This window comes from Oryza brachyantha, chromosome 3 (assembly GCF_000231095.2).
Source record: "Oryza brachyantha chromosome 3, ObraRS2, whole genome shotgun sequence".
In the NCBI taxonomy this organism is placed as follows: Eukaryota; Viridiplantae; Streptophyta; class Magnoliopsida; order Poales; family Poaceae; genus Oryza; species Oryza brachyantha.
The window spans coordinates 15395544-15466689 of NC_023165.2; the positions used below are offsets into that span (position 1 = coordinate 15395544).

Genomic DNA, 71146 nt, shown 5'->3' on the forward strand with positions numbered 1-71146 from the left:
ACACATGAAAAGTAGTAGTTCACTAGTTTTCGTCACACCAAACCATTTATGTCTTAAATTACATTAAAAGCAGCAGTTCCGCCACATAATTTATTCAAGCTAGAGTTTCTTCTTGCTTCTGGTATTAGAAGCTAGACTGGATGTGTTGACCACTTCAACTAGAGCCCTCCTTGGTGTACACTTCTTTATAAAAGCTTGCTTCTTCCTTAGTGTCTGCACTGTCTGCGGAGAGACTTCATAGGATGCAATGTCTTCATGAACAACTGGAGAGTGCTCAATTTAGAGAGCAAAGGGGTTATTGGATCCAATTCCAGACCTTGTGTGAAAGCAAGATAAAGAGATCGGTGAGGTTGTCATAAAGAGATCGGTGAGGTTGTAAATGACAAGATCAGCAAAAGTGAAAGATAAAGAGATCACCCATAGTCACCAGGTGAAAGATAAAGAGATCACCCATGGATATATGTTCTAGTTATTATGCATTAATCTGTCACACGAATATACATAACATAATTCATTGAATTATACATAACATAATTCATCAGGTGAACAAGAGAACAAACATGAATACCCATGTATGGACATGTTCAGCTTAAAGAAGAACAGCAGCTACATATGTCACACGAAAATAATATCATAATCATGCTCATGCTCACATTTTCACAGGTCATTTAAAACTTTCGTGGCATCGAAGCTTGCAATGCTACTATAAATCAATCAAGACAGTAGTTTTGCAATACAACTGCAGTATCAAGAAATAAAACAGCCCATATATAATCCAAATTTACAATTCTTCAGAAGATACCACTGCCACCAAGAAATTCGATATTGACCAACAAGAAAAATATCCACATATGCCATCCAGATGAATGGAAATAATTAGATATTCATACTAGTTCTTTGAGAATGACTTCAAATGAAATCTTCAAAACTTAAATTGAGGTTCTTTGTGTACGGTATTTGCTAGTATTTATCAAATTTCCATGCTCAAATGCACAAGCTAATCTGGTAAGATTCAGCAGAATAAATGCATGTCTTGATGGAGAGTTCCTAGCGGCGTTACCTGAACTTCCAATCCCTCATGAAGGTACAACAACCCCTCAGCAGCTCCCAGTGCTATCTCCAACCTGATGTCCCATGGAAGGACAGGATATGCTTTATTGAATAGATGCTCCCGAAGCCGCCCTCGCCGATCTTGAGCAGCCGGCTGAAGTCCCTGGTCGCCGCCTGAAGCTCCCGTAGCCCGAACTCCTGCAGGGAGCTCGCGCCCCTCTCCTCGTACAGCTCCGGGATGCTCCGCGCCGACGAGACCAACCCCAATGACCTGCTCCACCCCGCGGCGGGTCGTGCGGGGGTCCGGCGAGGCGGGGTCCGCCGAATCTGGGCGGTCCGACGGCGGCGTGCCGGCGGCGGCGACTAGGTTTTCTCGGGGGAGGCGGCACACGGGAGGATTCAGGAGAGAACCAGGCAGTCCGGAGAGGAAGGAAATGATTCAGGGGCAAATTAGTCATTTTCTTACGTGGTCCCACATGTCAGAGTCCACCTTCTATCAGAAGGTGGATGGAATGGCACACAAGTAAAAAGTTTATATTTTGTGGTATATAGGTAATCATCAACTTTTTTTAATGGCATATAGGTAAAGGACTCCGCTATCTCAGCTGAGCTCGTATAGTCTCCCACCCATTTGCTCTCTGCCCTCTACCTGTTCGGAGAAATGCCGAAGAGGGCCATCACATACGCCGTGGTCAGTCACCGGCGCTAGCTGTGCTTCTAGCTGGCGGAGCTGTTTAATTATATATATGATGATGAGTTCCATCTATGATCTCTGCAGGTTGATGCTTTCACAGACGAGCCGTTCAAGGGGAACACGGCTGCCGTCTGCGTCCTTGAGGACACCGGCTGGGAAGAAGAACCACTGGGTGAGCAGTGGATGCAGTCCCTTGCCGCGGAGTTCAACACCTCCATTACCGCGTTCTTGGTTCCTGCCGGCGCTGCTGATGGGGGTGCTGAAAAGTCTGATGCTGATGCTGCAAATCCCCAGTTTCATATCCGCTGGTTCACTCCTGTTCGCGAGGTACGTAGAATTGATTTAGGAACAAATTTACGGTTTATTTACATTTAAACTTTTCCTCAAATTTAAAAAACAAACATCGCTGCAGATTTTTTTTTAAACAAACCCTCATTTTCTTGTTAGTTTGTTCATACAAGTCAATTCTAAACGTTTTATGTTGTCCAGAGTGAACTTTGCGGCCATGGAACATTAGCTGCTGCGCACTACTTGATTTCATCTGGCCTTGTGAAGTCTAATGCGATAGATTTCTTGGCAAAATCTGGATTTCTAACAGCCAAGAAAGTCGTTGGCCTGAAGGAGTCCAGCACCTCAATTTCTCCACCGCAAGAAGCTTGCAGCAAGTTCTTCATTGAATTGGATTTCCCTGTCCTTCCAGTAGTAAAATGCACATCTTTGGACATGCCATCAATTCCTCAAACTTTAAATGGTGCATCCATCAGTAATGTGCTAAAAACTGTCTCTGATTCTGCTGCCGACCTCATTGTAATTTCTCTCATACTTTTCGTAGTAATGCAACCTATTACATTGAAATTTAGCTTTGTGATTGTCATAGTATGCTGAAATTACAGTGTTTAAAATATGGCAGAGGTATTATTTAGTTTTACCAGAAATGATATTTAGGTGCTTAAACATCAATTTTTGAGCATTACATTTTGTTTTATTATTGAATTTTTATTTTATTTAGATTGTTTCAATACTCATCAAGGAGCCAAGGACATACTATTATTTTCTTCCGACCTTCATGTAACTTCTGTTGTCTGTCTTAAGCAGTCTGCGAACCATAGTAATATCGGAGGATTTTGAGCAAATTAACATCGCCTAATTTTTCAGGTGGAACTTAATTCAAGTGAACAAGTTGTTAATGTCCAACCAAACATTGCTGAATTAGTCCAATGTTCTGGAAGAGGGGTTGCTGTTACAGGGCCAGCTCCTGCTGGATCTCGCTATGATTTTTTCAGTCGTTTCTTCTGCCCAAAATATGGATTGAATGAGGTAATACAAACATGAATTGTAGCATAATATGATAGCTGTTTTGGGAGCTCCCAGAAAATTTATTTTTCAGCTGACTAATCATGACAACAGTAGAATGTGATAGTGTCGTTGAATAGAACATGATATTTAACAATGCCAGTGAATCCAGCTTTTGCCTCTATTTTCTCCTGCATGTAGAGGTGGTAATGGACCCAAGTTTTTCTATACAAAATTTATGGGTTGAGGTCCAAAATAGAATGAGCTGAAATTTTCTAGGTTTTTAAGCAAAAATATTTAAGGGTTTAGTAGGGTTGTGAAAGCACTCAAGGGTCTTGGCTTATTATCACCCTGCCTGCATGCATGTGCAAGCTATAATCATTGATTTCAAATACTTAATTAGTTCTTTTGACCTTTCTTTTGGCTTAAGAAATTATATATTTGGACTGACCACAGTGTAAACTTGATCTAAAATATACTTCCTCTAATTCTCTTACTTTGCTGGTTGTTAGGATCCTGTATGTGGTAGTGTGCACTGTGCCTTGGCTCCTTACTGGGGCAAGAAGCTAGGTAAACAACTCATGACTGCCTTCATGGTAAGAAGCTTTTAGACGTAGACAAACCCTGCTAAAAATTTGAGATGATCTTATTATGGAAATTATGGCCTATTGTCATTTATTACATATATTTGTTCTTATATATGTTTTTTTCAGGCTTCCCCGAGGAGTGGAACACTGTATCTGCAATGGGATGAGGCAACGCAGAGGGTTCGAATTCGTGGAGAAGCTGTTACTATCATGGTTGGGACCATTCTAATCTAGAAGCGTTACTTCTGATTATGATGATGAACTGCAATTGAATCAACGAATAACTTTTAGCACCTTTAATCATCACTGAAGACTGAATTATGAAACCCGGGCTTAATTTATCACTACACAGCGTTATAGGGATCTAAAGTTGAAGTCAAATTATACATGAATTGACATGTCTGGTATGTGGATTACAACTGATAAATTAGATTTTATCATAAATTCAGTGCTATCCCTCAATTCTTCGTAGTTTTTTTTTATGTTGTGGTCTATGTGAAAAGAGATGTAGTCAAACACATTCCAATTTTGTTTTACACCGAGTCCAAATCCATAGTAGTATGATGTAAGTTAAATATATTACTATCAACCGTAGGCAAATTTTGCTACATAATACTCAGTTTGTGTAATTTTGGCTGATAAATATCATAAAAACCTCTCATGGCTGGAGCACTAGAGAAAATGTTCATAAACTGTTTATTTGTTGAAGGACACCATAACCCTTACTTTAATATTTTTGGTCCAATAGGGGAGGGAAACCATATTGAAATGGCGAGTTTGCACCTTAGGCCAGCACATGTTACCTGGGTTGTTCTGGTTCAGACTAGCATTAATTAGATTATCTTTGTATAATAAGAAACTAAAAAATAATTAAAAATGTAAAAATATTTATAAAAATTCTAACTAGTGAACAGATAATCTAATTCTATTACCATTGTCGAACAAGTTATGGATGCTACGAATATTAAAAGAGCGTATCCTACGACAGCCACGGAGTCATACAATGACGTCAAATTCTTGTTGCGTCAACGAATATTAAAAGAGTGTATCCTACAACAGCCACGGAGTCATACAATGACGTCAAATTCTTGTTGCGTCATGACAAAAGATCGAAGACAACGCTTTTCAAAGTTAGCAATGGATTGCTCCACCTGTTGTCTCTATTCTTTTGTCAAATTCTCCATTGTGACCAAGATCTTGGCATTGACTTTCTCCTCAGGCATATTGGTATAAAATATGTATCCCACAAGGCGTGCCAAAATCATGCTGACACAAAATCTATCTTATCTTGGGCAGCCAAAAACATGTTGATCTAATATACTAAATACATGTGAAGGCTTGGGAGATTTGCTTAGCTCTAGTGCATGTCCTAAATCTTGATGAGATATGGACGTGCTAGTCAGTTTAATTGTACAACTGACAAGATATTAATGTTACAACGATTAGCTGATAGGATGAACAATCGGCTGTTGGAGAATTGGATCGTCGAAAAGTCTAATACAAATAGACTCGAATAATTATATACAATGAAACATTTGCTACAATCGGCTAAATCAACTTATATATGATCCATATAAGCCGATGCAATACTTAAATAACTCATCGGCTAAAACCTGATGAAATATTGATTGATGTCAACTGACTTAAATAAATCTAACTTATAATCACAACCATATATAGGTCGAACCTAATCGATGCAGCATAAGGTTAATAATTGCATGATAGATTTAAGTACGCCGATATAACACCAATCAAGAGTGGTCATGCATTAAATTTAACCAAGACAGTAAAACAATCAAAGAGAAATCTAAAACATCAGATAAGATTGGTTTACCCTCCGATGAAACATTAGTATGAATCTATCGACTTAACAAGATTTTGATTTTTAACAGCAATCTAGTAGGTTGAACCTAGCCGATGCATCACAAGATTGTATATAATAGTTTGATCTCAATGAACTGATAAATTTGTCTAATGTGATGGATATAACAAATCTATCAGAAGCATTACTGTGATTGTAGAGACATATCGGCTAAGACAGAAAATCAGACCAAACTGAGACATTTCTGACTAAACCGATGCATCTCTTCACACGATGCTATGAAAGATAGAATTAAAATATCAGGTAGGCAAAACAAAAGATAGAATTAAAAGATCAAGTAGGCAAAATATACCAACCGAACCTAAGCAATCAAAGTGATCGAAGCGATATAGTCTTGAACAACACCAATGTAGACGATAGAATTGCCATGGCCGGTGGAACTTAGGGCTTACCCCTTCGCTAGAGATAGAAGATTTGAAGCCAATGCAGCCCCGCGTCAAGTGTCGAGTTCTGCTGATGGTAGAATCCTTGGAAAAAAAGGGCGACGATGTGCCAAGAGTAATTGTATTGATTTGTAAGATATGTTGCAAGGACCTCGGGTGTATATATTTATACCCATGGTAGATACTAGTCCATATTGAACACGACACATGTTTTCTGAAGATAAAAGGAAACATACAAGTTCTAATCAGACAATAAGTCACCTCAATCTTCCTGGATAATTAAATAGTTATAGTCGGGTCGTCAACTTCTTCTCCATCCAGTCGGCTTATCCACTCTCATAGAAATATCGGGACACCTAATTTAAGGTGTCAATGTCAAGGTTACTTGCATTTATTTCTGAATTAAATCTAATAGGAAATTGTAAATATTCATGTAAGAGTCAGGGCTTTGTGATTCATACATAGTGAAATTGTACAAAGATATCTAGTGTCACTTGATTTTAACTCTCCAATTTAGTTAACTGTTGTTGTATTTAGTATCACATGCATCTTATATTGGCTGCTAATATGGATCATGATATTTATATAAAGAAAGGTGGGAATAACTATAACCCATTAAATTAGCATTTTGTGCTGTGTATAATCAAGATATTTGTGTCGTGTGAGCCTAGCTTGTGGGTAGCCTGGATAATGAGTTGGCTCGGCTCGGCTCGTTATAGCTCGGTAGGATAATGAGCCAGCTCGAGTTGGCTCGATAACGCTAACGAGCTAAAATGCCGGCTCGGCTCGACTCGTTAAAAGCTCGAGCCAGCTCGTTTGGCTCATGAGCTATGCCTGAGGCGACATGCTACAAGCTTGAATAGCGGCGGCGGAGCGGTGTGGCGTTCTGCAGAGGTGGCAGCGGCGTCCTACCGGGGCAACGGCGACGGCGGAGCGGTGAAGTATGTTGTCGTCACCTGTCGGGCCATCGGGACGGCGGCGGCAGCGTGCTACCGGGGCGGCGGAGGCAGCCTCCTGCCGAGGCAAGGGCGACGACGTGCTACCGGGCAGCGACGGCGGCGGCGTCCTGCCTGGGGATGGTGACGACGGAGCGACAAGGTGTGCTGTCGGCCTGTCGCCTATCGGGCCGTCGGGACGACAACGACAGCCTCCAGTTGCGGCGACGGCAGCGGCGTGCTATCGGGGCGGCGACGGCAGCCTCCTGCCAAGGCGTGACGACGACATGCTACTGGGCGATGGCGGTGGCCTCCTGCCAAGACGATGATGACGGCATCCTACCGAGATGGCGGCAGCGGCCTCCTGCCGGGGCAACGATGACTGCATTCTACTTGGCGGTGGCGGTGGGGAGGGGGTGGTTGTGTGCTGTTACTGCTGTGATGTACACGCGTATTGCTGTGTTGATTAGGGTTTCACTATGGGATATGTGAGCTGTGGGCTATGGGCTGTTGCTGTGACTTGTGGGCTGACTCCAGTGGGCCAAGTTTTTCAGGCTCGTTTGGCTCGTGAGCCGCTCGCGAGCCATCTTGAGTTGGCTCGATAATGCTAACGAGCTAAAATGCTGGCTCGGCTTGACTCGGTATGTTAATGAGCCAAGCCGAACCGAGCCGAGCCGAGCCAGTCACGAGTCGAGCGAGTTACCGAGCTTCGAGTTTTTTTTGTCCAGACCTACTTGTGGGGTGGTGGGGAACTGGGGATCATGCATGGTCCTCGCTCTGATCGGGCCTGTGGGAGCTAGCTAGCTTGAGTAAAATCCTAGGCTTCAATTAATTAAGATTCTATTTTATGGTAACAAGACATGGGTCCATAATGCTGTTGATCTAGTCTCTTGGGAGCTGGTCGCTTACTGTGGCCTTCGGGTCTGATCGACAAATTATGTTTTCTCCTCGTGCTCTGTGTTGTTCGGTGCTACAGTAATCAACATGTGCTAATGACAAATTAATTAGACTCAAAAGATTCGTCTCGTGGTTTTCAGACGGAATCTTCTGAAATTTATTCGGTAATTAGACTACATTCAATACTTTAAATATATGATTGTACGCGTTGATGTGACATCTCTCCCAAAAATTTTTGGGAACTGAACGCAGCCATGACATTGGTCGATTTCGCGCTGTTAATTTGCAGGGACATGATTGATTGTATTTTAGCTGGTGACGCCTCCATCGTGGTAGTTGCCCGTTGGACTATTTCTGATCTCAGTCCGATTCAGATTTACTGTTGGCTAATTTAGACGGAATTGGGCCTCATAGGTATAACCAGCAAATGACATTTTTAATTATTTCTCTACTAAACTCTTTTGTTAGAGCATTTCATATCTTAAACTATTTTTATTTTATAATGAAAAATGAAAACGACTAACTTAATTTCTTCACTAATAAAATTTCTCATTTTTTCCTCTTTATATATGTTGCAATTTTAGTTGAACTTTTGTGAGATGATGGATAAAATTACTTCCTGTGTTCCAACTTGTTTTTGGAAATGCATAGGTTAGCACTGATTTAGCCATCGATGTTAAAAACCACATGCAAACCTGTCAAAAGAATTTAAAAAATATTTTTTCATCCCAAAATAAATTTATTTTTCTAGTTCATCTATCCCAAATTTTAAACTAGAAAGATGAATTTATTTTAGATATATTTTGTAATGTAGTTACGGCAGATATATACAAATTTTCAACTTAAATACAACTTGCATAGAGAAATATCATTAGGGAATAAAATGAGTCGTTTTAGTAATTTGGGGGTAATATGAACAAATAGTTTATGGGTGAAGTATTCCAACGACAACTAGATATGGTGATACTTGTTTGAGAAGGATTTGCATTAACTTGTTTACAGAAAGACCAAGAAAAAATAAATTGAGCAGTAACTAGCATTCATCAAGCTCCACTGCCGGTTCAGTGGCTCTCGCATGCATGGTGCATGTACATGGTATATACTGTACTACGTAAGGCATGTTCTTTTAACCAAGTAACTAAACCAGATTTTATTGTTTTTACGCGCAAACTGTTAAATGGTATTTTTTTATAAAATTATATATATATATATATATGTATATATATATGTTGGCTCCTAATTTTTTGGTGTGGTGACGTGATATATGCTCTAAATTATTTCCTGCATGGATATATATTGTATATTGAATGTGACGTATCAAATTCATCGCAAAGGGCAAGCCAAATTTTTTAAAGAAAAATTTTCCCACCTCTCCATAATTTTTTCCATTTTTCTATTTTTTCCTCTACTTTCCACATTTCACCAAACAAAAACATCTTTGGTAGGAGTACTTCATTTCGGTTTTCCTTTAAAAGAGATCGGTTTCCACCCATGCTGAATTGTTTGATTACCGTTTAAATTTTGGGTAAACCGATCATTATTTTTTTTAGAACAGGTCAGTTGATTCCGGGGGTTGGAATTCAAATTTTGGTTCGTGTACTTTGTTGGAAAAATGATGGATTTCGTCCGCCAGCGTCCCAACGAAATTGTAAACCCTTGCATAAAAAAAAATCAAAACTGTAAACCCTGATATAACCCAGGTGGTGACCATAACTGTGATGCCAACTCCTAGGCCTTCATCTTTGTGGCAATAATTGATTCTCCCTTCGTATTTTAATTTTAATAGATAACTATAATTAATTTTTTGGCATTTGTCTTATGAAAAAAGTTTAAAATTTTTGTAGTTATCATTTGTTTGTTGTGATTAGAATTATTACCAAATATATTTTAACTATGACTTCATATTTGCACAAATATTTAAAAAAATAAATAATCAAACGTACGCCAAAAAATCAACGACGTCATATAATGAAATACATATGGAGTTAAAAAAAATTGTGCATGACATGTATTTACTCTATCATTTTCACCTCCCAAATACTAACAACTTAGTGGAACCTTACATATCTGCTATATATCTGCACAGACATATGTGTGCAACTAAATAACAAATAAATAAATATGATAAATATGTATAGCTGGATGCCATTTCATTTCCATGGATCTCTCTGCAAGATGATATACAAATATATAGTCGCCCATGCTTGACGAATTAATTGACCGCCCTGCAGTTGACCCTGACCTCGCCGGCCGTCCCCGTCAGCGGGCTAATGCCGCCCATCTTCACCATCGCCGACGCGAAGTCGCCGCTGAACTGGCCGTTGCTGGCCGCGTAGCTCCTGACCAGGCCGTCCGTGGACCCGCCGCCGCCGCCGGCGAACAGCGCCTGGTCGGAGTGGAGCAGGCCGCGGCCGGAGAGGAGGCCGCCGAAGTAGCCGTTGTCGAAGCCATCCGGCGACGACTCGTCCAGCGGCGCGAGGCTGCTGCCGTCGCCGGACTGGGGGCAGCCGGCGCGCAGCGACGCGGCGAACGACGCGTCGATGTCGGTGTCGTTGTAGATCCTGTCCCGGAAGTTGGCGCACTGCGCCCGCCCGATGGTGTGGGCTCCTGCACCCCGCGCGCGTCATTTAATTAATTTTGCACGATTCAAGAATTCGTCCTTTGCGCTTATATTTATAAGATAAAATTTAAATTTTCTATTTAAAAGACAAAATTTAAATTTTCTATTTAAAATTTATAGTTGATATTGTGATTTATTTCATCATAGTTTATTTTACAGGCTTAAGATAAGATTGTTAAGAATATATATAATATTTATTTATAAACTATTTTTTATTTGTAAATATGTCGTTTGATTTTTTTAATGAAAATTCAAACCACACCCTATATATCCATATCATTAAAGTGATTGTTACTCATATACACGGTGGTTTTGTGCCTGTAGAGAGACAACTTTTTTTAATTAACCACTCCAGTTGCAACAGTACGTAGTATTCTCTCTTCTCATCAAACAAATGCACTTCTCGCTTTTTTTTTATCACTCAGAATTCAGCAATAGAAATTTAACAAGTACTGTAAAAACATACATGTATCCCACTACCGATAAACCGTAAAATTTAAACCCTTCAAAAAGGAAGTGGGCTGCAGTATATGCTCTTGTTGTTGGTTAAAGTAAACTTAATCATAACCAAATAAATCATAATTATATAATTGTTTTAAATAAAACGAACGATCCGTAATAAAAAAGTTCGACTCATCTATTAAAATTCGGAATATGTATTACCGAGTGATAAAAAAAGTTATATAACATGGTCAGTAGACGCTCACCAATAATGATGGGCAAGAGAAAAGAGAGAGAGAAAACGAGTAGGGAATATTGACCGGAGAAAAAGAAAATCATCCGATATATGTTTGGGGGACAATATTAGCTATCCAATCTATGCATGTTAATTGCTTCCTTGGTGATAAGGATCGGCAACATGCATGATTAGACATGCATGTGGTTGCATGCTGCACGGTGGAGGAGGGTAGGTAGGTGGTCACTTGAGTGTGATATATATATATATCGAGATGGATCGATCGATCGTCGCATTGTGCAAGCTGGTGGTTGAGGCATGTTACGTGTTGTCAGGCTGCGAATTAATTAACTAACTAAGCGATCGAATTAAGGTGATTTGACAGTCGTCGATCGATCACCGATCATCACTCATATCCACACCGTATTGAATTCAGGCGTATGCACGCGACAAGATGCTAGCGGCCGACACATCGTGCGTACACTAGCCTTGACTGGCTAGCGTGGGTATACAGGTATATATAAAAAAGTCAACCGGCATATTTATAAATACAAAATAATTTAGAAATAATATATATGATCTCTGTTCTTTATTTTTTAGTTTTTGATACAATATTTTCACTCTTCGTCTTCGTTTTATTAGTAATTTGTTTGCGATTAATATTTTTATTATTATTATATGATAAAACATGAATATTACTTTATACGTGACTAATTTTTATAAGTATTTTATTTAATTTTTCAAATAAGACGAATGGTCAAACATTATACATGAAAATCAAAAATGCAGTTAATATGGGACAGGGTAGTGTGTATATATATATATGTAATATATATATATATATATATATATATATATATATGAAGGTAAAAAATAAACTTCGATCAAGAAACATCAAAATCTACTCTAAATTTAAAACTAAAAATTTAAATTTTAGCCTATGAGCATGATTAGAGTAAGGCTAGCCATCAAACTGGCTATAAGACTCTTTCTACTTTTTTCCTTAGATCGTCCATATAATAGCTACATCTTCATCATTAATACAGGGCCCGCATGTCTCCCTCACAGAGTTTCTTGATTCTTATGTCAAAGCTGGCTATAAGTTTACAGCCCGCGTATACACTCTCCCCCCTCTTTTCTCCACATAAGCATTTAGCCGGCTTATACCGTTTATACTTGCTCTTTGAAGGGAAAAGATGGGCTGACTATACGCTTATGCATGGTCTCCCTCGTACGTTAGGACGCTTCTGAGATCAAACCGGTCGGAGAGTATTTAATGGAACAGACAAGCATGCATGCATATGCGTCGTCCATGCATGAATGCTTAGGTATATATATATATGGTTATATATACATGTACTTATGTCTGCCAGATCTCGCGTGCATACGTACAAAATCTAACCAAATCTATGACTCACCCTTTTTGTTTTCCGAAACGGAAATTGATTAATTTACTCTATGATTATATTCAATAGTTGTGTTGTGTGGTTGATCAGTGCATGAATATAATGTTATTATTCGCACATATGAATTATTCAAGATGGATACTTTTTTGCAACATGCCATGTGCACTAGCTGCGCGCAGCTCAGTCGATTAATCGAAGTCGATCGAGAGCATGAGTGCATATGCTCTATCGACGGTCAAAAGATCTTCTCTTTTAATTTACTGGTTCATGCCGGAGTTTGCATGTGGCTTTTTCCCATCTTTGATTAACCTAACAATCTATATATACTTTTTATTCGCGCTAGAATTAACGGGGGTACTTTTATATATGGCTAGGATAGGAGAGTCTTTTGACGATCGACTAATGTGGAAAAAAAATTAAAATTAATTAGCATAAGCGTGTGTATTATATACTACCTTCGTCCCTAAATGTTTGACGTCGTTGACTTTTTTATACATGTTTGACTATTCCTCATATTCATTTTTTTTCAAATATGTAAAGTTATATATGTGCATAAAAATATATTTAACAATAAATACAATGATATAAAACTAATTAATAATTATATAAATTTTTTAAATAAAACGAAGAGTCAAAGATATATAAAAAAATTTAACGGCGTAAACATTTAGAGACGAAGGGAGTATATTTTACCTGAGAGGGCAACCATGTCGGTGGTTGTGAGTCCCTTGTTAGAGAAGGCCGTGAGGAGAGTGGCGAGGGTGGAGGAGGGCGAGGGGAGGTCGCTGTTGGCCAGCGACGCGCTCGCCGTGGTGGAGTCCCTCCTCCCCAGCTGAACCGCCCATGACGGGCCCCCGAGCTGACCGACACCACCAAATTAAACAGTGTACGTATCAGGCAAATGATTTTTCATAATTCTTCCATGCATACATGGACCAATTTTTTATTCGACGTGGCCGGTTAACTTTCGTACGTATTTACTTTCTAACCATTCATCTTATTTAAAAATTTTATAATTATGATCTGACTTACTATAAAAAGACTTTAAAAATAACTTATAATCTTACATATTTATATAAAAATTTTATGGAAAATATCAAACGAAAATGTAAAAATGAAAAAAAAACCGAGATATCGTTGTGCTAGAGATCAAAGATCGGCTAGCTAATGGCTGTAGGTGTACTAGCTAGGTGAGGAGTACGCGCGTACCTGGACGACGGCGTCGCGGGCGGCGACGGCGAGGATGTCGGCGCACGAGACGGTCTGCGGGCACAACGTCTCCAGGAGCATCTTGGCGTTGTCGACCACCTCGAAGCCGCGCAGCGACCCGGCGTTCGGCCCGGCGCCCTTCTCGCCGGTGAAGTTGCCCGTGTCGTCCAGCAGCACCGACGCGTCGCAGCCCTGTAATATGTGTAATTAAAAGAGAGCAGTTACTACGTACGGCGCACGCACATGATGGAGTGACATGTATATATATATATATATATATATGCACCCGCGCGTCTGTGTCCATTAATTTCGCATGGTAGTAGAAATTAAGGAGGGAGCGGATCGAGCGAGAGAGACGGACCTGGACGAAGCAGTCGTGGAAGTGGAGGCGGAGGAGGGAGGCGCCCATGCGGGGGTCGAGCAGCACCGCCGCCGACACGACGGTTCTGATGGTGAGCAGGGCGGCCGGGCAGGAGGCGTCGTAGTAGCTGTCGCCGGACAGTTGAGCCTTGGCTGCCGCACGGAACAGGAGGAGCCCAAGCACGACTACTGACAACCGGTGCTGCGGGAGAGAGGCAGCAGCACGAGGTGGACGAGCCATGATCGATCGATGAGAGCTGAGCTAGCTAGCGATCAAATTATATTAGTGATCGATCGATGTACGTCTCAAGGCTCTGGGCTCGCTCGTACCTCACCTCAACTTTCCGGTTTGAAGGATAGCCGACGGCCTGTTCCGAAAGCATATTTATAGACATAAGCTAGCTTATTACTAGCCCATCCATGTAATTAACTTTATTTGAATTCATAATTTTAGGTGTTACTCAGATCACTGTAACCACTAGGCTATATGTTATATATCATTGTGAATATAACTCATTAAATAGGGCTAGTGATAGAGGTCATCTGGAAATTAAACTAGCTAGTCCACTTCCTGCTATCTTGTTTTATTATGGTTGATGCCGCTAACTTTTATTAAAAAAAGATCATGTAATTATTATTTTATTATATTATGATTTGTTTTCTGTTTAAGTGAACTTTAAGGAAACCTATAATTTTCTATATATATTTGCATGAAAATTGGATAATATAATATTTGGTCATACGTATCCCAAAAAGTCTCAAGATGAAGGACGTTAGAGCATCCTCAGCAGTATATCTATCACATCCTCATCTTAAAAATAAAGGATGAAGGGTAAAAATTATGCTCTATCAGAACATATCTTATCCTCTATTTTTAGATGTCATCCATATTACAAGAGAGAAACTTCATATTAGATGTTCTATCTCCATCCAAAAAAAGATATATAGGATATCATATATAGATAATCTGTTGAAGTACACAGAGATACGGAGGATGAAATTCTTTTAGATTATCATCCAAATAAAGATATAGATGACCAAATTTAGATAAGCTACTGGAGATGCTTTTAGTTAGAGTGGATAATTATTACTTAATTATTCATTGGTCTATGTGCAAATGATATATTACTATTTTATATTTTGAATGCAAAACACATGCATATGCTCACTAGCTAATTAAAAGCTACCACTCTCATACTCCACCAGCTATACGGTATATTGTTATATCATTCATGTAAATGAAAAACTGATATGTATCCATCAGTTGAGTTAATGAGAGAAGAAAGTATGACCTGGCCGGGTGATTGGGTCACATGCTGCAATAGCTGGTTAGTTTGGTAGTTTGGGCGCAAAGTCAAACATGGTTAATTAGACTTAGCAAACAAAACGTGGTATGCCAACAGTGTTCTCGTCACATTCCTGTCTGAATATTATGGCCGGTCTCCCTAGCTATATTATTTATTACTTTTCTTTAATTATAGAAGTTACTTTTAGAAAAAAAAACTATACATTGCGATGTCAGTAGATATTTAATACTCTTTCTCGTGTAAATACTCGACCAAAACTCAACCCATATTAGATTGTCCAAGGGAATCCTAAGGGTATAGCGCCTACAGAAGAGGGGGTTTAAAATATTTGTTTACACCCAACCTCCACACGATGCATATGAGTTTCTATAATTAGGTGATTCCATATTTCAATCGAGAAAGCAATCGAAGTGGTACAATAAATATTTTGGTTGTGATTCTAATACTCCCTCCATCCCTAAATATTTGACGCCATTGACTTTTTTATACACATTTAACTACTCATCTTATTCAAAAATTTTACATACTTATTAACTATTTTTATATCATTTTATTATTGTTAAATATATTGTTATTGTATAAATATAGTTTTACATATTTTTTTTAAAAATGAATAAGACGAATAGCCAAACGTATATAAAAAAGTCAACGACATCAAACATTTAGGGACGGAGGTAGTATTTGTGTAGAAGCTCATGACAAAGAAACCACCCTAGCATGTTCAAATGTATTTATGGTTGTGTCTCATTGTGTTGAACTTTTCTTGTATTAGCTCTTACATGAGACGTGGTTTTTTAAAAAAATTTCAATATCTACTACTTAACTCAGGTGCTACACTAGATTATTTTTGTGTGGAGCACCTAAACTATCCATTCCATTTTGGATAGTGCAAAAGTTGGATAATAAAATACAACAGGATAAATCATTCTACACATCTCGGCTATTTTGTCTAATAACATCACTCAACTACAGAATTAGACATTTTATTACCAAAACTAGCCAAAATATATCCCCGTAAGCCAATACTATTATCTAGTTTTAATGATTTTGATGTCACGTAGTAATCAAGATATATAAAGGAGAGTAAAAAAATATAAGTAAAAGCACATGTTTTGTCGTCAAAACCATGAAAACCATTAGGAGGCTGTTATTGCGAGGTATCTTGTTTTGAAAAGGTATGATATAAGGTAGTTATGAAATTCTCACAAATATTATGACATCTGTCGGTACCAAACAGGTATTAGTTGATGCGATGATGCACATCGGTATTAGTGTATCCTCCCTTGGCAGTTATGGTGGTCTCCATCCGTCTCAGCGCAAGTGCAGTGACGCTTCCTCATCCTTCCTAGCTTGACGATGACAGTGTGGTGACGCTCTCCACCCTCCCCGCCCGGGGTGTTATGCGACTGCTCTCGACATGACAGCCACGGCCTTCTTCCCCAGGTGAGAATTTTTTATTTTTAAACAATTATAATAAATAATTTTATTACTAAACGTCGAAAGAAAATATTTTTATATATTGAACCTTTTAGCCACACCACCAACACTAGCGTGATAAGAGTCACGTATAGTATTTGGCGTGACAGAATTGCCATGCCACTGACACTGGTATATTGCAGTCTTGTTAATGCTATGGGAGTTTGTCGTGTCAACCAGCTTACATGACAGTGTTGTCTTGCCACACCACCAGTACTGGCGTGGTCAAAAGGTTTATACGACCAAAATATTTTCTTTGAGGTTTAGTAATAAAATTTATTTAGAAGATTTTTTTTAAAAAAACTCCCAGGTCAGAGGAGGAGCAACAGGAGCACCACGGAGTAGCGGTCTTTGGAGGAAGAGAATGAGAGGATTCCATTCTATAGCATTTTTGAAACCAATATTGAAACCATGTTGAATTTCACTTTGGAACACTTTGGCTGCTTTCAATTGCTGCGGGGTGTAAATATTCCATTTTGAAGTTGAGAAGTGTCTTTTAATCAAATATAGTATTTAAGGAGTGTAATATATATGGACCTATCACCGATACAAACACATCTTCTTTGGTCACAGAATAAAAAAGAAACCACAAACGCCTCTTTCGATTATATATTCCCCTTACCTGAACTCATTATTAATTTTGCGGGATGAACATATTTTTCTCATGTTTTCACCATGCATAACTTGAAATAAATTAGGGTACCATATAAAAGTTAGATTTGTCAAAAAAAAAACACTCTGTTAAAAGTTTCCCTCATAATGCTCCCATGCAGAATTAGGATTTTCCTTTGGTATCAATAGTATTTGTGTGGGGAGCTCATGACCAACCTATATGACAAACATATATTTTTTAGATGGATATATGTTACTTAAATGCAGGAAAATTATCAAAATCATTTTCATTATTACCAAAAATCCAATCATACTAAACCAGATGTAGAATTATCATTACATAATAAAAAAAAGGGAAGTTCAAGAGAGCAACTGTGCTCGACATGCCATTACCATTGTTCTTGAGTTGGACAATGTAACTGCAAATTTAACATGCTTTTATATGATTAATTAGTTTCTAGAGCAGCAAGTCACAGGTACAGTTTTGGATCTAGCGACAGCAAACCGACCTTTTAAGCCGTACCATCGACGACCTTTTCAATTTTGTCGTTTGAGTTCATGCATGTACCAGCTGTTGTTGATCTAGCTAGCTAGAGCTAGCCGGCCAGCTTTTGCATGCATCATGACAACCACGATGACAAATGGTTGAGATTGATGTCTGAACTAATCACTCTCTCCACTTGCAACTTGCAACAGATCACAAGAACCATTGTTAGTGAATGATAGCGGATTAGTTACTCTCCGATCACGAGAACTGGAGTATCATTTTTTTTTTCAAGAAACATCATTTTGAACATTGGTTCAGCTTTACAAATGAAACTTTGTTGCCGCAAAAAAGAACTTGAGGAAAATTGAAGTACTATTGGATTAATATAGTTTTAAAACCTTATCAAACCGGCCGTAATATTATGTAAACATTTTCCAAGAGAATTAAACCCATTCCTAGAACTTTCATCTATCCAATCAGAATATATGTAGATGCTCAAATAATCGCTAAGGTAGTAACTATTTTCTGCATTTTACATTATAAGATATTATCACTAAATTCATATGGATACTAATAAATTTGGACACATATATAAAACATATTTATTAATCCATAATGAATCTAGCTAGGTAGGGTCAAATCATCGGAATGGATGGAGTATTAGCTTTTTGCTGCAAGTTATAGTGGCTATCTTGTAATTAGGGTCAAACCTAATTTAGGCCGCTCAGAAGCATAATATGCTATTGGGGGCTGACCCTAGGGGGTCGAGAGGTGCTGTCGCTATAGGCCCCCAAATTTTAGGGGCCCCACCCCTAAATTTTTAGGTCACATGTATAATAACTTTTATATAAATATTATTTCTGAATGCAATTTAAATGTGTACAACAATAATTAATATATATATAATAGTTTTTTCTACCCTCCTAAAAATAACCTCGAGGGTACCCCATTTTTCCCATTTTTTATACAGAAGTTAGTACCTTGTGATACAATATACCTTAAGATACCATAGTTTTACACTAAAATTTTTGGTACTTCAAGTTATTTCTCAAGAATGGTAAAAAAACTTGATATATAAAATATATATTTCTATTGTTTATTATTATATAGTATGATAATGGCCTCCATAATTAGTTTTGCACTAGGGTCTTGAAAAGTTAGACCGGCCCTGGCTAGTCCTAATTTATTTGGACCGGTGGAGATGTGTAAGGCTTGCAAGTGTTTTTTCTTGCCCGCTTCCTTCTTTTCTATGGATTAAACCCATCCTTCTATACTTAAAGAAAGGGAGGCCTTACAACACTGGCCCCCATCGTTTCGCTTTTTAGAGGAATAAGTGAAAACATGTTTTTGCAAACGAAAAACAATTTACAGGTAAAATTCTTATATACGTGTCCATAGCGACTCAAAAGCGAAATGTGCAAAATAAACCATGATAAATTAAGTTCAAAAATTCAAATTTTGGCTTAGAAGCAGTTGCAACTGCGAAACGATGGAGCCCTCTTGTTGATCTTATTCCTTTGCAAATACCTATATATTTTCCAAAAATACAAAAGCCCAATAATGCAGCCCTACTCGTTTGGGCCAGCCCACATCGGGCCTTAGCCTTTTCGAAGGCCAGCAGCCCATTTCTGTTTAGCCCAATAGCCCAGAGGCAACAGCCAAACCCTAGCCAACAGCCTCTCTCACCGATCACCGCCTCCTCCAATCTCCCTCTCGCTCTCCCCAGACTCCAGTCCTGCTCCTGGCGGAGGGCGGCGGACGGCCAGCGCTGCAGCAGTGCAGCGCGCCACTGCGCCAGCTGGCCAGCGCCGGCAGCCTGGCTGGGGGAGCCCGCGACCGCGCGAGGCCGAGGCGGAGGGGGCGCGGGCGCGGGGTCGCAGTGCTTGCCGGCGGTGGCGCCGCCGCCAGGCCGCCACGGTTTGGCTCTTCGCAGGCTGAAGGAGACAAGGAGTGAAGGGTGAAGGCCAGCAAGGCAACAAATCCAGCAAATCCAAAGGCAAGTAATTTTTTCTATTCTCAATTTTTACCCCTTTCCTTTCTTAGTTTCTTGTCAATTGGTCAATTAGAAATTTGTTTTGATTTAATAGATGAAGAGGAGCAGAACTATAAAATCGTTTTAATTTTTATCAAGCCCAGTCCTCAAGCGAACCCCGTCGGAGCGTCGCCGAGTCGGCAATGGCGGCACCAGTCGTTCCGCCACCATGCCTCGACCACCAGTTCCCACCGTCTCCACCCTCTCCGCGCTCCTTGCCGGCTGCGTTTCCGTCAGCGCTGCCGCTGCGCTCCATGCTCGCCTACTCAAGTCCTCCCGCCTGTTCCGGCCAGTCTTCCTTGCCAATTGCCTCGCGGCGGCCTACTCTCGCCTCGGCGCTGCCCCGTCTGCCGTCGCCATGCTACGCCACGCGCCGGAGGCCAACATATTCTCCCGCAATATCCTCCTCAGCGCGACGCTCAAGTCCCGTGACCTCCTTGCTGCGCGCAGGCTGTTTGACGAAATGCCTGACAAGGATGCAGTTGCCTACAACTCCATGATGTTGGGCTACATCGATGGTGGGCGCTCCGTTGAGGCTTTAAGCCTCGTTCCAGCAATGTTGGAGGCAGGCGTCAGGCTTAGCGGCTTCACCTTCTCCATTGTTTTGTCAGCTGTTCGGGTTGGTCGCCATGGGTTACAGGTTCATGCAGCTGCTGTCCGCAACCATTTCACACATCAGAATTCTGTAGTCAGCAATGCACTCATCAATATGTATCGGCGTGTTGGCCTCATGGAACATGCAGTGCAGGTGTTTTGGAGTATGAGTGGACATGATATTGTTTCTTGGAATTCTATCATGTCAGTTTACAGGGATGATGGCCAGTGCAATTGGGTGTTTGACTGTTTCCAGTTGATTAGGAGCCATGGGTTCTTTGTTGATGACTGCAGTTTGTCCATAGTGCTTAGCGCGTGCATAGATGCTGACGATTTCTCTAAGGGTGACCAATTGTTGGCCCATTGTGTCAAAATGGGTCATCTTACAAATTCTCTCATTTGTAGTGCTGCTATTAGCCTATTATGTGCATCTGACAGACTTGCTGATGCTGTTTGGCTTTTTGAAGGAATGGCAACATGGGACTCTGAAACTTGTAATGCAATGATATCAGGCTATGCAAGGAGAGGATTAATGGAACAAGCTCTGGGCCTTTTTGCAACAGCACTGCAAAATAGTGTTCTCCCAACTGGGTTTACTTTTGCGAGTGTCCTGAGATGGAGTTCGTGTTTTGGTTTGGTGGAACAAGGCACTCAAATTCACGCCTTGATTTTTAAACTTGGGCTTGAAGATGATTTAATCATTGCCACTGCACTTGTTGACATGTACTGCAAATTAGCTTCCTTGAAACATGCCAAGAAAATCTTCAAGAGGGTAAGTGTCAAGGATTTGGTATTGTGGAATACAATGATCATTGGTCTTTCACACAATGGGAGAGGTAAAGAAGCTCTTCAAGTGTTTCGGCAGATGTTGAACTATAATATCCAACCAGACAGGATTACACTTTCTGGTGTTTTATCTGCCTGTAGCTTGGAAGGTCTGGTGAAAGAATTAATAAAAATCGTCCTTTTTGAAAACAAATACCATATTGTTCCTGGCGTGGAGCATCACACATGTGTTGTTGACATGTTAAGCCGTGCAGGACTGCTTAGAGAGGCAGTAGATTTTGTCGAGAGCAAGATGCAAAAGTGTATTGTTGATGCTTTATCCAATATTCTCGGGGCCTCGTTGGTCAAAAAGGACTTTGGCATGGCAGAAATTATTGCAGAAAAGCTGATGAAACTGAAGCCTCAATCCTCGCTACCATATGTTGTTCTTGCTCGATCTTATGGCACCAGATGTAAGTGGGAAAGCATGGCCAGAATGTGGAGGTCAATGGAACATCAAGGAACAAAGGAAGTTGAGGAATGTAGTTGGATCTCTATCAAGAATCAAATCCATGTGTTTACTTCTGTACAAATATTGCATCATGGTAGAGAAGCTACATATTCAATGTTAGATCTGTTGTCTTGGGACATGATGCAACATAGATATGTTCCTAGGCATGTTGAATTTATGTATACACAAGAAGAGCCAAGTAACAGTGAGATATCAGGTTGTCATCAGCTGTTCTGTGATTATTCTTCATAAGGCATGAATCAAGTTACCTTGTCTTGACCTTATGGTTGATAATGACAAGATTCAGAATTTCAGAGTACCATACAAGCAAACATCAGGAATTCCAAAAAGATGTATTGCATTGTTTGAAATTCATTAAGTGATACGTTAGGTTGCATTTGTTAGCTCCTCCTCTGTAAACTTAAAATATTATCCATATCTGTGGAGATTAAAGTGTTAGGAACCAGACTCTGTTAATATGATTCATATTCATTATGAATTAAGCCGCAAAATGAATTAGTATCAAGTGTCCCAAGTTCCATCCACTTCATCAGTCTGCCTCTCAATTATCTGATTTCTTCCTATCCACACAGACATCCTCTCCTGTGAGCATTATTCTTCCTTTAAATTGACTGCCAGCCTCCTTTATATGGCGCTTACTATGCGATACTAGTTCCATAATATATTCACTAACTTGGAAGTGATTTAGTGGCCATTTTTGTTTAGGAGATTCAGGAATTTCTTGTGTATGAAGCTTATAAATTCAAATACAAGACAGAACCAATTGACTTCTTGTAATATTTTACTTGACTAATGACAAGGTTTAGTGCTGTACCTATGCTGATTTTTTTGCCTTCCTGTAACATTTTACTTGGCTAATGATAAGACACTTTGATATGTTGAAAAATTGTCAATTAGTGCTCTAGTCCTATGTGTTATAAATAATTTCGGTTTATGATTAAATTCTATGAATATATGAAATTATGCTCAATTTTAGTACTATGTGATATTATACATGCCGAATAGAAGGCTTTTGGCTGTAAATTTTGTTTGGCCTCTTTATATTTTGACTATACAACCTCCCAATCCTGGCCTGCTCCTGCTTCTTTTACTAACTGAAACTCCCAGTAGCCATAGGGCTCTATGTCTGTATTCTCCTAAACGTTCTCAATCTCTAATATTAAGATGAAATGTGGGCAGTGAATTTGGCATTTGGTAAGTTGATGTTATAAACATGAAAAACTAATCAAAGCTATGTGATTACTTTCTTTTTCATGGTGACTCGAAACCTAGGAATACTATCAGAACAAAATAATGAGTTATCAGGTATGAACTTAGTCCTTCTGTTCCATATTATAAGACATTTGAATTTTCCCTAATTCAAACTTTTTCATGTGACCAATTTTGTAGGAAAAAAGTAGCAACATCTAGAACGCAAAATTAGTTCCATTAAATCCACCGTTGAATATATTTTTTTAGTATATTTGTTCTGTGTTGGCTGTAAAGTTGGTCAAACTTTTAACAAGTTGGAAAATGTCTGATAATATGGAAAGTAGGGAGTACTTTTCTTTTCAAATGGAATGTGGGCATTGGACTCTAATATGTGAAATTCCTAATACTTTAGGACTTGCAATTCCCCAATCAGTGCCAACATGCTTTCTTAATGTGATTTGGATATAGTTTGTGCCTTTCTGGACATACATCAATTGCTTTCCATTTTTCCTTGTGTGTAGGACACTGTTGGTATAGGGGTTGGAGAGCAGGGGATTATACATTTATACTTTTCCCCACTATGAGGCTCCACCTTAACTAATGTTTTGACTTGCTTCTGCCACTGCAGCTAAGTTCTTGATAAGGAGTTCAGTGGTGGTGGCCAGTAGCTAATGATATGGTGATGCAGTGAGTGCAGCACAGCAGCTTCACAGTTTGCTTCCAGGGCCTCCTGTCCTGTTCAGTTTTTAAATGGCTGTGGCGATAGATGTCCGCAGCTGTATCCAACTCCTCCGCTCCTGCAGTGCTGTGGCCGGTCAGCAACTGCATCAGCTCCTTCTCAAGTCTGGCCATGTCCCGTCATCCCTGCCGCCCTCTAACTCCTTGCTCCTCATGTATGCACGCTGCTCCCCGCTCTACTGCCATGATGCACACCACCTGTTCAATGAAATGCCCATCAAGAACTGCTTTTCCTACAACTCTGTTATCGCAGCCCACCTTAACTCTGGAGACCGCCATGCAGCACTCAATATCTTCCGATCTATGCCTGAGAAGAACACCTTCTCATGGAATACAATCATAACTGGCATGGTATCCACAGGTGATCTTGACATGGCTCGGTCTCTGCTGATTCAAATGCCCATCAAGGATGCTGTGGCTTGCAATGCTGTTTTGCATAGGTATGTCCGATGTGGCCGGGTGGATGAGGCATTTGATCTGATCAGGAAGGTTAGTCTGCATTGCAATGGTGCAGAGGCCACCTCACCATGGAATGACCCATTTGTGCTTGCAACGGTTGTTGGTGCTTGTGCTGATAGGATGAAGTACAATTTTGGCAGGCAGGCTCATGCTCGGATGGTGGTCTCCAGGATTGAACTCGATTTGGTATTGAGTTGCGCATTGGTCGACATGTATTGTAAATGTGGGGATTTGGATTCTGCCCGGTGCGTCCTTAATGGTTTAACACAGGTTGATGAGTTCTCACTTTCTGCACTCATATATGGCTATGCTTCTTTTGGACAATTGGATGAGGCACTGCAAATTTTTGACAAAAAGGAGAAGCCTAGTATTGTATTGTGGAATTCTCTTATCAGTGGCTGTGCATTTGCCTGCTGTGGAAATGATGCTTTTGCTTTTGTTGTAAGGATGATGCGATCAAATGTGTCACCCGATTCTTCAAGTTATTCCAGCATTTTTAATGTATGTGGTTTTTCAGGCATGGTGAATCATGGGCAGCAGATTCATGGGTATGGTCTAAAAAGTGGAGCAGTCAATGACCTGATAGTAGCAAGTGCACTCATCGACTTCTACTCAAAATGTGGCCTCTGGGAGGAGGCTTGCAGAGCTTTTAGAGAGCTTAGGTTTCATGATACCATAGTGCTCAATTCAATGATCACTGTTTACTCAAACTGTGGGCGGATAGAAGAAGCAAGAAGAGTTTTTGATATGATCACTAACAAGAGTTTGATCTCATGGAATTCTATGGTTGTTGGGTTGAGCCAGAATGGGCATGCCACTGATGCACTTGGGCTATTCTGTGAGATGCATCGGTTTGGTTTGCGGCTTGACAAGGTTGCTATAGCCAGTGCTCTGAGTGCATCGAGCAGCATTTGCTCTATTAATTTTGGAGAGCAGATTTTTTCTCTAGCCACTGTTCTTGGTCTGCAAGCTGACCATGTTGTTGCGTCTTCACTCATTGATTTGTATTGCAAATGTGGAAGCCTAGCAAATGGGTGCAGGATTTTTGCTGAAATCGATAAGCTAGATGAGGTCTTATGGAACTCAATGCTGAGTGGTTATGCTTCCAATGGGTATGGACATGAAGCATTGGAACTCTTGGAGTTGATGAAAACTAAGGGTATAAAGCCAAGTGAACGAACATTTATTGGTGTCCTTTCTGCATGCTGCCACTCTGGACTTGTGAGAGAGGGCCTAACTTGGTTTCAGCGGATGGATGCAGACTTCAGTGTGAGTCCATCAGCTGAGCATTACGCATGTGTGACTGACCTCTTAGTACGTGCGGGTCAGCTGGAAGAAGCAGTTGAATTCATTGAGAAAATGCCCTTTAAAGCTGATGCAATAAGCTGGACAACTGTTATTGGTGGGTGCAAAGCTCTGGGCAATGAGGCCGTGATGCAGAAGTTGGTGAAGAAGCTGATGGAGATGGAATCATCACATCCTAGCTTGTATGTGCAACTGTCCAGTGGGCTTGCTGCTCAAGGGGATTGGGTTAAATCTGCAGAAATGAGGAGTATGATGCATGAGAGAAGAATTAAGAAGAACCCTGGTTTCAGTTGGATTGACTCTTAGAAATTATTGGTCAATCAGTTTATGTGTTTGGAGTGGTTTGTCCACCGAAAGCATCCCTTTACAACAGCTTAACAGGAAAATTTGTTACTGCTACATAAACCACATGCAGGAATGTTACTGGTTTTCCCATCTCTGTCATCTTTTTCTTCTGTGGCAGGTAGCATCATCTTCCATCCCCCAAGTCTTGTTCAAAGCCCATGTTCTATACAGCGTACTTTTTAGATGCTTTCTTTCCTTCTTTCTCAGATTTATTAATAGTCTAAACACCCCGTAGAATGCAATGTACAGAAACCCAGTTCGCATAAACTTGCTCTAGATGCATGTCTCGAAGAGTTCTTTCTGTAGAATAATACTATCTGTTTTCCAATTTGAAAACAGTTTGCTACTTAATTTTAGTAACTGTTCATATTAGCCAACCATAGTTGCTACTACCCTCTGTCCCATAAAGACTTAATTTGTAGCTACCCTCATTTGTCACACAAACACTTCATTTGTTGGGCAATTATTACGTTGGAGTTTGGTAAAGTGGGGGAAACATGCATTGGTTATCCAAATATGCAAAATTATAAGTCATACTTAAAGTTCACATAATATTAAATCAAATTATAACAAAATAGTTAATAATTATATAGTTTTTAAAATAAGACAAATGGTCAAACATAAACATAAAAGTCAACGTCGTCATATAAAAAAACATGGAGGGAGTATAATTTTTAAATCCATATACTGCAGACTTTAGTGGAGAAGAATATGTAGACGATTTGGGGCCATAGCTTTTGGTCTACTAGTAAGTTACTCGTTCTTTGCAACGGGACATTAAGTTATAATATGATATTGATTGTTTATGGGTCCATTGGGAATGAACCCAATGGATTAGATCAAGGAAAAAACAAAAGTTTTTATTTGTTCTGATTTTCTTGTGAACGTGGTGGCCTGCACGTGGGGAAGCAATTGATTTTTTTTTCATTTTTATTGTGGTCATTTGGATTTTCGATTTTCTTATGGTGGGAGCATGAATTTTCGGTTTTCTCGGGGTGGGAGAGAACTACATGCGAGGGGAAAGGGAGGACAGACGACTGTGCTTTTAGAGTAGTAAGATAGATGAAACTTATGTTACATGTGATTTTGTGACCTCCAAGTAATAAGAGAAGGGATGATGAGGTGAACATGTCACATTTAGTTAGCATTCCTTTCTGCCTTTTGAATATGGTGATTTTGTGACCTCCAAGTAATAAGAGAAGGGATGATGAGGTGAACATGTCACATTTAGTTAGCATTCCTTTCTGCCTGTTGAATATGGTGGAGTTTGAAACAATTCAGCAGTAGTCACTACCCAAATACCAAACTTGCGATTGACATCTATGAAACACCTTAAAATAATTGCAATTACGACCTTTTACTAATTTTCCAAACAATCACTTTTGGTTGATAATGTTTATTTCATTTGTATGATTGCTTGGTTGGGTGTTTTGTATTGCCCACATAGGAAATTAATTAGTCCTAGTGCTCACTATGTCCTAAGTATATTGGTTGATGTAGCAACCTGGAAAGCTCTATCTGCACAGTGGATACGTTATCTCTAGTATGAGCAATACTGTTCAACTCTTTTGTTGATTAGCTCTTCCATTGGTACATTTGAAGATTTCATTTTCAGCACCATGAAGCATTTTACATCAAGTTCCTGAAGGACCATGTTGGGGTATACTGGAGAGAAGGTGCTCTTTTGGAGACAATCACTCCACCAGGTGTCCTAATTGCTGTTTTCCTTTCCCCCCTTCTTTGTTTGAATCTTTCACTAATTTGAAACTCTGCTACTAGGTTTTCATCCGAAGCTGCTTTGGATAACCCAATTTGAGCCAATACAGGTTACACTTCAAACAGACCAGGCAAGTGGATCTACCTTTCCACCATCGTTTTGTGCAGATATATATCCGCCAAATTTTATAGTTTATATGTAAATTGTTATATCTATTTCTTTGGATTGCTGCTTATTTAGAGTTTGAACTGCCCAGTTCAAAGGTTAAGTCATTATTATATATACCCGAAGAAGATCGCACTGTCTTAAGCAGAGAAGAATGCACAGCCGCACAGGTGAGCAAGATCCTCATGGAAAAGGACAGCTCCAAAAGGCAGCAACAGATTGATAATGAGATGTTCCTTGCCCGAGAGAAAGCTCTTACAGATGCAAACTATTATGTACACATGCACATTTACTCATGGTTTACACACACCATACAAGTTATTGTGTTGAAATGAGCATTTTATGAGTTGTTGCACTAGATTACACCCTCCTCACAAGTTCGTGTATCGTAGATGTAGTTTACGCACTTGTTGACATGTACTGCAAATTAGCTTCCTTGAAACATGCCAAGAAAATCTTCAGGAGGGAAACTGTCAAGGATTTGGTATCGTGGAATACAATGATCATTGGTCTTCGCACAAAGGGAGAGGTAAAGAAGCTCTTCAAGTGTTTTGGCAGATGTTGAACTGTAATACCCAACTAGACAGGATTACACTATCTGGTGTTTTATCTGCTTACAAAAATTTGTTCTACTAGCGTAATCGTTTGTCAAAGCTTTATCCTAATAAAACAAAATACGTCTTACAATTTTGAAATGGATGAAGTATATTTTGACTTGGCTAACAGAGTTATTATAAATTTGGTTATTATAAAAAATGCATCTCTTTAGTTATTCTCTCTATCCACAAGTGTAAGCACTTTACACTGACAAGATCATCAATATACTATTTTGATAAATACTATCTACAAAAACAAACTATCTTAAATAGAAAGACTTGCATACTATTTTATGATAAGTCTAGTAATACCATGCTTATGTCGTTAATTTGCATTATCTTTTGTTATTGATTATTAGAGTTTAAATTGTTCAACTTGTCAAATATGTAAGAACATAATGATTTAATTTATTCCAATACATCTTAGCATAAGATAGAGTGGTACCTAGTTCTTAAGTATTGAGACGAGAAAATTGTATATCTATCACTCTTAACATGTTATTTCACTGAAATACCATCGATTCAATAAAATACCATTGTTAACCTGTGCAACCAGCGGGTATACCATTATGGGACAGAAATGCCCTTGGCTCCACACGTACCTTGTACCCATCGTCGTGGCGTTCGTAGCTAGAGGCCTCCTGCTTCCGCTTGATGCTCCCGTCGATGAGCACCCTCTTGCCGTCCAGCTTCCTGAAGCTGTCGCCATGCACGGGCTCCCACCACTACTGCTCGAGCGACACCTCAAAAAACATGGTGTGGCCCATCTGCTCTAGCCAGTCTCCTTGATGAGGAAGGAGGTGTATCGTTTCCCGATGGACGTTGACGTCGTCGTCGTCGCTGGGAAGGCGCTGAGGAGGAAGTTGTTGGTGCCAGCGAGCCGGCGCGATCGGAGCATAGTGTTCAGGCCTGAAGCCTCATTGAGGTCGAAGTGCTTCAGCTTGGAGGTGTACATGCGCCAGTACTTTTACGGTAGAGGGAGTAGGGGAATCTGTCGCAAGCAGCAGACCTCATGGTGGACCGCCCACAGCGTTGGACAATCTCGACCTGCTAGTGGCCAGCGGTGGTGACACACGGAGGGGCAGTGGGTAAGCATGCAGCAGGCTAAGCAGAGATGGGCGTGGGGGCGAGGGGAGACGCTCGAGGGGCGGCGGGGAGGGGATGGTGATGGGGAGGCGACCGTTGGTGGCTTTGAGGATTGAGAATCGGTAAGAGGAGAGAAGAAACAAAGAGAAATAGAGCCAGGGGCATTTTCGTCCCAAAAATCCAAAAAAGAAAGAAAATGATACATCTGCTGGTTGCATAAGTTAATAGTGTCATTTTATTGAAGCCCAACCTATAAATGGTATTTCCGCAATGGCTATGCCAAAAACAGGGTAGTTAGCACATTGTATTTGCCAAATTAGAAGACAACGCGTGACATACAATTAACTTGGAATCCACACATAGGATGAAGGCCTCCTCTAGAGTGCAATTTTTTTATTTGTGAATTATACTCTTATGAAATTCTAGCTCATCAAAGTCCTATGGCCAAGAAAGGTGAATGGTTATATAATATACTACTTAATGGCCTTTTTGGTGAGCTACACATCAAAGATAAAGTTTCTTTGTGTACATGATAGGAATATATACGAAAATAATAAATTGTGCAACCCAGTGTCTAGACTACAGACTACTAAACATAGATATAGGGGTTATGGGTTCAATGTCTTTGTATCCCTCAGGTATGCATTTGTATTTATGGTTGTCGTTGTCATATGCACATAAAAATGTAAAACAAAGAAAAAGATTCTACTTAACCCCCAAAGAATTGGGATTGATCCACAAACCCCTAAAGTATGAAATCGAGCATTCTATCTCCTAAAGTATTCAAATCAATTCAAATAACTTATAGGTGGTATTATAAGTAGTTTTGACGACATGAACGATGAAGTGGCGGAATATTGCTTATGTGGTAGGTGCTATTTCTTACGTGACACATGCTAGTCCATCTGGCCTAAGTCGATCTAATTGATGCATTCTCTCATTGATCAATAATTCCAAGAATTATATATTAGCTTCAATGTACTTATTTTCCAAGTTGTTATAATTATTAAAAGAAAAGTACTTAACACTCTTCATTGCCATGCCATGGTTCTTGTCATAGTCCACATGTTGAAAACCACTTATACAACCACTCTATGGGTTAATTCAATAGGTTTAAATACTATGACCTGGAAGAGAATCAAATCTGGAACATCAAAGTTAATACCGCACCCACATCACTATACCTATATGTAAAAACTAGGGTAAAACTTTTTCGAATATGACAACATAGGTCCAAAATACTCCTAAGTAAGAAAAACACATGATTACAATTTTTAGGCTCACATTACATCTGCTTAGTTTTCTTGTTAATAAGTTTTAATTTACACCTTTAAATGTAGACACGCATGGACAGAGTTAGATTTACGAGGAGTGTTTGACTTACGTACCGAATAGCTACACAACGAGGAAGATCCACCCACTAACATATTAGAGCAAGTTTAATACTATCTCTGTTTCATAACGTAAGATGTTTGACTTTTTTGTTGTAATATTTGACCGTTTGTCTTATTTAAAAATTTAGTATAAATATAAAACATAACAAGTCATGCTTAAAGTTCTTTTAATAACAAAGTAAGTCACAAGCAAAATAAATGATACATTACAAATAAAAAAGTCAAACATATTACGTTATGAAACGGAGGGAGTAATACGTAGCAGCCATCTGTATCCATCCGTAACTATAATACCAACTATAAACTGCTTCCGCTAATTTTAATGTTCTCGCATGTATTTAATGTTTGTACAGAACCAGCTCAGTTTTTTTATTTGTTTCCTTTATATCTCTATTCTTCGTATATACTCATCAGCTGGTATATATAGCATGCTATTATTCTTGACAACGCCGCTATACATACGACGAAGTAGTATAGCGTCCTCTAATATTATTAATAAGTTACTAAGAGCAACTTCAACAGCTTTCTATCCTAACTTGCCATCTCCGTTTTTTTGGCAAAGTGTAAAAAACTGTCTTCAACAGTTTGCCATCCGGGTTCCTAAATTTTAGCAATTTGCCATATCCTCTCGTTTGCGTGCATATATGGGAGTCCGGGTTTCATTTGGCATCTAGGAAAGTACGACGCTGGTTTTCTCTTGCGCCTCCGCATGGAAAATTCACGGTGCGATGTTTTCCTTTTCTCTGGAGTCTGCACGTCGCCCTCGTCGCGTTCCCGTCTTCAATATTCCGGAGTCGCCGCCGTCGACCGGTGTTCTGCCGCCGCCGCCGCCGATCGGTGTTCCGCCGCTGCCGTCGCCTGCCGTCCCGCTGCTGCCGAGGACCGTTCCCGCACGCCGCGCCCTATTCCCGCCCGCTGCGCCCTAGCGCCCGCTCGCCCGCCGCTAGCCGCCTGGCGCCGTGGCCTGGCCCCGCGCGCACGCGCCCGCGGCAGCCCGGTGTCGCCCCGAGGCCCCGTGCCGCCGCCACGCCCCAAGTGTACGCGCGCCTCGCCGCCCTCGCCGGCCGATGCCGCACCCAAACTCTGCTTCTTACGCACTCTGTTGTTGAACTCTGAACCTCTGTTCGTCAGGTTACTGTAGCAGTAAGGCAAAATTCAGAGTTTGTAGTTTCCACCGTGTGTGTTTTGCTGATAATTGGTATAAGAGAACAGGCTTTGGTCCAAGGATAATGTTGTGTTGCGTCGTGGAATTTAGGTCATCCCATCATCTCATAATTTGCATGGGCTAGAACAGCATTGACAGCTGCATACATGAAAGAGCTTCTTGTGGCACGCCGCGGGATAGATCAGGGTTGGTGTGGCTGGTGTGGGGTGCGCGATGCGACGTGATGGTTCGGGGGGCGCAGCCGGCAGCGCGGGATAGATGCGAGGTATGCGACGGCCACAAGAAGCTGGATACAATCTCCTTCAACTACCAACGGTTTTGAAAACTAATTCTGATTTTGGCAAGTTCAATATTTTAAACTTGGGGAAACGAAATTTAGGAAGCTGTTGAAGTTGCTCTAACGTGGCAAGGCAGCACCATCGTGGCAGCGTCCTCCACGCCGCCGGCAGGCTCCAGGCAGGTTTCGCTACACGACCGAACGAGGAACGACCTAATCTCCCACCCCCACCCCCCCCCCCCCCCCCCCCCCCCCCCCACACACACACACACGGATGGACGCAGTCCATGGCCATCCAGCCAAAGCCAAGGCGAAGCGCCAGCTACAGCCAGTGAACCCGCCCACCACACGTGGCGCACCAAGGCCGCTCGCTGCCCTCACCTCACGTGTGCCTCCACGAAGCCACCTACTTTATTACTCTTCCCGTAAAACCTCTACAAATACCCGGCCCTCCCCCGTCAGATCAGTCATGACACCCCAGCACCCACTGCTGACTGCACCAACGTCACCCGATCGGACATGGAGTCCCACGCGTCCGCCTCCCCTCGCCGGAGTGACAGCCGCGACTCCACCTGCTCCGACGACGCCGTGTTGAGCGAGGAGATACATCGCCTGCTGCTGTCGTACGCTGCCGGGGCCACGGACGGCGCAATCGCGGCGCTGGTGGAAGAGCTCGCGTCGCCCGCGTCGTCGCTGGACGACCTCCGCGGCGCCGCCATGGAGATCCGGCTGCTGGCCAAGCACAGCCAGGACAACCGCGTCCGGATCGTGGCCGCGGGGGCCCTGCCGCCGCTGGTGGCGCTGCTGTCGCGCGCCGACCCGCTGCTGCAGGAGCACGCCGTCACCGCGCTGCTCAACCTGTCGCTGTGCGAGGAGAACAGGGCGGCCGTCGTGGACGCCGGCGCGGTCGGCCCGCTGGTGCGCGCGCTCAAGTCGGCCGCCTCCCCGGCGGCGCGCGAGAACGCGGCCTGCGCGCTGCTCCGCCTGGCGCAGCTCGACGGCTCCGCGGCGGCGGCCATCGGACGCGCCGGCGCCGTGCCGGTGCTGGTCTCGCTCCTGGAGTCCGGCGGCGCGCGGGGGAAGAAGGACGCGGCGACGGCGCTGTACGCGCTGTGCAGCGGCGCGGCGGCGCGCGAGAACCGGGCCCGCGCGGTGGAGGCCGGCGCCGTGCGCGCGCTGCTGGAGCTGATGGCCGACCCGGAGCGCGGGATGGTGGACAAGGCGGCGTGCGTGCTGCACGCGCTGGTGGGCGGCGCGGAGGGGCGCGCGGCGGCCGTGGCGGAGGGCGGCGTCCCCGTGCTGGTGGAGATGGTGGAGAGCGGCAGCCCGCGGCAGAAGGAGATGGCGACGCTGTGCCTCCTCCACGTGTGCGCGGAGGACAGCTCCGCCTACCGCACCATGGTCGCGCGCGAGGGCGCCATCCCGCCGCTCGTCGCGCTCTCCCAGTCCTCCGCGCGCCCCAAGCTCAGAGCCAAAGTATGTACTAATGTTTAGTAATATTTGTTTATTATATTTTCTTTTGATCCAATTAATTACTTTTTTTGTTGATTACTATTTTGGATGTTTAATTATTATTTTTGCGCAGGCAGAGGTGTTGATCGCGTTGCTGCGGCAGACGACGAGCCTGCGGCCGCGCTCGTCGGTCGGTTGTGTACATACTCCGGTTGAGTTGAGCCATTGAGTGTATATTATTATTATTATTTTTATTATTTTTTGAGAGAGAGGAATGAGTTCACCTGGGCTGCGTGTCTCTTCAGTTTAGTTGCGGCTTCTTTTCTTGTCCAGCTCCGGTGTAACAGGCAGCCACCCTACGTGGTTATGTTTCTCTCTAGTATCGGCCGGAGAGGAACGGCCGAACGGGATATATTGGAATCAAATCATGCGCATGCATGGCTAATAAAGCATGTAATCATCCTATATATTTATTTGAGATGCTTTACGAACGTTATTTAACGGTGGCAGAGCTAATATAAATTCTTCATTTATATTTTTTTTACTGGTGGAAGAACTATAGATCCATGATCGATACCGTTCTACTAACAATAATACTTATGACAATATCGATGGCAGAATACTATCCCTACATAGCACTGTATATACCGACGTATATTTGGTGGAATGATTTCTGTTTTTTCTAGAAAAAAGGTGGTCAATTCATCGTCTCTCGTTTGTGAAACCAAACCGTCCAGCGAGTATGTTGGTGGAATCGAGACAAATGAGAAAATTTGTTATCTGGCGGTCGACTGATATTTTTACTATTTACGAATATACTGGAACGGCATGCCAATCGCAGTACACCGTTTACTCCTGCCGATTAAAAATGTAAGAGCAAAGAACTATTAGCCTCTTAACGCAAATATCAAATCTCAAGATGGAGCGGAGGAGAATAACGAGGAAATGATCCACTCGTCCTGCAAGAGGTAGCCGGCCTGTACACAATCTTCAATAGAAAAGGAGAAAGAAAGAGTATATGGGCTAATGAATCGAAGTAATATAGAGGTAATGTGTTGTATTTATCATCTCTTGATTAAAAAGTTGCTTACGTGAATAAAATCAGAGACATCTATCTCTCTTATAAAATTTGCTCTAACCCGTCTTGTCTGTCTCACGGTTAAATGACTTTGATACTTAATTTCCAATGCAATATACATATAAGGCAACAAAATTATTTGAGTTGTTTTCGTAATTCCTGTGCATAAATCTAAAATGACTTGCATATATAATTGGTAGGCCTTCTAAAATGACTTTCAAGTAGGATTGAAAAGAGTCCTATCTAGAAGTTGCAAAGTTATTACGTACAAAGAGGACGATCCGAGAGGACAGGAGAAAGAGCCAACATATTATTCTGCCCCTGGGCATGTATAAAAATATTTATTAGCTAAAATTTTCTATTATTATATAAGCAAACATGATGATATGAAACAGAAAAGGGATAAAAGAAAAAAAATATATGCAGGATAAAGATTTAGAATTGATTTTTAGTATTTATTAAAGGATATTTGGTTTCATGGGATTGACAAAAAAGAAAGGAGATTAAGGAAAAAATATTTTGGTGCATAAATTATAGGTAAAATCTTATGCGCGCGTTAGTCCGATTTGCTCTCCACCCGCTGATCAGGCTCTCTGACTGTATGTATGTACAGTTATTTTTTTTTAAAAAAACAACGTATTTGTAGATGAAAAATGATTTATGAATAAAAAAATTATATATGTGTTCTTAGCGATCTAAAAGCTAATGCTGAAAAATAAATTATGATAAAAAACTCTATAATTAACTCTAAATTTAAGGTTAAAAATTTAAATTTTCGCTAATAAGTAGAAACAGAAGCGAAAAGATGAGAGTGTTAGCGTGATTAATCCAAATAGCAATGCTCGTATGCGTGTACTTGTCTATTTTTTAAGCTTTGAGGACATGTATGTTTAAGATCTATTTTTACCATTATACTCCACTCAAAATATATCAAAAATAAGTACAATATTAAAATACTTTCATATTATATATTTATATATATATATATATAAAGTAATTTACTGAAACAGGAAAAAAAACTTTGTATAGGATTAGAAACAAATTAGATACGTGTTAAAATAAGGGTCTGTGTAGGTCCATAGGTTGTGTTTTTCTAATTTAAGGAAGTCCCATATTATTGGTTTTTTTAAAAAGTAACTTGCTAAATGAATAGAAGTGACATTTTATGATACTAGAAGTAACATAAGTAATTCTATAAAATAGAAGTTAAGAACAATAATAAATTTTAATAATTTAATGGATCTAGTAAATCTGAAGGCAGAGAACATGGCCCTTGGAAGTAAGACGATGTATATTGATTTGGCTATTTTAACGTACCGCTTGTTTTGTTTTGTCCCTTACGTATTTTCGTATGACTTGGCAGATTTTAAGTGGAGGGGGATATTTTTCCATGATTCTAGATGTAGTTTATGTATGTTGTAGATGTATCTAAATACCCGTGTATTGCTATGGAGAAATATGAATGATACACATATTATTAGTATTGTTCGAGACTTGTATTTTTGAGATGAAAAATAGAACCAACATATAGGGTTGTTTTAAAATATTTTATATGCATAAGGAAGTAGTTGATAAGACAATATATAATATAGTTGGTGGATGACAGATTTACTGCCACACTAAAGAAGTATATATATGTTTAGATGCTAACTTACATATAAATTATTTATATATGATAATATGTAGTTGCTGCCACGGAAAAAACTACTTTATTTGAATGCAAATGTGACAAGTTTGGCACTGCACACACCAAAACGTGCGGCCGCAAAGGGGAAATGATACATGCTATTTTCGGTATTTGTTTGGGGGCAGTAAATGGCATATTTCAACTAAAAATAATTGGTGAAAAAAATATTTATATACGTGTTCTTAACTATCTAAAAGTCAAGATTAAAAATTTAAGGTTAAAAAAATCAAAATCAACTGTAAATTTAAATTTAAGGTTAAAAATTTAAATTTTATCTTATAAGCATAAGCAGAAAAGAATTGATGAGACTCTTAGATTGGTAGTTGGTTAAAACTAATTAGTGCACATGCACTGTATATACTTAGGTCCATAATTATATATCATAGCTGATTATATCTTTATACTTATTATTATTATTATTATTATTATTATTATTATTATTATAAGATGAATTCTTATCGATATAGGGTAATCGTTTAGCTTTTTTAAAAAACAAACAACATATTTTCTTACAAAAAATAATTAATGAATAAATTTTTATATACATGTTTTAGTGATCTATAAACAAAAGTTAAAAAATAAACTATGATGAAAAATTCTAAAATTAATTCTAAATTTGATAAGAAAAAATAAATTTTGGTTTATAAATAAAAGCATCGACGAAAAGATAAGGCTCTTGATATGAATCAGAAAGAGCCAGTCCTATACTATACTTTGGAATGTGCCGTTACAGGTGGTGTTCGTATATTCAAATCAATGTCGTGGAAAACGGGTGTCAGTTGGAAAAGGTGCCATCAAATGATTATTCGGAATATGGACGATTAATTGAAATTATACAAAAATTTAATGTTTATATTAATATATGGCAAAATTTGCTACAGAGCATCGAAAAAACGTGTAATTAGCCGGTAGACACCGTAAGATCACGAATTTGCTGCAGGGCACCAAAAAATATGGTAATTAGTTGGTAGATACTTCAGCTAGTATTTTATTAATTTCGGAGCTAAAAGTTTTAAAAATAACGAGATTGCCCTCGGTTGCCAGGTCGCTGCAGCTGGGTGGTCGCTGTCGCCGCCGTTTGCTCAGTCGCCCTGTAGGTTAGGTTCGAGTGTGGTGCGGCACCAAGATGGATTGGATCTGGTTCGACCGGACCCAGCCGACATAACAGGTTGGCCACTGAGGGCAATCTTGTAATTTTTAAAACTTTTGGCTCTGAAATTAATAAAATAATGACCGGAGTGTCTACCGGCTAATTACCATATTTTTTTTCTCTACAGTAAATTCGTGATTTTATGGTGTCCACCGACTAATTACATGTTTTTCGATGCACTGTAGCAAATTTTGCCTTAATATATGTATGCATGGATATTACTATTTGTTTTGGACATACTTAAATGTATAACGTTTTATAAAATGAATGTATTTATATCATCATTAGTTTGATCAGCCACGAAAAGAATCATGACGTCTGAAGGCTACTATTCCATGCTAAATAGTAGTAAGTTTAGTTCTAAAAAACTTAATTATGTCTGAATCATTGATACCCGTATCATTGCTACGCACGTCACTATTTTCCTACCGTCAGCGAGTCATCCGTTTTCGTAACACTAATCCAAATTAAGTCCGTATATCCTACTTTACAACGGTAAAGTTAATATCATTCTCTTACATCACATCAATTGTTTTTAGCCATAGGTTGATACATCAAAGATGTAAATTAAGTCGCATCATTTAAATTGTTTTTAGCTTTAGAATGATACATCAAGTATGTAAATTAAGCTATATTAGCTTTAGGATTATACATTAAGGGTGTAAATTGCATCCTTTAGATCATCTCAATTGTTTTAAGCCTTTGGATGATTTATCAAGAGTGTAAATTGCATTTTTTCCCTAAAAACACACCGTATAATTCAGCCATTTATAGCCTACGGATAATTGATAAAAGCACAAAAATATATAAACATATGAAAAAAAGTATAGTAGGTAATAATTTTTTTAAAAAATTCATATGTACTATATTATCATACAGTTTTCTCACAGCAACACACGGGTATCGTCTAGTTTTTCATATTTGGTTGTCATCTGGATTATCCTGGTTCTGACTCAAGGGAAAAGGGTGCCGGTCAACATACGCGAGAAGCAATAATTACACCTGTAAGCAGCCCAGCCTAGTTCTTATTGACTCCTGTTAAGACAAGGTCTTCAGATAGCAAAACTCAGCTCGTCGTCTTTTTACCACGAACCAGCTGGAGTCAAGGTGGTATTGCTCCCGGCCGGTCCATGAAAGCGAGTTAGTTTAATGGCTCTGTTTGCCCCCCTAGCTAGTTAGATAGGCATGCATGTTGCTGATTATTAAGACCAAATTGCCCGCCCAAGAGGTCATTTCATCCTGGTAATGACCTTTTCGCCAACGACTATTTCAGGGTCATCAAAATATCCTCTTGTAGGCAACGTTCTTTTCGGCTATTTATGGGGTAGGCTTATGCCTTATTTTCCATTAGCATTTTTCTTAAATTGTTAAACAATAAAAACCTCCGTATAGAATTTTATTTTTTAAAATCATTTTTTTTAATTTTTAATAATTAATATCCAATTAATTATATATTAATCATATTTCTGGTTTTACGTGCAACTAATTAGCTATGTCTATCTGCCGAAAACAACAGGCCGACATCCCCTTTGTTTTCTCTGTAGACCGTATGTATGGATCGATCTGGCTAAGTAATAGAAAAAGAAAGACGATTGGGGAAGAGACACATCAATATTTTTCAAAAAGACGGGAGTTGAATTTGGGTCAAATGGCTCACAAGATCAATACCGGCATAAAAAAAATGCCATAGGAGTAACACAACAACAACCACAAAAAAGGCAATCGAATTAAGCATACTAGTGTTGGCTGCATTTTCTTATCTATATGCTGTCCCCTTCCTGAACAACTCGAATGGATGTCTCGTTACTCTTCAGAAAAGGTTTCGCTTTCAGCATAGAATGTGCCACTGCCAACTGCTCTTTTTCTTATTTTCGCTTTCAGGTGTGAAGATATCGAGCTGCATGCATGGCATAATTGAATTTGTCCCCCAAGAGAGATAACATACCTTCCCATGCAAATATCTTGGCTTAATTACCTCTATACTAGGATACACAACGAAATTAGGAAGGTTGATGTTCAGTCCTTAATTGACACAGTAAATTTGGCACCAGGTTAACAGGCTGGAAACGAAAGTTACCTTCAAGAGTAGAACATGTGACTCTCATCAACTGTGCTTTATCGTTGTTGCATATTTATCATTCAAAACTAAAGCCTACGATGGACTCTTCTTTTATCCACATTAGCAACACTAACTCATTTTATATTATAGGCGTATGTACAAAGATGTTGCTAACTCATTTTATAGGCATATGTGCAAAGATAGAGTTATGTATGATTTATTTATTAATACAATAAAATATATTTTTTATTACTATTATTTCCTTATTATCTACTCCATGCAATGAAATTTGTTTAAATAAATGCTAAAAGTCAACCCGAAGCCATTGACATGCATAACAACCATTTTTCTTTTTACTCCTTTCAATTTCCTCCATATCATTGTCTTTTGTTATATGGTAATGGAGAGAGTCAGCTAACAATCGTCTTTGTATGTGCTATCATTGTTTTATAGTCAGGCGATTGGTTGATTAAATGGAAAGCTAAAATCCACAAAGCTAGGTTCTTATGGAAAATATGTAATGTTTAATGCGCTGTTAACTTTTTAACTTTTATATTTATGTTTAACCATTTATCTTATTAAAAATTATATAATTATTAATTATTTTGTTATAATTCGATTTATTTTTATAGAAACTTTAAGTATGACTGTAATTTTATATATTTAAATAAAATTTTTGAATAAGATGTTGTCATATAGAAAAACATATTTTTTAATTAGATTATCTTTTCATCCAATTAGTTACTTTTTAATGATTATATTTTGGATGTTTAATTTTTGGGCAGGCGGATATGTTGATCGAGTTGCTGCGGCAGCCGAAGCATGTAATCATCCTATGTATTTATCTGAGATGTTTTACGATGTTGTTTACCGATAGTAGAGTTAATCTAGATTGTTTATTTTCTCTAATTTAATAAATCATATCTGATTATAATAGCATATTAATTAGTAGTAGAAGAACATTTTTTTTACTTGTGGGACAGCTATAGATTCATGGTCGATATTGTTCTACTAACAATAATACTGATAATAAGATCGACGGCAAAATACTATCGTACATAGCACTGTGTATACCCACATATATTTGGTGGAATGATTTCTGTTTTTTCTTCTTTGTGCATGCAACTGGAAAAAAGGTGGTTAATTTGTCGTCGTCTCATTTCTCAAACCAAACCGTGCAGGGAGTATATTGGTGGAAGTGAGACAATGAGAAAATTTGTTATCTGGCGGTTGGATGATATTTTTACTATTTATGAATATACTGAAACAGCATGCTAATTGCAGTACACCGTTGACTCCCGCCGATTTAAAATGTAAGAGCAAAAAACTAGTAGCCTCTTAACGCAAACCTCAAACATCAGGATGTCATGTATAATTAAATGTTAAGATGAAACAGAGAAGAGGAGAGTGAGGAAATGAGCCACTCCTACAAGAGAGGTAGCCCTCTACACAATCTTCAATAAAAAATGAGAAAAAAAGAGTATATTGGTTAATGAATGATTGAAATTAGTGTATTTAATGTAATACAGAGATAATGTGTTGTATTTATCATCTCTTAATTAATGAGTTGGTTACCTCAACAAAATTGGAGATGAGTTCTAGTAGTATCTCTTATAAAATTTGCTCTAAGCCATCTTGTCGGTCTCACGGTTAAATGACTTTGATACTTCCCAATACCCTTTGCTATTCTGCAGGCGCCTGACTTTTTGCTTGTACGTTAGTCGATTTGCTGACCGTCAATCAAACATCAAGATTCGTGTGTTATACTGGGTCAGGGTTCTGCGTTGTGTTACCCATTTTCTATGATGCTGCTCTATTTTAGGTAAGTTTGCAAAAAAATTTTACAAAAACATCACATCAAGTTTTCGAATACATATTTAAAGTATTAAACGTAGTCTAATTACAAAACAAATTAAATTTCAGATTCCGGCTGAAAACCTCAGGACAAATTTTATCTATGTTTTTTGATTTATATATGTTTAATGTTTTATTTAAATGTCTAAAGATTTAATATGATGTTTTTGAAAAAATATTTTGAGAACTAAACAAGGCCTTTTAGTAGTTCTACATACTCACGTGGTGTTTACTTCCGTTGCTTGAGAGAGCAAATGAAGATACAAACATCGCCCACACATTAAGCCCAAAAAAATGCATAAATACCGATGACATCTATAACGCACATACAGTCTGACCTGTAAAAATATAATAACTGAAGCAACCTAATAGATCAAAATTTTAGGCACAAAAAATTCTAGTACAAACATTTAAAAGATGCACTACCAAGTCCAACTACAAACCACAGATCTGAATTTGTTAACATAATCAACAGATCTGAATTTGTTAACATAATCATTGGTCCACATTAGAATTTAATATCCATACATTTGGCCCATATCAAAAAGACCAAAATGAGAGCCTAGATAGAATAGGCGCAGTCCAAAATGCTAAAGTCTAAATATCCAAAATGTGAGACACGTATATCAGTGTTCACACTTTAGCTAGTCATCAACGCAAGTTGGATGGATGGCATCATCCGACGGTGCGGGATGCATCGACTGACAAAGTGTAGAAAATCAGTCACCTGCTCAATAGGCAAACAAAATGTGCAAAGGCTATATACCTATATACATATAAGGCAACAAAATGTGCGGTGAATCAACAATGGTAGTCAAGTAGGAGGCGGCACGCCGTCGTAGTGGTATCTGCCGCGGCGGTGGGAGAAGAGGGCAATGGCGAGGATGAGATCGATGGCGGCCACGGTGGCGATCGTCACGGCGAGGATCGCCACGCGCACCCTCCCCCAGAAGGCGGCGCGGCGGAGGCGGAGGGTGGTGGCCGTGGGGTTGAGCCCGGCGGCGAGGTCCGCGAGGACCGCGGAGACGAGGCGCTTGGAACGGGGGCTGAGGCCGTGGCCGCCCTGCAGTTCGGGGAGGGCGAGCTTGTTCTGGTCCGGGAGGGGCTCCTCCTCGTCCTCCTCCTCGACCTCGACCATCTCGGTAGTCTCGCCGGCAGTAACCTACACAGCCGAATCGAACCCCCTTCAATTGCAAATTCGTAGACGCATAGCGAACAACTTGGTGTGAATTTTGAAACAGAAACAGTAGAAGAAGAGATCAAATAATCTCCAAATTAACGAAATCTAAGCAAACGTAAAAAAAGAAAAGCCCAAATGCAATCAGGAATATAGATGATATGCATCCAAAATTCTCAACAAAACTTGGAGAGGCAAAATGAATCTGACTGAAGTGATATGGAGCAGAAAAACTCTTATCACACACGAATAGAATCGAAGTTTTAACTCCCCATTCCATAAACCCCAAACAAAACCCCAGCGTGAACATTTGCACAACCCAAGGACATGGCAGGTCACCTGGGTGTGAGCGAAGTCGGCGGAAGCGGTGACGGCGTCGTCCAGAGCGAAGGAGACGAGGGTGGAGGAGAAGGAGTCAGCGGGGTCGGGGAGCTCGAAGAGCATCGCGAGGTCGTCGTCCAGCCTCATGGAGACCCCCTGGTGGTCGACGACGAGGCACACACAGGGTGAGTAGAAGGCTCATCGGTCGGCGATCGAGGAGGTGGCGGAGGGCGGCGAGGTTTGTTACCTTGGAGTTGTTGGAGGGGACGTCGCGGGAGCCGCCGGCGGAGGGGAGGGGCGGCCTGGGGATGGAGGAGGAGGAGGATCCGGCGGAGGGGAGCGGCGGCCTGGGGATGGAGGAGGAGCCGCCGGCGGAGGGGAGCGGCGTCCTGGCGATGAAGGAGGAGGAGGATCCGGCGAAGGGGAGCGGCGGCCTGGGGATGGAGGAGGAGGAGCCGCCGGCGGAGGGGAGCGGCGGCCTGGGGATGAAGGAGGAGGAGGATCCGGCGGAGGGGAGCGGCGGCCTCGGGATGGAGGAGGAGGAGGATCCGGTGGCGGCGCGGGAGGAGGAGGAGGAGCGGAGGGAGGCGGGGCGTGCGGTGTGCGCCTGAGATGCCTTCGCCATGGCTGCCTCGCCTCTCCTCTCCTCTCTCGCGTCGCGCAGGAGGAGAAAAGCCCAACTTGAATTTTGGGCCAATTTATTTGGGCCTCAACCTCAGGAACCCCGAACCCAAAAATTGCAAAAATGACACACCAATGCCAGTGTCAATGTCTAGTTTTACTCTAAAGTTTCTCAAACAGCTAAGTTAATGAAACGATGCAGGAAATAGTTACTCACAATACAATGTTTCATTGTACCAGTTTTAAAGCGAAATAAAATATATAATTAGTATTGAAAATTTAATTACATGTAGGTAGTAGTTGATTGCATGAAACGCCCAAAGTCTCTCGATACGAGTTTTACTGTGTTATCGAGGACTTGGTAACAGTGCTCAAATATTTCATTGTCATAAAACTAATTTCTTCTCTCTTCTTATAGTTTCATGTAAATATTTTTTTCTGATGTGTCACTTAATTAACGTGCATGACACCTCATGAAACCTCAATTAAGACTGGTCTAATTCCTCAATTGCTGAGGATAATAAAATACTACTGTCTCTGTTTCATAATGTAAGATGTTTGACTTTTTTGGTTGTAATATTTGACCATTCGTCTTATTTAAAAATTTAGTACAAATATAAAAAATGACAAGTCGTGCTTAAAATTTTTTTGATAATAAAGTAAGTCACAAGCAAAATAAATAATATTTTCATAATTTTTGGAATAAGACAAATAGTCAAATATCTTATATTATGAAACATAAGGAGTAGCATAGTATTATATATGATGTTTTTTCAATTATATCTTCCTAGTATATTCTGCCGTGCATAACACGATGTTTCTACCTAGGATTAGTGTGCAACGACATATAATGTTGACCCTCGATCAACAAGGCAGCTAATGGGTGCACAAGCGATCGCTTTGAGCTCGGACACTGTTTCAGGTTTAAGCACCGTGCCTGTGCCTCCATGCTGTGATGCTGAAGCACACAATGCTTTCCTCCCACCGTAAGGGGACATCATGGGCTAACTAATTGATCTATCATGCATGACTTTTGCCTTTTGAATTATTCTGAATAGATTTGAAAATTCGAGTAAGCTATTACTGAAATTTTAAAACATTCGATTCAAATTTGAAACTTCAACTCACAATCTAGAAGTTTCAACCACCCCAAGTTCAAAACTTTCAACAACAAATTTAAAACTGGCAAAGCTTTTGCCCTCCTTTCAAAAAAAAACTATCAAGTCAATTTTCAAAACGTTCAACTCAAATTTTAAAAATCTCAACTTAAATGTTCAAAAGTTCAACTTAACTATCATTAACTTGTATTATTGTTCATGGACCTAACTCAACATAAATTCCGTGGGCCCTCTCTCGGTGGACTAGATTTCTAGGCCTAAAAAACACAAGAATACGTAAGAATATGTATGAGAATCGTACGAGCGACATCCCTCGATCAAGTAGGCACGAATACGTAAGAATATATGCCTCGTCAAGTGCTTATGCTTATACTTATAAATTAAAATTAAAATTTTTAACTTTAAATTTAAAGTTAATTTTAGGTTTTTTTTTAAGTTTATTTTCGAGCCTTGACTATATAAAAATTTTATTCCTAAATTATTTTTATTACAAATATATACTTTGTTTTTTTTTCATAAAAAAAACTCAAACAGTCACCCCGTCCAACACACGGTGCTGGGTCAAGGAGACATGCATTGCAAGTGGAATTTACTTGTACCTGATGTTTGTGTCGTCGCTCTTATCCTCTATGACCTCTTTTAGCTCTGTCCGTGCAGACCAGATCTCTCAACTTGCCTTGTGTGTGGGATATATATGCGCCGAGTAGCAGCAAAGCCCTTTGCTGTGGTGATTAGGGGTAACAAAAATCTTGTAGCTCGTTAGCTCACTCGACTCGTGACAAACTCGGCTCGGCTCATTTTATTTTTCTAACGAGCCGAGCTAGCATTTTAGCTCGTTAGAGATAACGAGCCAGCTCGAGCTGGCTCGTTAGCTGCTCGCGAGCCTAACGAGCTAGACCAAAGACACAAGATTCACCGGTGTTCATTGATTTCACCCTGGAATGCATGTGTTTAGTACTTCATAGGTTCACCATGTGATTTGTTGGTTCAAACTTTAATATTTAAATACAATTTCATATGATTTGCATGTTTAAAATAAAAATTTGCTTGTATAACCTATTAAAAAATTATTTAGGTTAACTTTTTATGCATGGCTCACGAGCCAGCTCGAGCTTTATAACGAGCCGTGCCTAGCCTGATTCTTAGTTCGTTACGATAACGAGCCGAACCGAGCCAGCTCGTTATCTTAACGAGCTGGACCGAGCCGAGCCGAGTTGGCTCGTTATCCAGCCCTAGCGGTGATGAACACTTCATTTTATTTATTATTATTTAGTTTATTTAGATCAGGTGATGACGGTCATGAACACTTCTTTTTTTATTTAGTTTATTTGGATCAGGTGCAGTCATTAAGAATTGCATGTAGTTTTAGCCATCTACCAATGAATGTTTCATGCCACACATTTTACATTTAACAGTGTTATCGCTAGTTTAAGTCCTGCGATTTGCATCCCGTGACAACAACATCAACCGCATAAGTTGCAGTTACTCACAATAGTCACCACATCTGATCCGTATCTTTTTTATATACTAGAAAAAGGCTATTTAATGGTCTAAATATTAAATTTAACTACTGCAAAGTTAAATATCTAATTTATCCTACTCAAATACCTGAGCATTGCAATATATATTATTAAAAATAGCAAAAAAACTTCTATTGAAAATTTTGTATTTGGTTGAAATAAGATTTTTCATCTTAAAAATTCCATAGTTAGGGTTATATTTATCCACATGAGAAATAAAGCCAAGACTAAGAGGTAATGTATTTTTCTTGTGATAACGAAATATGCACTTGTTAATAACTTATGGTATATCTTATTTAAATTACCATCAATACATTGTGTTCTACCGACGAAGTTTATTCCAAATGAAATTCGTGATACCATTGAATTTAGGCAAAGGACTACTTCAACCACTAAATTACCATGGTTAGTGTCACGCCGAGTTTTATCCTCACCCTAAAGCATTTAAAATATCACCCGAAAAATAATTCGTTTAAGTCAATCAGGAGAAAAACCCTCAAAAGAAATTATTAACAAGATTTAAACTTGAATTCTAGAGAATAAAATTTGCTCAAATAGTTAATTGAAAAATTGGCATAGTGAGGCCTTTCGCTTTATTTTCCTTCTATTCTTTCCTCCCTTCCTTTTCTTCAAGTTGGGTCGAAGCCCAACTCTTCCTCCTCATCCCATCCTGCCTCCTCCTCCCCTTCTTTTTCCTTTCTCTCTGGACCGATGTCGTCGCCACCACGGCCTAGCCCGCCTCCTCTCCCCGCGCCCGCGCTCGCCTCCCTCCTCTCGGGCTAGGCCGAAACCACTAACAAGCGGGCCCCACCTGTCAGCCTCCCCTCCCTCGCGCCCAGCCAAGTCCGCGCCGCCGCAACAAGTCCCACTCTTGCTTGACGTGGTCCCCAACTGCCGCGCCGCCCTACCTGCGCACGCCATCCCTATAAATCCCCCCTCCCCCGCCGTGCGCCGCCGTCGCCCTCCTTCGCCTTCCCAACGTCCCTACCCCAACCCCGCATCCGATCTCACCGCTCGCCGCCACCGAGCATCGTCATCGTTGTCACCTTGATCTCGCCGACTCGTCGCCACCTTTCCCGTCGCCGGTGAGTGCCATCTCCCCTTCTTTCTCCTCCTTTCTCTATTCGGCCTCTATTTAGCCACCGTCAGCGACTAATGTCCCGCCACCGCGCACTCGTGTCCTCCCGTCACCGTCGACGCCCGTCCCAGCGCCACCTTCCTCGCGTTGTCGTCGTCGTCACGCCACCGCCAACGCCCGCGTGCCGTAGTCGTCTCCCTGTGCAGTGCCGCCTTGGATCTCTTTGGTGTCCGTCGCCGCTGCTCTCCCCTCCGTCGCCGGTCGTCGTCCTCGTCAGCCACCAGACATCGCTCCACAGTCGTCACTACCGCCCACCGGTCATCGCCCGAGCCATCGGCCAAGTGTCGTCGCTCACTCCCCCTCTCTGTTTCACGTCGCCGACACGTGGGCCCCTCTCGTTAGTCTCACCCCTCCCCACCTCTCTCTCCCCATGGGTCCTACCGGTCAGCCCGATTCCCTCCCGGCCTCTCTCTGGGTCGTGGCCCACCCGTCACCCTACCTCATCCGCTAACAGGTGGTCCCCACCTGTCGGCGCTGGTCTTCTCGCTGTTGACCTCGGCGCCTCATTAATTACTCTATAAATAAATTTAGGACTTTTTTGTTTAGTAAAAAAATGCAGAAAGCTTCTAAAACTCATAACTAATTCATCTTGTCTCCGTTTTAGTCCATTTAAGTCTCATTAAATCCAGAAAAATGTCAACAATTAATGAAAAATATAATCTCAGGCTGTTTCAGTAGAATTATAGCTTGTTTTGCTTGTTTTCGTGTTTTATCGCTTAGATTCGGAGCCCGTCGACGCGTCGATTTACTTCGAGATCGTCACAGAAGTACCTCAAGGGTCTGAACTAGGTAAGTGGAATTCATCTTTGAACATATTGCTCCCAATATTATAAAATCCCTACTTTATTTATTCAAACATGCATTATTTATTTAATGTATTTACTGTATTTATTTCTCAGGCTTTACCTACTTATAGCTTTGTTTATCCTTCTTTACCTATGTTATACTAGGGATAATTAAAGTAGAATTAGGCCTAAGTTATGCTTACCTTTGCTTAGTACAAGTAGCACATGGGATCACATTTAATCAATGATAGTTCTTGAATAGCTCTTGATCATGATTTAAAACCCGGTCAGGGTTAATGCCAACTAAAATATTGACTAATGGTGGGTTGTGTGTGCATGGTTTTGAGAGTGCACTCATGAAAATTAAGGATTGATTCGCAGGAAATCCTGAAAATTATTTTAGTGCTAACCACAAGCCAGAATATGCAACGGTGGGATTTGAAGTGTAATTTTGAACTATTCAACGTACCTAGGCAAGGGTGGGCGTGAAAGAGTATGGATGACCCCACGACGGTCTATGTTGCTTCCGTATTCACCTAGGCACAAGAGGGGGCTGTCCGACTTGGTTTAAAGGAGGGAGCGAAACCTGTAATGTGGTGCAATTGAATAGGGAGGGGTATGGGACGAGTCCTGTCACAAATTCATATCTAATGTGTCATGGTGGCACATCGGCGCACGTTCATGTGTAGTTGAACTTTGTCTTGTGGGTACAGTAGTACACTTCTTATCAGAGTAAACCTATTTCAATAGTCGTGCCCATAGTTATGGACAAATTGCCAGATTAACTGTGATTAGTTTTACTTTAATAATTTTATTAATCTAGAATTGGTTTGGGACTGTTGTAATATGGTGTACTTGTCGCAACGTGGTGTAACATTGGACAGCGATGTTGGTAATTTCAATTACTTATTTATTTACTTTATTTTATGTTATTCTATTTTAGTCACTGTTGTTTATTAAATGTTGCTTTATGCAAATAACCTTAGCATATCCTTGTAATCCCATTCATCATTTATTACTCCTTTTCCGTGCTACTTATCGAGTACCGTGGTTTGTACTCAGTTTGGCCTAAATTCCCCTCAGAGGTAGAATATGACTCGGATAAAGGTAACTCTCTGGAATGAAGCTAATCTGATCGTCGAGTGTTGCCTGTGGACTGGAGCCGTTGCTTCGCTGGAGCCACATGGATAGTCTTCATTTATCTTTTTTGCTGCATATCATTAGACTATTTATTCAATTTCATTTGTTTCTAAGACGTGTTATGCAATCAACATTATCAATTTGTGTACCCTGGCTAGTCCTAGACAGAGGTTTTAATGCACATTTAGTTTAGAAATTCGTGGTGTGAAATATCTAGGCATGACAGTTAGTCCACTTAACCCTCTAAGTATAAACTGAATATTCTATCCCTTAAAATATTTAAATAGGTTCAAAATAGCCGTTAGAATGATTTTATAAGGCAATTCTCAATGCAAGTTTTATTAAGTTTCAATCTCATTAAATGATGTATAACATGGACAAAGCAGTGATTTGGTATATAATTTATAATGAAAGAGAAATTAGGGTTTATGTGCAGATATGAGACCTAGTGTACACGGTTATCTATACCACGAAATTGGACTGAAAGCTCCGTAGAAAGGAATTCATTTCAACCCACATATTTAATTAGTTCTTATTGGTCACTTAGTTGCAATACTTAAGTGATTTGTTAGTTTATAAAACCGTGAAGTGAAAGTTTGCATTGAGAGAATACGTTTCATTCATTCACTCAAGCATGTCGCTGTTGGAAACCGCACAATGAAGTCTTGTACTGAGAATGACCTAAGTGTTTTTGTCATATTAATGATGATGTGACAACATATTAATGATGGAAACTATCGATTGGCTGTACATTAGAGTTATGGTCCCATGGAAGACAATGTGGGATGGCACCCGCTAATAATAGAGGTTGGTAAATGATATATTGATGATTGTATAATCTGAGAATTGAGATTAATTAGGATGGGTTTGTTCATGACACTGGCTGAAAAGACTGCACAGTAGTGTACATCAAAATATTTTTTTGAATGAAAACTACACTAGGATCACTAGGATCAAGCCACCTGAGTTTAATTTCTAGTGACTTGCTCAAGAGGTGTAAAAAAAAGAGGCGGCAAGGTGGTTTCTGCTTGGTGGGTTTGGTGGCTGTAGGGTTGAAAACAGATCGAATACGGTCGGAAACTAGCTCTATCATATTCATTTTTATATTTTTTTTCGGAATCGGAATCGGAATCGGAATCGGAAACCCGAATACGGAAACGGAATCGAATATTATCGAATACAAATACGGAGCGAATATGAATCGAAACGGATACAGTGACGGATATTAATCGGAACATAAAAACCTCTTAAACTATACTTCTCAAATCATAGAATAAATATAACTTATTATATTTTCTAATATAACTCATCAACATTTCTAAATATAAGCAATTAATAATATCATAACAAGAAACATCCACAAACTTGCACAATCAGACACAATGGTATAGTGACATAGTCTCACACATTAGATCATTATCACATAAGAGTCACATCACATCATATAGTTTAGAAACTACTTGAACAGTCCAATATTAAGTGGTTTAGATGTAACATGGAGTAATGGGCATAGACACTAAGACACATAGTCCATCACAGACAGTGCTCTTGGAAATAGTTCATTACATACATCTTGCAAATTAAATTAACAAACATTTTATTAAACACCCATTGGCACTATGTCGTCATCATCTTCAACATAGTCCATTTCAATATCACCATCACCATCTTGCTCATCATTTTGTTCCGTGGCCTGTAAATAAAAATTTGATCAATTATTAGTGGAAGTATAAAAGACAGTGAAAGAATTGTATAACTTTTTAGTGCTAGAAGCACAAACCATGGCCAGCAAGGTAGCAAAAGATCGCTCAAGGTTCTCCATGTCCAACTCATTGATGATAGAACCAACCACATTTCCACCTAAGTATTCACATTCACATATATTCTTAGAAGAAAAGAATAACAATCACTTAAAGGTTAAAGCAATATAATGATGTACATACAACACATTATTACCTTTTCTTGATGCAGCAGTCCAATCTTTGGTGCAAATCAAAGCTTGCACGATTTCAGGATCTAGACAATTGCGGAATGGATCAACAACACGCCCACCAGCACTAAATGCTGATTCTGAAGCAACAGTTGACACTTGAATAGACAAAACATCACGAGCAAGTCGAGAAAGAACAGGAACCTCATGTTGCTTGAGTGATCACCAATGCAAAATATTGAATGTTTTGTCTCTTGTATCCCATTCCACTAATGGTTGTTCTTGGTACACTTGCAACTCAGTTTTAGTGGATTTTCCAGAGCAAGTGCGGCGACGCAAGTAGTTCACAACATCTTCATCAAGATCATCATCACTCTCCATATTCTTATCCTCATTGATTAAAGAATCCTTCTGCAAATTTGTAGCCAATGCATTCTTTGAAGTTGATGCACTAAACTCATAAGCTTGGAATAGCCGATTAACAACATCCATGAATTTTTTAATTTCTTGTGGAGCATATGTCTCACCATAAATCTTTTCTGCATAATAGGTTACTAGATTTGTCTTGAACCTTGGATCAAGAAAGCAAGCTACAGAAATAGCCATATTGGACTTCTCCCAATATTTATCAAACTTGGCCTTTATTTTAAAGCCCATGGCTGCTATAGTTGGATCTGAGCTGGTGCACCAATCAGCTATTGCAAGCTTAATTTGGCATAATTTAGTAAAAAACAGATTTGCTGTTGGATATGTAGTGCCAGAGAAGATCAAAGTAGCATCATAAAATCTTTTTAAACATGTGCACAATGATTTTGCCATAGTCCAATTACTAGCTGTTAGGACACAATGCAAATATTTGCTTCTATGACGAAGAAAAAGTCTATCAAAAGCTGATCTATAGTGAAGAGCTTGTTTTAACATGAGATAAGTTGAGTTCCACCTTGTTGGTACATCCAAAGAGAGACCATGGCCAGTATCTAAACCATCACATTCTGAGGCACACTTCATCAATTCTTCCCACTGCAATGTGGAGTTCTTCACAATTGAAATTGTGTTTCTAATATTTGAAACAGCTGGTGCAATTTGCTTCAAACCATCTTGAGCAATAAGATTGAAAATATGATGCAAGCATCTCACATGAAAAAAGGCCCCATCACAGATCAAGGGTGATATCTTGTTAAGCTTTAGTACTAGACCCTTAGCACATACATCATTGGTTGATGCATTGTCCAAAGTAAGTGCAAGCAATTTTCTATCAAGGTTCCAATCCAGTATACTATCATAAAATTCCTTGCATAAGTTCTTCCCTGAATGATGGCCCTCTACATGCATAAACTTCACAATTCTCTTTTGCATGCACCAATTATCATCTATCCAATGCACAGTTATGCACATATAACCTTTATTTTGATTTGAGGTCCACATGTCCATGGTCGTACTAAAACGACATGAAAGTGTTTTGAAGTACTCATATAATTTCTTCTTTTCCTCTAGAAACATGTTCAATATATCTTTCCTAACAGTTATACGACTTCTGATTGGAAAACTAGGGCGCAAGGACTTGATAAAATCCACAAAGTACTCATGCTCAACAATATTAAAGGGATATTCATGCATAATGATTGCCAAATAAAATTTCTTTAAGCTGACAGCTTCATCATACCTATAAGTCTCAACAGATGTAGTTCCACTGCCACTATCACTCTTTTTCAGATCTAGAAGCTGCTGGCCATTTTTGATTTGGTGCTTGCTGGCCAAGTGATTCCAAAATACCGTTGTGCCCCTATTGGTCTCCCGATGTGATTTATAACTACACTTCTTACACTTAGCCCAAAGTGACATAACCTCTGTTCCATTATCTCCTCTTATCTTCTCCTCATACTTGTCAAAGTACTCCCAAACCTTTGAGCTGCACTTCTTTGTTTTTTTTGAAGGAGGGCCCTCTGTGATCTCATCGGTAGTATTTTGTGTCAAATCAACATCGACTCTTGTTGTTGTAAGAGCAGTTGCATCACGCACTTGTGGGTTGGCAGCAGCTTCTTGTGTTGGTTGAGATGGTGTTGGCAATGGTGCTACACTTGTACTGCATAAGCTGAAGCTACTGCTACTTGCATTAGAGGAATTCATCACAAATCTACAACATAACACATGCACAAAACAAAAATAAATCAATGAGGAGCTCCACAAATCAGTTTTTAGAAGTACATAGCTCGCACCAATAATACAGTGATAATATGAAAAAAAAGGACCCTTAGTATGACCTCCACTGGTCTGAACCAACGGTAAATTATAATTCTCTATCACTTAAAATATTTAATCTTCTTTCTTGCAAATAAAAATACATATGAAACCTAGCTGCTTGTTGCTTGCAAGCGGGGAGAGCCGGCGTGGTCCGACGACGGGCAACGGCGCAGCTCGATCCGGCGAGGGCAGCGACGCAGCTCGCGCAGATCGATCCAGCAAGGACAATGGGGTGCCGTGATCTCCGCTGTCCGATCCGGTGAGGGGCAGCGGCGCAGCACGAATCGATGAGGGGTGGCGGCGCAGCAAGATCCGGTGAGGGGCTGCGGCGCTAGTTGGCGAGGCCGTGTCGTCGTCGGCGGCGGCGGCGGTGGAGGCGATGCGGTGGCGGCGGCAGCAGCCTGAGGCTGAGGAGGCAATCAGGCAACTACTGCATCGTGGATTTTGGTGTGGTACTGTGGTGCACTGATGCATTTGTGAGGTGAGTTAGGGTTAGTAGTTGGGCCAGGTCAGGCCACCAGGCAGTTGGGCTTATTTTTAGTTGGGTTACAATCCGGATATCCGCATAATAATTTCGGATATTATCCGACCGTTATCCGATTCCGACGGATATTACTCGTACTGTATTCGTTTCCATATCCGAAAAAAATATCCGAATTCGATTCCGAATCCGAAAATATCTGGAACTATCCGACCGAATTCCGTTCGTATCCGAAATTGCTCCGGTCGGTCGGAAAATATCCAAACCAGTTTCAACCCTAGGTGGCTGCCAATTCTGCCCCACGGGAGTGATCCCGGGGCCTAAGGGTGCTCCTTGGTGTGATATACCATAACTAGCAATTTTACAATTTAATAAGAAGTAACAAAAAGTATCTTGAGATATCGGTACTCATGGTACCAAATCGTTTCTGATCGTTGGATCTAACAGCGTGCATTTTACTCAGCTAGATCTAATGGTGAGAAATAATTGGGTACATCGGGGTACTTTTTATTAGACCGGAGCAAATCTATTAAAATAAACCTTTATCTGGCACTGGCAAATTAAATTAAGAAAATTTTCTATGTACTTCTAATTAAAATTTTGCTCAATCCCTTACATACCTCTGAATTTTATCTTATCCCTTACACGTCACTAAGTTTTCATCTCGATCCCTTGTATATGTACCCATTTTTGTTATTTGTCTATCAACGATCGTTAAATATTTCTAAAATAACTACAGATTGAGTTGGATTAATTTCTAATATGACATATTTGATAAGCTCATGTATTGTTTATATAGGCATAAGTAAGTACATATTCATCCAAATAACAGTCATCTCTTTATCCTGACATGAGCAATACGGTGGTACATGCATAGTTATACAAATTAATTGTTCTCCTATAAACTGTTTTCTTGGGTTGATAGTGAAAATGTCATTAGATAAGTTATCCTTCCCACCGCTCTACATAACCGTACATGAGATTTTCATCTCATACGGCTCCTCGTTCAATTAACTAAATTTCTTTAACTTATATGGATAGGTCACTAGCATGGGTCCAGATCCCCTAGAGTTGAAGCCAACTCCACCTAGTGGATTTTACCAAATCCTAACCATCCAGTTGGCTCTGCGGCAGAGATCACGGGACAGCTAATTAAGCCAATTAACTCTCTTAATCATGTAGATTTAGAGGGAAAATACTTACCTTTTTAACTTTTCCCTCGATAACCGGGATAATACTCCCGCCGTCATGATCAATAACATTGTTTTTTTACTAGCATGCTGCTGACGAGAAGTACAACTTCGAGAACCTTTCACAGTCAACAACTTTAAACATACAGGCGCCACTCCTTCAGTGAGTAAGCAAAACTTGTAATTTCCATCTGTTATTTTGATGCATTGAACTTGTATTTCCATCTGTTATTTTGATGCATTGAACTTGTTCGGTACCAATAAATGATGGTAGGGTGTTTTGTTGTATTCAGAATGTTGAAATCAGGTCTGTTATTACTTCTTTTAATGTATTTATCTGGTACTTCAAAACGTTGAAATCAGGCTCTCGAAGTTGTTGATCGTGATGGCGGGAGTATTATTATGGTTATGGAGGGAAAAGTTAAAAAAGTAAGTATTTTCTCTTCAAATCTATCTGATTAAGAGAGTTAATTGGCTTAATTAGCTGTGCCAAGAGACAACTGGATGGTTAGGATTTGGTAAAATTCACCTGGTGGAGTTGGCTTCAACTCTAGGGGATCCGGACCCCACTAGCATCGCTGAATTTTTGGTTAATACTAGGAGTATTTATTACAAAACATGGTAGCTAAATATACCTGGGAGATAATTAACCTCCACACAGCTGGGTGTTGCAGCTGCGGCCGCCCGGGGTTTTTGCGTAGGGAAGGAAACCAGGGGTGCCCCGGAATCAAAGTCGAGGCCGGCCCTTTCGGCACAGAGCATCCGCAGACCATCCTTTGATGACTTATGCCCTACTGCCTGCCACTACTTTGCTCGATCCATTAAAAAAAAAAAAATCTCCTCCGTCCCCTCAGCTCCAACACACACACACACACACCAACTGACCTAGCTAGCGAGCTCGCCCTTGCTCCAATCCGACATGAGCTAATTAGTACTAAAATACTAGTACTACACTTCCACTTATCCTTGGATCCATCCACGCATCCATCGATCTGCATTGGCCGGTGGCGGAAAAGATGTGTAGAAAGAAAAGGTCGAGCCATGGCGACAACATTGTCCCCAACCACGGCGCGCTGCCGCCGCTGCAGTCGGCGGTGGAGGAGTACGAGGGGCGCCTAGGCCAAGAAGGCCTCCGCCGCCGCCGAGAGGAGATCAACGACGGTGACCGCCCTGAGAACGGGTTACTTAGGTTGAAGGAGGTGGTGGAGGATGAGATCCGCGCAGTCCCGCCGCCGCCGCGCGGGGCTCCTCCTCCCGGCAAAGGTATATACATACATACATACATACATACGTGCGTTTCTCCATTGGACGGCGCCGCAAATGCAAGTCTACTGTCCAGAAACTTTGGTTCATCGATTCCCAAATCGATCATATCGTTATCAGCAATGTTTTCTTTAAGTTAAATGGAGTACAGTGCCTAATATTTATTAGACATGAGAAACACTCAGGGGCTTTCTGGTTAGCTCCATAAGATGATGGTAGGCTAGTCAGTCTGGATTCAAAGCCTCGCTGATGTTAGGTCTTCTCTAATATTCAAGTTTTTATTATTTATTAGATCTGAAATCTATATTTAATTGATATTAGCTCCTTCCCTAATATTCAAGTTTTTATTATTTATTAGATCTGGAATCTATTCAGCAGGTTGAGTAGGATAGAACATGCTTCAACAGTTTAGAAATGCATGACGGTAAACAAACCGATAGTTGTGTTCTGCTGATTTTTACATTTACACCAAATATTTCCATTTTTATCTAAAATGTTGCATGAGAAAGATATTCAGATTAATGAGTTTTACCCTTTTTTTAACCTTTTATTCTTTAAAATTTGAAACTAAATCACTGCAAAAAAATATTTTCAGAACTAAATATTTTGACCAGAGGTATATACTGCTGGTGTGTCCAAACAATACTGCCACACATGACAGTTATAATGGTTTCTACCACACTATAGTTAGATTGACGTAACACATAAAAGATTGCCAAGCCCACTCCTTATAGCATGGTCAGAAGATTTAGATCAAAAAATAATTTTGGCATTGGTTTAGTTTTGAAATTTAAAAACGAAAATGTTCAAAAAAAAAATAAAAGTTCGATGTTACTTTGCTGTATTATCTGAGGTCTTCCAGTGCTAGCCTATAGAATAACTTTCGTAGTTATAACTTATGCATGTATAATGCTATTGAGAAGGAAATAGATCACTTGCTACTTGATGTGATGGTCAGCCTAAAAATACTAAAACTAGTGAGTAAAATTGCGCAGTTTAGTCACTTTAGTTGTCTAAATCCTAGCTACTCAATAACCAGCAGCATGGTACATTTCGACTCATGCTCCTGGCTACCTAGTTAAATCGCCAAAAATGTCAGCATACATATATGCATGAAGTAGTTGTCCATGCATTTCAGTATAAAACACTGGCTTAATCTTTGCAAAGATATAAAAAAATTAAGTTATAATTAAAATAAGTTTGGTAATAAATCTAATCACAACAAAATAAATAATAATTATATAAGTTTTTTAAATAAGACAAATGGTTAAATATATATAAAAAGTCAATGGCATCCTCGGAAAATAATAGAAGCTAAACAAAATGGAGGGGCTGGCGGATATCAACGGAGTATTTGGAGAACGTGAATCATGTATAGCTACATTTTTTTTAAAATTTGTTTGTACATGTGAAAAAAAAAAGGAGTAGGAGCCTAGAGGTTTAATATGTTGAACCATCTGGTTACTGTTTGCAAACTTTGATAGCTAGATGCATATAAAAAATCTATATTCAAAGATATATGGGTAAATATTAATTTCATAGGGTCTTGTGTGAAAATCCTTGTATACAATATATTTTTCTTTCTGGACACTAACTGATTGTAATTTTGATCAATACTTCCTTCCCAGTAATCAAATTTGTAAAATTATATAATCACATGTCACATAATCTGCAGGGTTTGGATTTGAGAAATAGTGTGAAAATAGATGATGCATTTTTTATCACGGTAAATTTGAACTGAATTTTCACTAGCTGGTGAACTGCTGACAATATGTGGACATGATTTTTTATTTGCTCGGGTGAGTGTGCGCACGTGTATATGAGCATATGCATTTGTACTTTGTTTCACAAAAAAAAATTGTCATTGGCTCAATTAATTGACAGTTGACAGAAAGACGTGAGTTGTGAACAATCTTGAAAATATCACGTACGATGCGCACGCGTGGTAATGGCCTGTTAGTTGAGTTGACATAAGAACTACTAAGGTCATCTCATGGATCAAATTAGCATCAATTAGAACCATGCATACATTTGAACTGTGGGATTATTTTTCATCAGTTGTGTTGACCTGAAAAATTTTGACGTAGAGGCTGGATTCATTTCCACCTAAAAATAGTTATTTACTGTAAATCTGTACAATATACATGCATGTATGGAACTATGTTGAATATTGCTGATAGAAGTCTGCAATCTGCATTTGTACTTTGAATAAATAAGGCTGATTTATGAACTCATCACCTGCACAACATCACATCTGCCTATTAATTCATCCATGAATTTGGCCAGCTGCATTGAATATATAGTTCCTGTTTGTCCATATTGTTTGTACATAAAATTGATATGTAATTCTACTTTTCTATTTTCAGTTTGAATTTGCTGTCGAATGCTGTATGGCATTTGTTAATATAACATTGATGTGGCCATACGCTGCGTGGTATCTGTTTAATTAGATGTGCAATTGATCAATGTGCAAGGCTGCATGCATTGCATCGATCTGTTTGGACATGAAGTTGATGACGTGCAAATGTACAATGCAGCAGCCGTGGAATCTGATAAATCTCTGGCAAGTCAGCAGCTGGGTGGGATCGGCGGCAGCGGCAGTACTACTCGAGGAGGAGGAGGCAAGCCTAAGCGTGGTGGCGCCGGAAAGCAGCCGGCGGCGAGCAGGCACGGCTACCGCGGCGTCCACAAGCGCACGTACGGGCGGTGGGCCTCAGAGATCAGGGACACCAAAAAGGGCCACCGCGTCTGGATCGGCACCTACGACACGGCGGAGGCTGCGGCGCGGGCCTACGACGCCGAGGCGCGCAGGATCCACGGCTGCAAGGCCAAGACCAACTTCACCGCCGGCGAACGGCGCCCCGCGCCGGTGGCGAAGGCCTGCAGGTCGAAGCGGCCAAAGAAAGGAGGAAGTTGTTAGATGCAGCAAATAGAGGGTGAATTGTATCGGTGGAATTCACGAACACGATACACGATACAAGGAACTCTCCAATCCGACAGGATAGAGCCGTTGCCGCCGTCGCCGCCGTCATGTTCATAGTTCATACCTTCTAATGCCAGCTGGTTCTGTTACATATAGCCAACACACATGCCACATGCACCAGCTTAGCTGGGTTACACGGCCCATTCTGGCCCAATGAATCGCGAGTTGCGCGTTTGATTCCTTCGGCCACGGCCCATTGCTTCTGGTTGCTTGTCTTGGCGATCCTGTAGCCCATCCGGCACCTCCTCCTCTTCGGTAGCCAGAGTCGTCTCCGCCTCGTTGACAATCCCTTCTCCTTGAGATTGGGCTTGTCCTCAAGCCAATGCATAAGGAAAACGGGATTGCAGCTCGATCATGTCCTCCCAAGTGGCGTCTTCAGTCGGGAATCCTGTCCACTGAACAAGAACTTGCATGGTAAGATTGTTACCTTTCTTGATGAGACGTTTGTCCAGTATATGCAAAGGAATCTGCAAGTGACTCGTGGGAACTGGAAGTTGGTGCTGAAGATCTGGTGTGAAGCCATGCGAGGAATGGAGTTGAGATACATGGACCACAGGATGGATGACACTGGATGCATGTAAATCCAGACGATAAGCCACTGTTCCCACCTTGCTCAAAATCTGAAACGGCCCAAAATATTTGAACGATAACTTGTGATTGGCACGCTTAGCCACAGAGGACTGAATGTATGGCTGTAATTTCAGATAGACCCAATCGCCAACAGCGAATTCTCTGAAACTACGATTCTTATCCGCATAAGCTTTCATCTGTTGCTTGGCCCGGTTGAGATGTTGCTGTATTAAACCTTGCATAAATTTGCGCTCTGCCAGCCAAGACTCCAAATCAGGAACTGAACAATGAACAGGACTAATACCAAAGTGATTGGGAGAGTGACCATAGAAAACTTCAAAAGGTGAATGTTTCAGAGAAGAATGGAAAGAGCTGTTATACCAGAATTCTGCCAAATATAACCATGCTGACCATTTAGCTGGAGCAGCCTGAACGAAACAATGGAGGTAAATTTCAAGACACTGGTTAACATGTTCGGTCTGACCATCAGACTGAGGATGGTAAGACGAACTCATATGCAGTTTGGTACGAGTACTTGTAAACAGATGCTTCCAGAAGAGACTAGTGAATATCTTGTCACTATCAGAGATAATCACAGAAGGTAGCCCATGTAGCTTGTACACATTTTTCATGAATTCATTAGCCACCTTGCCAGTAGTAAAAGGATGCGCTAGCGGAATGAAATAGCCATATTTTGAAAACTTGTCCACCACTACCATGATGCAGTTGTAATGATTAGAATTAGGGAGTCCTTCAATAAAATCCATGGTAATCACCTGCCAAGCACCTTCTGGAACAGGAAGAGGTTGAAGAAGACCAGAATATTTGGCTCTATCTGGTTTAGCTTGTAAGCAAACTTGACACTGTTGCAATGTATCCTTGATCATTTGCCTCGTACCAGGCCATGCAAAGATGCTTTTCATCCTCTTATAAGTAACAAGAAAGCCTGAATGACCTCCAATGGGATTATGATGCATTTCAGTGATGATTTTCTTCTGTAATGGTACATTCTGACCAAGCCAGATTCTGCCCTTGTACTTGAGAATACCATTCTGAAGTGAAAAAGGAGGATGGCAAGTAGAATCAATTGTTAACTCAGTGTCACGCCCAGAAATTACTCACACGAATTTCTGAACTTAATTGTGTATTGAATCCCTGTCCAGGACCAGCCAGGGTACACAAAAAGACAATGTTGATTACATAACCATCGTTCTTATAAACAACTGAAAAATTACACTTATTCTAGCGGAAATGCAGCGGAAAGAAAAACAAAGGGGCAGACTAGCTCCAGCGGGTACGGCTCCAGTCCACAGGCAACACTTCGACGGCGGAACAGCTCACTCCTGAGAGGCACCTCCATCGGACTCTGCTTCTAGCTCTGGGTTGGGAAAGGTAAGCAAGGCTGAGTACAAACCACCGTACTCAACAAGTAACACGGACAAGGGGGAAACAAATGATGCAATGGGATTAACAAGGACAGGCTCGGGTTAGTTGCGACAAAGCAGCAATTTAAATAAATAACAGAGACTGAAAGAAATAAAGGTAATTTAAATACAGTAAAGCATAAATAAAATAAGCAGTTGTAAAATACCACAACACTGTCCAACGTTACACCACGTTGCAACAGGCCCAACCACTACTCAACGTTACCCCACGCTGCAGTAGTCCCAAGTGACAACAGATTTTACTCAAGTTATTAGGGTTCACTAATCACAGTGAAGCTGGGAGTTCGCCCGTAACCGTGGGCACGGCTATTCGAATAGTTTATACTCTGATCAGAGGTGTACTACTGTACCCACAAGACACGACTCCACTACACTTGAACGTGCGCCGACATACCACCACGGCATACCGGAAAGGAGACCGTGATAGGACCCGTTACACAACCCTCCCTATTTAATCGTACCACACTTCAGGTTTCACCCCCTCCTTTACACCAAGTCGGGCAGTCCCCTCTTGCGCCTCGGTAGATCCGGAAGCAGGAGAAGCTTTCGTTACACCACGATTGCCCGTCCATACTCCATCACGCCTACCCTTGCCTGGGTACGTCAAATAGTTCGAAGTCATGCTCCAAATCCCACCTTACCCATTTCGGCATGTGGTTAGCACTTATCGACTTCCAGGGTTTCCCGTGAACCGGTCCTTAATCGCCATGGGTGCGACTCTCAAAACCATGCACCCACAGCCCACCATTATCAATATTTTAGTTGACATTAACCCGAACCGGGTAGTGAATCATTATCTCGGCTATTCAGAACTAAGCACAATTAAATGTGATCCCATGAGCTACTTGTTCTAAGCATGGCTAAGCATTAACCTAGGCCTGACTCTAATCAAGTTACCCCTGGTCCAGCAATGAACAAAGTTGGATAAACAACGGCATAATAATAAGGTTTACCCGAAAATAGCATAAAGTAAGTACTTTAATTAAAACAATGCATATTTGAAATAATAAAGCGGGGAATTTGCAATAATGGGTTCAATATGTTCAAGGATGAGTGTCACTTGCCTTGCTCTGGCCCTTGGGCAACTTCGGCGACGATCTCGAAGTAAACCGGCTCTTCGGCGGGGTCCGAATCTAAGCGACAAAGCACAAAAATAAATAAAACAGGCACAAACTCTACTGAAACAGCAAAAGAAACTATTTTTAATGGATTCTTGATAATTTTATGAATTTAATGAAATTTGAATGGACCTAAACGGAGACTAGATGAATTACTTATGAATTTTAGAAGTTTTCTCGGTTTTTTAACTAAACAGAAAAGTCCTAAATCAATTATTGCGCAATTAATGGGGCTGCTGACGTCAGCGAGGAGAGAGGAAGCTGACGGCTGACAGGTGGGGACCACCTGTCGGTGAGAGAGAGGGGGAAGGGAGAGACTGACATGCGGGACCCGGGAGGAGAGAGAGAGAGCGGGCGCGGGGAGTGACTGACGAGTGGGACCCACTCGTCAGCGAGAGGGAACAGAGAGCTGGGGACCGAACGCGCGGCTCGGCGGACGGCGGCGACCGGCGGGAGCGGCGGGCGACGCGGCGGCGGCGGCGCACGGCGACGGCGACGGCGACGACCGGCGAGCGGTGACGGCGCGACGGCAACGACGGCCGGGGCGGCGACGCACGGGCGCAAGAGACGGCGGCTGGCGAGCGGCGGCAGCGCGGCACGCGCGGGCGCAAGAGACGGCGGCTGGCGAGCGGCGGCAGCGCGGCACGCGCGGGCGCAAGAGACGGCGGCCAGACGTCGGCGACGCGGAGGCGACGACGACCACGGTGGCCGACGGGAGCGGCGGGCTTCGGCCTCGTCCGGCGACGGCACGCGACTCGGCGGCGGTCGGCCGGAAAGGGGGAGAAAGAGGGGAGGAGGGTGCGGTGGCTCACCGGCGACGGCGAGGGCGCGGACGGGTCGGCGAGACCGAGGCGAAGGTGGCGACGCGGGCGGGTGCGGGAGATCGGTGGTGGCGGTGGAGATCGATCGGCGGCAGCGACGGGCGAGACGCGGCGGCGGCCGGGCGACGAGGGAACGCGCGGCGCCGAGGAGGCTCCCTGGTGACGGCGAGAGCGGCAACAAGTCGACGACAGAGGGACGGAGGTGGTGACGCAACAGAGCGGCGACGACCGGCGACGGGCGACGAGATTGCGCGGTGGCGACGAACGGCGGCAGCGCGGCGGCGACTCGAGCGACGATGGAAAGCGAGCGACGGCGCGCGGCGACTCGGGATTTATAGGGTGGCGGCGACCGGCTAGGGCGGGCGGAGGTTGGAGACCGAGTCGGCGACGACGCGGTCCCGGCGGCGGCAGATGCGGCGGCGGTGGTTGCGGCGCGGCGGCGGAGTTCGGCTCGGACGCGGCGCGTCGCGGGCGCGGGCGCGGAACAGTCACTGACGGGTGGGCCCCACCTGTCAGTGGCGCGGGAGAGAGGAGGGAGGCGACGCGGACTCGCGGCGCGGGCGAGCGGCTAGCTGGGCCGAGCGGCGGCCCAGGCGGAGCGCGCGGTGGCGGGCGGAGGGAGGCCGGTCGGCTGGGCCGGCCGAGGAGGAGGATGGGCCGGCTCGGCTGGGCCGGCCCGGGAAGGAAAAGAAAAAGAGAAAGAAAAAGGAAAAAGAGAGAGGGAGGAAAATTGGACTTCCGCCCAATTTGAGAAGGAAGGGAAAAAGAAAGGAAAAAGGAGGGAAAAAGGAAAACCCCACTTTTGCCGAGTTTTAAATTAATTTGTTTGGCCAAATTTTATACTTCTGCAATTTGAATTTAAATCCTGTTAGTCGATTTGCGAGCCTCGATTTAAGTGAATTAATCCTTTTAGAGGGATTTTTCCTGAGTTAATTAAGCCAATTGTTATTTACGGATTTCTTTTTACGACTTAGGCTTAGGACGAAACTCCGGGTGTGACAAACCTACCCCCCTTAAACGGAATCTCGACCCCGAGATTCGGAGGCACTGGCGAAGAGGTGCGGATGGGCGGCCTTGAGCTCATCTTCTCTTTCCCATGTTGCTTCTTCTTCTGAGTGGTGACTCCACTGAACCCTGCAGAATCTGATCACACGGTTCCGAGTTTTCCTTTCACTGGTTTCTAGAATCCGTGCTGGCTTCTCCACATAAGTTAGATCTTCCTGCAGATCGATGTGCTCGGAGTTGGCCTGTTCCTCAGGCACACGGAGACACTTCTTGAGCTGCGACACATGGAACACGTCATGGATTCCGGCCATGTTAGCGGGGAGTTCCAACTGATACGCAACCTCTCCCCTGCGTTCCACTATCCGGTATGGTCCCACGAAACGTGGTGCCAATTTTCCTTTGGTCTGAAACCGGTGCGCTCCTCGCAAAGGTGTGACGCGGAGGTACACATAGTCTCCTGCTTCGAAGGCTAAGTCCCTTCGACGATTATCCGCATAACTCTTCTGTCTGGTTTGGGCCGTTTTCAACCTTTCACGGATTATTCTGACCTTTTCTTCCGCTTGGCTTAAAACTTCAGTCCCAAAAACTTGACGTTCTCCTGTTTGATCCCAGAAGAGGGGTGTACGACACTTTCGCCCATACAATGCTTCAAAAGGTGCCATCTGCAGACTGGCTTGATAACTGTTGTTGTATGAGAACTCTGCATACGGTAGATTCTTATCCCAAGTTCCACCAAAGTCGAGAGCGCAAGCTCTGAGCATATCTTCAAGAATCTGATTTACCCTCTCTGTCTGACCATCTGTCTGGGGATGATAAGCTGTACTGAAGTTCAGTCGGGTTCCCAATTCTTCCTGTAGCTTCTGCCAAAACTTTGAAGTAAACTGACTCCCACGGTCAGAAACGATCTTCTTCGGTACTCCATGTAGACACATGATCCTAGCCAAGTAAATCTCGGCTAATCTTTTCCCTGAGTAGGTAGTGTGAACTGGTATGAAATGAGCGACCTTTGTCAATCGATCAACAATTACCCAAATCGAGTCATGACCAGCAGCAGTCCTTGGTAAACCAGTGATGAAATCCATCCCGATTTCTTCCCATTTCCATTCTGGAATCTGGAGAGGTTGCAATAGTCCTGCTGGCCTTTGGTGTTCTGCTTTGACTCGTTGACAAACATCGCACAAGGCGACGTATTCTGCAATCTCTCTCTTCATACTAACCCACCAAAACTTTTCTTTGAGGTCCTGATACATCTTAGTACTCCCGGGGTGAATAGAGTACTGGGTTTGATGAGCTTCTTGGAGTATCAACTCCTTCAACTCCTTGTTATCTGGTACGCACAACCTGTTTCCCATCCAGATTGTTCCATGTTCATCTTCTGAAAAATCTCGAGCCTTACCAACTCGCATATTTTTCTTTAGTTCGGCTATCTCCGGATCATTTGCTTGGGATTGGCGTACTTGATCCACCAAAGTGGGCTGCGCTTCTAGGGCTGCCACAAAACCTTCGTCGACTAAACCCAAATTTAGTCGTTCAAACTCCTGTTGCAACTGCTCACAAACTTCTGTTGACATCGCAGCGTTGCAGTAATTCTTCCGGCTCAAGGCATCTGCAACTACATTCGCTTTGCCTGGATGGTAGTGGATACTTAGATCATAATCCTTGATCAATTCCAACCATCTTCGCTGACGGAGATTCAAATCCGGTTGTGTAAAGATATACTTTAAACTCTTATGATCCGTATACACTTCACACTTGTTACCGATCAAGTAGTGTCGCCAAATCTTTAGGGCATGCACCACAGCTGCTAATTCCAAGTCGTGAGTCGGGTAGTTACCCTCATGTGGTCTCAACTGACGAGAGGCGTAAGCAACCACCTTTCCTTCTTGCATTAGCACACATCCCAGTCCTGATCTGGATGCGTCACAGTAAACCTGGAAGTCCTTCGTTTGATCCGGCAAAACCAACACGGGTGCCGAAACCAACCTTTGCTTGAGCTCTTCAAAACTCCTATCGCACTCTCTTGACCACTTGAACTTCTCTTCCTTTTTCAACAACTGTGTCATTGGCTTGGCTATCTTTGAGAAATTCTCAATGAACCGGCGGTAATAGCCCGCAAGTCCTAAGAAACTCCTGATTTGGGAAACCGTCTTAGGCGGGGTCCACTTGATCACTGACTCCACATTACTGGGGTCTACGGCTACACCTTGGGCATTGATCACATGGCCAAGGAACTTCACTTCATGCAGCCAAAAATCACACTTGCTGAACTTGGCGTACAACTGGTGTTCCCTTAGCTTTTCTAGCACAATCCGCAAATGTTGCTCGTGCTCTTCTTCTGACTTGGAGTAGACAAGAATGTCGTCGATGAAGACAACCACAAACTTATCCAGGTATTCCATGAACACCTTATTCATGAGATTCATGAAGAATGCCGGGGCATTGGTAAGTCCAAACGACATTACCGTACACTCATACAAGCCATAACGAGTAATGAATGCCGTCTTAGGGATATCTTCTTCCCGAATTCTCAACTGGTGATACCCTGATCTCAAATCGATCTTGGAGAAAACTCTGGCTCCCTTCAACTGATCAAATAGGTCATCAATCCTTGGCAGAGGATACTTATTCTTGATAGTGACATCATTCAAAGCACGATAGTCCACACACATTCTCTTAGTTTTGTCCTTCTTCTCAACAAAAATAACCGGGGCACCCCAAGGCGAGGTACTCGGTCGGATGTAACCTTTCTGAAGCTGTTCATCCACTTGCTTCTTCACTTCTGCCATCTCATTGGCGGCCATCCTATAGGGTCTCTTATAGATCGGAGCGGTTCCGGGTACCAAGTCGATACGGAACTCGATCTCTCTTTCTGGCGGCATCGTTGTGAGATCATCTGGAAACACCTCCGGGTACTCACAAACCACTGGTATGTCTTTCAACTTCTTTGGGTCTTTGTCTTTTTCCGAGGGCTGCTCTTCGGCTTCCATCTGATTCAAACAAGTCCTGGTTGACACTGACTCCAGCGACTGATAAGTCACCACTTTACCTTCTTCACTGGTCAAGGTGACTGTACGCTTGGCACAATCAATCACTCCTTGATGCTTGGTAAGCCAGTCCATTCCCAAAATGACATCTAGGTCTTTAGATTCGAGAAGGATGAGATTGGCTAGAAAGGGTGTCCCTTGGATTTCTATGGGCACAACAGGGCTATAAAGGTCCGAAAACATACTATGCCCTGGAGTGTTAACCCGCATCGGATCTCTTAACTTTTCCCTTTTTAACCCAAGCATTCCCACAAACTTCCTTGAAATAAAAGAGTGTGTAGCACCAGAATCAAAAAGTATTGTAGCAGGTACGGAGTTGACAGGAAACGTACCCAGTATTACTTCTGGCGCAGCCTGTGCTTCTTCGGCGGTGACGTGATTCACGCGAGCTTGCACAAACCTTTGCCCACTGCGCTTCGGCTTCGGGCACTTGTCAGCAAAGTGACCTGGGTCGCCACAGTTGTAGCACACCCCAGGCTTTGCACCCGCATCCTTCCTGGCTGGAGGAGGTTGAGCTGTCGGTGGAGGAGCATTCTGTTGCCGGGGAGCTAGGGCAGGAAGAGCGCGTTGAGGTGGAGCACGCTGGGACGAAGCACTGGAGAAGTTGTTGGGGTTGTAAGGACGATGTTGGCGGACAATGAAGGTTGATTGCCCGTGTTGTTGATTCTGAGGATAGGGACCGGTGTGGAATCGGGGCTTCTGAGGAGGCGGCTGGTTAGACCTGAACTGCGAAGCCTTCCTCTTCTTGTCCATCTGGAGGTGCTGGTCCTCTTGACGGATGGCCTTGTCCACTAGTTTCTCAAAATCAGCATAGTCGCCCGAAAGCAACTGCTTCTTCAGTTCATCATCCAAGCCTCCGAGGAACTTTTCTTGCCTTTCGGCGTCGGTGCGGACATCTTCGGGAGCGTATCGCGCTAGGCGATTGAACTCATGAAGGTACTCTGTCACTGTCTTGGTACCTTGCTGCAGAGCGCGGAACTCACGCTTCTTCTGGGTGACTATCCCGTCAGGGATATGGGCCTTGCGGAAGTTAAGACAGAACTCCGCCCAAGTCACTTCTGTGGTAGCAGTGCGGGTAGCCAGGAAATTATCCCACCAAGCGGAGGCGGGACCCATCAGTTGATGTGCGGCGAAGGAAACCTTCTCTTGGTCAGTGCACTGCAATAAGTTGAGCTTCTTCTCGATAGCATGGAGCCAATCACTTGCCTCCATGGGGTTGGTGGTGCTTGAGAAAGTTGGGGGACGGACGCGGAGGAACTCCGGCAACTTGGACTGCACTGGGGGTGGTCCCTGCTGTTGCTGGTTATTCTGACTTTGATTTAGAAGCTGTTGTAGCAGTTGTTGGTGTTGCTGCTGTTGCTGTTGCATCTGCTGCATCATCCAAGAGAGCATCTGCGTCTGGTTAGCAAGAACCTGGGCAAGCGACGGGTTCTCTGGTGGGGGCGGCGGGGGCGGCGGGGGCGGTCCTCCGGTGCTGGACTGGTCGGTGTCGCGGTTGCCGTGGCGGGTGTTCACCATCTGCGGGGCGGGAGGACAGAAAGAGAAAGAAGAAAAAGAAACGACTAAGCAAACAGGGGCTTTATTTAATTAGTGAACTGTAATTGTCTTGCTTAAGAAACACACTTAAAAACCACACAACTCCTGGCGGCACAACCATAACCCCACTACTGCTATGGTTCACCACTAGCCCCAAGCGAAGCAAACCTAACACACCAAAACTAGCACACAACGACTAAAACGAAGCTAAGGGCGGCGTCTAGGGCACGGAAGGAGAGCGACGATCGACGACAGGGGACGGATCTTCTTCCTCGTCTTCAGAGCGGCTTCTTGAGTTGCTGGGGAGGCCATCTTCATCTTCACCAGAAGCGGACTCGCTGCTGCTCGAGACCGTGACGACCCTGTTGCGGTTCCTTGTTGCGTTGAACGGGGAGACACCTTCCTCGGGCACTGGGGTCGGAGAGGTTGGCACTATCTGCATCAGGGGTCCTGATCCATCCGGGGCACCGGGGTAGGACTGAACTCTGGGCGGTCCACGGGTTCGCTTCCTTGCCGTCGTGCGACACCTTGCACCTTCGGGCTCTGGGAGTCCTTTGAGCCTGGCATTCTCCTTCTTCAAGCGGTCGACCTCATCTTGCAGACGAGCGATCTGAGTGAGCTTGGCGTCGTTTAGAGCCTTGGACGCTTCATGGAGGTCGTGATGCATCTGGTCGAGGCCCTGCAGCACCGTGCACATCCTACCGAAGGTAGGGTCTTGCTCACTTCGGGCAGACCGAAACCTACTGACCATGGAATTGGATCCACGACCAGGGTGATACCGATAAGCCGAATGCCGAAACGTCAGGTCATGCCTGGCCCTGAGCGTTGTCATCAGACTGTAGGCAGCTTCCTGGCAGGCATGCTCATGCGAACCTCCAGCTCCTTCTGCTTCCAAGTTAGGGAGGAAACCGGGGATTCCATGTAGCTCCAATCTTACTCGGTGGGGAAACTCGCCTTCAAGAGGATGGATCGTGGTGTACTCCGGCTCATAGGGGTATCCTGCGGTGAATGAGACTCTTGCCAACTCTGCCACGAATCCAGCCATTCCGTTTCCACGGTGGTACAAGGGTGGTCAGCCATCTAAAGAACACAAGGATTTGGAATCAATAGATGCAAAATTTTATTTCAAGATAAATAAATCATAAAAGAAAGAAAGTAAATAAAGTTTTACCCGTAAATCGATTTACTCACGCTTTTCAACAAAAGGGGTTTTGTCTTTTTAAATCACTCACGCTTTTGAAAAGCACTAACCCATTTTCCAAACACTCCCACTTTCGCAAACTATGCACAAACATGAAAAGCAGAGGGCTCTTAGGGTTTCCATTGGGCTGATCCTACGGTCAAAGGAGGCTCTGATACCAACTTGTCACGCCCAGAAATTACTCACACGAATTTCTGAACTTAATTGTGTATTGAATCCCTGTCCAGGACCAGCCAGGGTACACAAAAAGACAATGTTGATTACATAACCATCGTTCTTATAAACAACTGAAAAATTACACTTATTCTAGCGGAAATGCAGCGGAAAGAAAAACAAAGGGGCAGACTAGCTCCAGCGGGTACGGCTCCAGTCCACAGGCAACACTTCGACGGCGGAACAGCTCACTCCTGAGAGGCACCTCCATCGGACTCTGCTTCTAGCTCTGGGTTGGGAAAGGTAAGCAAGGCTGAGTACAAACCACCGTACTCAACAAGTAACACGGACAAGGGGGAAACAAATGATGCAATGGGATTAACAAGGACAGGCTCGGGTTAGTTGCGACAAAGCAGCAATTTAAATAAATAACAGAGACTGAAAGAAATAAAGGTAATTTAAATACAGTAAAGCATAAATAAAATAAGCAGTTGTAAAATACCACAACACTGTCCAACGTTACACCACGTTGCAACAGGCCCAACCACTACTCAACGTTACCCCACGCTGCAGTAGTCCCAAGTGACAACAGATTTTACTCAAGTTATTAGGGTTCACTAATCACAGTGAAGCTGGGAGTTCGCCCGTAACCGTGGGCACGGCTATTCGAATAGTTTATACTCTGATCAGAGGTGTACTACTGTACCCACAAGACACGACTCCACTACACTTGAACGTGCGCCGACATACCACCACGGCATACCGGAAAGGAGACCGTGATAGGACCCGTTACACAACCCTCCCTATTTAATCGTACCACACTTCAGGTT

At 41.9% G+C, this 71146-nt stretch overlaps 7 protein-coding genes across 9 annotated transcripts; 5 read left to right on the top strand and 2 right to left on the bottom strand.

The window, feature by feature from the left end:
• The first annotated feature begins 1638 nt into the window (after positions 1 to 1638).
• On the top strand, positions 1639 to 4289 carry LOC102704598 (uncharacterized isomerase BH0283-like). Its single transcript, XM_006650158.3, has 6 exons — positions 1639 to 1741; positions 1829 to 2071; positions 2234 to 2551; positions 2900 to 3061; positions 3550 to 3633; positions 3751 to 4289. The coding sequence occupies exons 1-6, from the start codon at positions 1712 to 1714 to the stop codon at positions 3856 to 3858; spliced, it is 945 nt and encodes a 314-aa protein (XP_006650221.1). The 5' UTR covers positions 1639 to 1711; the 3' UTR covers positions 3859 to 4289.
• Positions 4290 to 9692: 5403 nt separating this feature from the next.
• LOC102702835 (peroxidase 2-like) lies at positions 9693 to 14332 on the bottom strand. The gene is made up of 4 exons (XM_040522124.1): positions 13994 to 14332; positions 13633 to 13824; positions 13117 to 13282; positions 9693 to 10328 (listed from the first exon to the last, which is right to left on the bottom strand). Exons 1-4 carry the CDS (start codon positions 14231 to 14233, stop codon positions 9934 to 9936), a joined length of 993 nt encoding a protein of 330 aa, XP_040378058.1. The 5' UTR covers positions 14234 to 14332; the 3' UTR covers positions 9693 to 9933.
• Positions 14333 to 19964: 5632 nt separating this feature from the next.
• Positions 19965 to 22295, top strand: LOC102704319 (pentatricopeptide repeat-containing protein At1g43980, mitochondrial-like). The gene has a single exon (XM_015834778.2). The coding sequence runs from the start codon at positions 20076 to 20078 to the stop codon at positions 22026 to 22028; it is 1953 nt and encodes a 650-aa protein (XP_015690264.1). The 5' UTR covers positions 19965 to 20075; the 3' UTR covers positions 22029 to 22295.
• Positions 22296 to 23552: 1257 nt separating this feature from the next.
• On the top strand, positions 23553 to 27687 carry LOC102703664 (putative pentatricopeptide repeat-containing protein At1g77010, mitochondrial). 2 transcript variants are annotated; one of them, XM_015834214.2, is made up of 3 exons: positions 23553 to 25953; positions 27438 to 27541; positions 27615 to 27687. In XM_015834214.2, exon 1 carries the CDS (start codon positions 23739 to 23741, stop codon positions 25794 to 25796), a length of 2058 nt encoding a protein of 685 aa, XP_015689700.1. In that variant the 5' UTR covers positions 23553 to 23738; the 3' UTR covers positions 25797 to 25953; positions 27438 to 27541; positions 27615 to 27687. The 2 variants fall into 2 exon arrangements, with proteins under 2 accessions (XP_015689700.1, XP_015689701.1); XM_015834215.2 differs by having other exon boundaries at positions 27451 to 27541.
• Positions 27688 to 32719: 5032 nt separating this feature from the next.
• Positions 32720 to 34192, top strand: LOC121053972 (U-box domain-containing protein 4-like). The gene is made up of 2 exons (XM_040522708.1): positions 32720 to 33711; positions 33821 to 34192. Exons 1-2 carry the CDS (start codon positions 32755 to 32757, stop codon positions 33914 to 33916), a joined length of 1053 nt encoding a protein of 350 aa, XP_040378642.1. The 5' UTR covers positions 32720 to 32754; the 3' UTR covers positions 33917 to 34192.
• A 7713-nt stretch (positions 34193 to 41905) lies between these two features.
• Positions 41906 to 43302, bottom strand: LOC107303883. The gene is made up of 3 exons (XM_015835164.1): positions 43261 to 43302; positions 43032 to 43169; positions 41906 to 42677 (listed from the first exon to the last, which is right to left on the bottom strand). Exons 2-3 carry the CDS (start codon positions 43158 to 43160, stop codon positions 42330 to 42332), a joined length of 477 nt encoding a protein of 158 aa, XP_015690650.1. The 5' UTR covers positions 43161 to 43169; positions 43261 to 43302; the 3' UTR covers positions 41906 to 42329.
• Positions 43303 to 56001: 12699 nt separating this feature from the next.
• Positions 56002 to 59588, top strand: LOC102703111 (ethylene-responsive transcription factor ERF084-like). 2 transcript variants are annotated; one of them, XM_040522564.1, is made up of 2 exons: positions 56002 to 56440; positions 58978 to 59588. In XM_040522564.1, the coding sequence occupies exons 1-2, from the start codon at positions 56194 to 56196 to the stop codon at positions 59358 to 59360; spliced, it is 630 nt and encodes a 209-aa protein (XP_040378498.1). In that variant the 5' UTR covers positions 56002 to 56193; the 3' UTR covers positions 59361 to 59588. The 2 variants fall into 2 exon arrangements, with proteins under 2 accessions (XP_040378498.1, XP_015690636.1); XM_015835150.1 differs by having other exon boundaries at positions 58981 to 59588.
• The last annotated feature ends 11558 nt before the right edge of the window (positions 59589 to 71146 follow it).

Coding starts and splice junctions, on each gene's coding strand:
- LOC102704598 (XM_006650158.3), top strand. CDS start 1,712: ATGCCGAAGAGGGCCATCACATACGCCGTG. Junction 1,742..1,828: donor GGGCCATCACATACGCCGTG/GTCAGTCACCGG, acceptor TGATCTCTGCAG/GTTGATGCTTTCACAGACGA. Junction 3,634..3,750: donor AACTCATGACTGCCTTCATG/GTAAGAAGCTTT, acceptor TGTTTTTTTCAG/GCTTCCCCGAGGAGTGGAAC.
- LOC102702835 (XM_040522124.1), bottom strand. CDS start 14,233: ATGGCTCGTCCACCTCGTGCTGCTGCCTCTCTCCCGCAGCACCGGTTG. Junction 13,825..13,993: donor TCCACGACTGCTTCGTCCAG/GTCCGTCTCTCT, acceptor CACATATTACAG/GGCTGCGACGCGTCGGTGCT. Junction 13,283..13,632: donor CCCGCGACGCCGTCGTCCAG/GTACGCGCGTAC, acceptor GGTGTCGGTCAG/CTCGGGGGCCCGTCATGGGC.
- LOC102704319 (XM_015834778.2), top strand. CDS start 20,076: ATGCCTCGACCACCAGTTCCCACCGTCTCCACCCTCTCCGCGCTCCTT.
- LOC102703664 (XM_015834214.2), top strand. CDS start 23,739: ATGGCTGTGGCGATAGATGTCCGCAGCTGTATCCAACTCCTCCGCTCC.
- LOC121053972 (XM_040522708.1), top strand. CDS start 32,755: ATGGAGTCCCACGCGTCCGCCTCCCCTCGCCGGAGTGACAGCCGCGAC. Junction 33,712..33,820: donor GCCCCAAGCTCAGAGCCAAA/GTATGTACTAAT, acceptor ATTTTTGCGCAG/GCAGAGGTGTTGATCGCGTT.
- LOC107303883 (XM_015835164.1), bottom strand. CDS start 43,160: ATGAGGCTGGACGACGACCTCGCGATGCTCTTCGAGCTCCCCGACCCC. Junction 42,678..43,031: donor CCGACTTCGCTCACACCCAG/GTGACCTGCCAT, acceptor TCGGCTGTGTAG/GTTACTGCCGGCGAGACTAC.
- LOC102703111 (XM_040522564.1), top strand. CDS start 56,194: ATGTGTAGAAAGAAAAGGTCGAGCCATGGCGACAACATTGTCCCCAAC. Junction 56,441..58,977: donor GGCTCCTCCTCCCGGCAAAG/GTATATACATAC, acceptor TGTACAATGCAG/CAGCCGTGGAATCTGATAAA.